The 72,089-nt window shown below is 41.6% G+C and overlaps 1 protein-coding gene across 2 annotated transcripts; it reads right to left on the reverse strand.

Moving 5' to 3' along the window:
• Window positions 1-35,633: 35,633 nt before the first annotated feature.
• LOC147901690 (FCS-Like Zinc finger 14-like) lies at window positions 35,634-37,546 on the reverse strand. Of its 2 annotated transcripts, XM_087375305.1 has the most exons (3): window positions 37,504-37,546; window positions 36,302-37,060; window positions 35,634-36,153 (listed from the first exon to the last, which is right to left on the reverse strand). In XM_087375305.1, exons 2-3 carry the CDS (start codon window positions 37,027-37,029, stop codon window positions 35,997-35,999), a joined length of 885 nt encoding a protein of 294 aa, XP_087231431.1. In that variant the 5' UTR covers window positions 37,030-37,060; window positions 37,504-37,546; the 3' UTR covers window positions 35,634-35,996. The 2 variants fall into 2 exon arrangements, with proteins under 2 accessions (XP_087231431.1, XP_087231430.1); XM_087375304.1 differs by lacking the exon at window positions 37,504-37,546 and having other exon boundaries at window positions 36,302-37,492.
• Window positions 37,547-72,089: the final 34,543 nt, after the last annotated feature.

Genomic DNA, 72,089 nt, shown 5'->3' on the forward strand with positions numbered 1-72,089 from the left:
GTATAATAAAATATGGTGTGCATAGGGCCTAGGGTTGAGGTGGTAGGGCATGACCATGTGCCACCCTTCCACATAAGAGGACCCATAAGGTGCGATGTACATAATCCATGGTAGTAATATTATAAAATGTAAGGTAGCATCGCTCCTCCATGTGCCACCCCTCCACCTAGGCTGCATTTAGTGAGATTTGGCCCAAAGTCCATGGGAGACGTAATATAAAATAAATGGAGATGGATATTATATTGGGTTATTCCCTCCATATAGGATAGGCACATGTGGGGGAGGTATAGAAGGTCCAAAAGTGCAAGTTAAATACTGGGAAAAGTAGGATGAGGTGGCAAGATTCCTTGTTCCAACCCTCCACTTGTCCTCCTAGATGTTTGAACATATTATAAAATTGGGAAGAGACCAAGGGAGTATCATAGACTTAGGATATGGGAGTTGATATATGTCGAAAAATGTGGCCTTGAAGCGTTATCACACAATTGAGAGTGCGTAATCGCCTAGCCCACATGGGAAACTCTTCCACACACACCATGCATGTGGGAGGATGCATTTATTGGGAGAGACCCCCTCTCTTGGCTATAAAAGGAAGGGGCTATTCCTTGATGAGACACGCTCATTCTTGTAAAGCCAACTAGCTAGTACTTTGATATTTCCCCCTCATCCTTCCTTTCAAATAAAGCATGACCCTCTTCCCTTGATGTCTCCATCTCTATATTCCTCCTCCACCCATATGCATACTCCTCTTTCCCCTCTCCCTCTCCCCTTGTGGCATAGTCTCCCTCTTCTTTCCCTCCCCTCTTAATCCCTTTTCCCCACCTATGTTAACGCTCCTCCCCTCATGTTCCCTATTTCTCTATGGCCCTCGAGCATCGCCATACCCATCCTCTAGCCTCTTGTCTTGATTTCTTTTTTGGCTAATAGAAATGGTGTGGCTACTGGGATCAAAATCTCCACGGCTGATAGTGTAAAATCTGTTACTCCTACAACTGGGTGCGGCTCTGCAACCTCTTCCGTGTGCAGTTATCTACTTTTGCACCTACAAACTGTGTGCTTTCCCTGTCTCTATGGCTGCAAAACCTCTCTGCTTCTGCACTTCCAATTTTCTTGCTTTCTACTCGTAGTTCCTACGTGTATTGTGGCTGGGAAATCTTATGCTCGTACCAATCGCATCTGCAAAACTGTAACATATGTGCTCCCTCTAAGCTCCTCCGCGTGCATGCGCACATCCACTCTTTACACCCGTGCGCATCGCGAATACATTGTGATAGTTTTCTAGGCTCCTGCGTCTTCTGGACGCGAATAGTTTTTCTGGGTTTTCTGCAAAAGTGTAACAGATCCTGCACCCCCCCCTCTCTTCTCTTAGATCTTCTTCTTCTTCTCCTTCTCCTCTCCTCTCCTCTCTTTTTATTAAAGAGTGGGATTTGAACCCAAGACCTTCCCCTTCACAAAAGGGAGACTTATCATTGGGCTAGCAAGTAGGAAGTCATGAAAACATAATAATTTTTGCTTATATATTGAAATCTCGGGAACTGTAACTCTCTAACTGTGGGGAGTTTACTCTTGCTGTGGAAAGAAAAATTATTTCATTTCATGTTCTCTATTCACATCTCCTACTAGATCGCTGATTCGAAACTTTTCCAAGTTCATTTCACGGACGCATGCCACATGAGGAGGGTGGATATTAATGTCACTTCTCGACGAGTTTAAGGATTTGGTGCCTGGTCCTCCATGCCTTACGGCTACCAATGGGTGAGTTCTCTTTCTTGATCTTCATGTCAATTTGCAACAATTGATTGTACAGTGCATTGCTCAAGGAGACGACGGGTGGGATGATACACCGTGGATGATTCAAGGTAAAGAACTAATGATATGCTGGGAGGACTTTGATTTCAATTCTACTCATTGTGCGGTGATCGAGCTACTTGCTGCTTCAGAGGTGACTAAAAGGGTGTCCTTCTTCAAAGGGTGGGATGCTCCCCAAGCTTGGGGCAAGATTTGGCACATCTACCTATTGATTCCTGTGGATAAGCTCGTCTTGAATGGTTTATTATCAATCTCACTACAAGGTTTCTAGGCCTTGGCTATGGTTGGTAATGTTTCGACCAAGGAATCCATTTGTACCTAATCAACCTTTTGTGCCTTATTTTGAGCTTCAAGTTGTAATTATTTTTGGTCTAATGATAAACTATCAACAAAATATTGCAAGTTTATTTGGTGGCGAACGTTGAATTCTGCCCACCCTCTCCTTCTACCTATCTTGGACTACCGGGAAACCTGGGATGTCCGGATTTTAGTCTTGGTGTGATGACATCTTGGATCCTTCAATTTGATGGAGCTTACAAACCTTTAACCAAGGCTGCTGGCGTGGGTGTGAAGCTTCTTCACCAGGTGGTGAGGAGTTTTGTTATAGCAAGTCTACACCTGCAAGTACTTGCAACCAAGCTGAGTACTCAGCACTCATTTTTGGGCTAGAAAAGGCACAAGAACATCACGTCTTGAAAGCAGCTTGAGGTGCAAGGAGATTCTCAACTAGTGTGTGAACAAGTTAGTGGAAGGTGGAAGGCGCGGAGCAAAGGCTTGGTTCCACGACATCAACAAGCATTGGAACTGTGCCAACAATTTGAAGAGGCAAAAATTCAGCATATCCCTCGAACTCAAAACATAGTTGCTAATTTCTTGGCACGTGAAGCTTGTACTTCAATCATGCATGACGTGAGTGGAAGCACCACCCCAACAAAGCTGCAAGCCACGAAGGAGGGTGATCATTTGTATGGAATGCAAAGTTGTGGTCATCATGAAACTAAGTTTTGGGCATATTTGATATGAGTTTACCGACTTCGGAAGATCATCAGGAAGGTCCTCAAGGACATTGCTCAAAAGAAGGATGCCAGACCGCACACCCCTTGAAGAAATAGCATGGCAATTACAAGAATTGGAAGAAGCCGAAGGTGATGTGCAAGCTCTCCAACTATTGACATTTGTCATGGCATTCTTGTTTGCCTTGATAAACAACCCCATGCAGCGTCATGTCTCTAACCCTCGCTTGTAAAGATGGATGTGATATCATGAGGGTTGGTCCTTTTAAGATTGTCTATGAGCTATCCTATGCTAAAGATGCTTCCTATGTAGTATTTCACAATACACTGGTCACACCCTACCCTGCCTATGTATGCTTTGTGGATGTATCTTCACCTGATTTTTAGTTCAATCTTGTTTGACAATAGATAAGCCTCATTTTGCCTCTCTCTTTTCCATTTTCCAAGCATGGATGACATTCTCGTCATATGTGGATGGGTTGAAGAAAATCCAAACTCAATCCAAATGAGTATCTTGTGGCCTTCAAGCACCGTTTTGTTTCTCTCAACTTTCTTACTGAAGACAGATGGCTATTGGTTCTTCCCACATTTCTAGAGGGTTTGGCTTAAGTGTGGTATGAGAAGCAGGCCGAAGACATTCGCCAAAGCTGGCTAAGGTTGACAGCAGTGATGATTAAGTATTTCAGCAAAGAAGAGGATCCAAAGAATGTGTACCTGCAAGTGGCAAACTTGAAGTAGTTAGAAGGTGAGATGGCGCGTCGATATGCGGATCAAATGTTGTGCTCCTGGACTATTTAATTGCCATGTAGGAGGACAATGCTGGATTTTGAGCTAGAATGACTCAACATGTGTTGGCCTACCTTGTAGCAGGAGGAAGTGACGAATTCTGCCTCAAGCTTAAATGGGATAATCCAGAAACTATGGTGCTAGCACATGAGATTGCTCAAAAGTTTGATAAAGTTCAGTCTGACCCCGCTTCAAAGAAGACGATTGTCCCTCCACAACCCCCTCAATTCTTGCAACAACAACCTGGGGGTCTAACTCAAGGGCATACTCCCACCCCCCATCAGGGATGTATCCACCGCCTCCACCTGAAATGTATAGTCCTCCCTTAGATGCTTACCCTCAACAAGGTGTATATTCTCACCCTTCGCCTCAAAGATTTCCCTAGCCTCGCCCACGAGTCCCCCTCCTTTCTACTCCCTCAGCCCCTCCAGCTAAAGAGGCCCCGCCTGCAAAAGAACCCAAAGCCAATGACCTAGCCAAGCCCTGAATGATCTTTGGCTTGAGATGGTGGGCATCAAAAATCAAGCCAACCACCCTCCAAGAGACCATGCTAATGTTGTATGCTACAAGTGCCACCAGAAGGGTCATTATCACACGGAATGTCCCAATATTCCAAGGGTGAATCTTCTAAGTGAATCAAGCACTAAGGATTCTGATGTAGAGATCCTTGACCTCAAGAAAAGAAGTCATACCACCTCACACCCCTCTCTAAACCATGGACCGGGCCACCCCAGGAAGAAGGTGTCCTTCTCATAGCCCTCAGATGTTGAGATGGCAGGCCGACCAATAGAGAAGACTAAAAGATCTCGTAGGAGTAAGTGGTTGCCCTCGGATTTTCCCATCGGGTCAAGGCAAGAGGACTATTTGGTTGTTCAAGACCTTGCTCATCTGTCTTTGAGCATCACGCGCCCTCAACTAATAGCATTAAGCCCTAAGGTGAGACGTGAGCTACAGCAAGGGCTCTCAACAAGGAGGAGCAAGAAAAAGGGAAAGGTACGAGAGATATCTTCTATCTCTGAAGAAATTGATCGGCACCCACATATAGTAGATGCCATCATAGATAATTGCCGTGTCAAGTGTGTGTGTTGATGGGGGAGTTGCATGTGTAGAATCACATGGGATAGAATAGATGCATCTTGAAAGAAGAGTGAGAGCACAAGATGAAACCAAAATGTAGTTCACTATTGATTGTGAGATAGGTGACTCTCTCTTATAGAAAGGGGGAGAAGGTAGCACCTTCCCTACATAAGTGGCAATCAGCCCCTACATTAGTGGGAATCAGCCCCTACATCAGTGGGACTAGCCTAAATCAAAGGAACCTCCCATGTGGGGGCCTTTGGCTTACATCATCACTTAGGTCACACACTAGACATATCATAGCACTTGATGTGCCTCTACAACACACACAAACACACATGTGACTCCCCTAGATGCACACATGCACCATAGGGCAAGCCCTTGATCACACTTATCCCAACATACCCCCCCTCAAGGGGTTGCCTCTTGCAATGTCAAGGATACATCTAGTCTCATAGTTTCTCATGCCATCTCAAGGTGGTCAAGGATAAATCTATGGCTAGGATCTCATGATAGCAAAGGTTCCCAAGGGTGAAGGTTTACAAAAATGGGATAGACCCCCCCAAATGGTTATCTCTCTTGCATGTACAAAAATCAATCATAGGCCTTTGTGTGGACCTAGTTTCTCATGTCTTCAAGAGGTACCATGGGATCAAACACACATCACATGGCCTACATCATATGGTGACCAGAGGTGATTTACAAAAGACAAAATATATAACATTCTTTTTGGATTACTACTCCAGGCAGAGAACCTCAAAATTTGACCAAGTGATGATAAACAAAAATTCAAAAGACAAAGTGCTCAAAAAGCATAGTCTTTATTTTCAAAGTTTGATTCTTCATTTGCTGATGGAGTTCTTTCTTCAGCCAGATTTGCTTTATTGTTGAAGTAGCCCTTCTTGTCTTTGATCAACCAATTAGCTTCTTCTTTTGTAGACTTCTTTTCCTTTCCATTCGCAACATTCCATATCCCATTTTTCATAAGCATAAACTTAGCTTTTGTTTGCCAAGTATGGAAACTAGTTCCATCAAACTTATTAGAAAAGGTCTTAGCTTCCATGGCAAGGTCTTACCCGAGGGTAGTGTCTAGTGTCTTACAAGTGAAATATGAGCAATAAAAGTAATCCTTCAAAGAGTGACAACTTGAATACTTTGACTTGGATTTCTCTATGTGACTTAGGTAAATGTCAAAGCATGAGGAAATTAGTCAGAACAACATTTATGCAAGATTTCTAAGCAAAGATGACAAAGAACATGCTAGAAAATGAGCATAGCAAATTGAAAATAAGTCTTGGTCAAACTACCAATCAAACTTTGACTACCCAAAGTCAAACTTAGACTAGCATGGTCAAGCTTTCATGGCCAAAGAGGCAGCTCAAAAATCTGCTCCAAATCGACATGTAGAGGCTGAAACTCAGAGGGATTTTGTAGTGGGGAGGAAGGAAAACATGTAGGGATTCACCCTTAGCTAGCATTGTAGAAGAACCCTGAACTATATTTTTGATGAATTCGGCCCGAATCTTGCTCCAAATGAGCTCAAACTTGATGAGCAACAAGGTAGTGATGTCACCCAGCTCCCTCTTGAAGGGATTTAACAATGTTGCTCTCCATAGTGAGAACCAAGAAGAAGGTCCACGCAGCTTCTTGAGGCAATGCTGCCCCAAAAATGGTGAGATAGCATGTATAGCTTATTTTATAGATTTTCCTTGGCCTTGGGAAGACTCTCTTGAAAGATGACAAGCTGAGAATGTGAGCTTGAAGAGAAATCTCACTTCCAAAATCGACTTTGGTGAGGGAACGTGGAAGATGGAGGTGAGGAAGGAGATGATGATGTGGCACCTAACTAGGGTTTAGGCTAGAGAGAGCATCTAATGCTAGGCTAGGCTAGATCTAGAACCTAAAGCTAGGAGCATTCCTGCTCTGATACCAAATGTAGAATCACGTGGGATAGAATAGATGCATCTTGAAAGAAGAGTGGGAGCACAAGATGAAACCAAAATGTAGTTCACTATTGATTGTGAGAGAGGTGACTCTCTCTTATAGAAAGGGGAAGAAGGTAGCAGCTTCCCTACATAAGAGGCAATCAACCCCTACATCAATGGGAATCAGCCCCTACATCAGTGGGACTGGCCTAAATCAAAGGAACCTCCCAGGGGGCCTTTGGCTTACATCATCACTTAGGTCACACACTAGACACATCATAGCACTTGATGTGCCTCTACAACACACACAAACACACATGTGACTCCCCTAGATGCACACATGCACCATAGAGCAAGCCCTTGATCACACTTATCCCAATAGCATGTAATATCATGGTGCCCCGAATCATGAAGAAATTGAATTTGAAATGCATAAGGCATTCCTCCACTCAAATCAAGGTAGTAGATGGTCGACGACTTGCCACCCTGGGAGTCATTGAGGATTTGCCCATCACTGTCAAAGGGTTGACCACCACCGTCAATTTCTATGTAGTGGACATTGAAGATACAGGTAGAAGTTACCCAGCCATACTCGGGAGACCATGGTTGAGAAAGAGTGATGCAGCTAGCTATTGGAAGACAGGACACATGTCTTTTGGTGCTTCTAAGAAGAAGATCCCAGTGCAACCAGGTTCCACAGAACCAGAAGAAGAAGAGGAGCAAGATAGTGATACTCTCTCGTCCTCGGTGTCTAAATCAATGGAAGAATCAGATGGGGGGGAGGAGTTCTCAGAGGAGGAAGTTTACATGATGGGGGTGTCTCCAACCCCACCAGCTGCAGAAAAGGTAACAGCTAGTCCTCAACAGCGTGAATCTATGCTTTCCCCAAACCTCACTCCAAGTGAGAAAGATGAATTCCTAGAAATGTTCAAAGATTTCCTTGATCTTTTCGCAACTAGATACCGCAACCTTCGCCATGTGACTGCCATAGAACACAAGATAGAGCTGAAGCCTGATGCGAAGCCTGTGGCATAGAAGTATCAGATATTAGGGCCCCTACAGACCGATGCTTTGTGCTCAGAGTTGCAGAAACTTGCAGAAGCTAGGTTTATTGTTCCAGTTCACAATACTGAATGGGTTTCACCAGTGGTAGTCACCCCAAAGAAAAACAACAAGTGGCAGGTCTGCATAGACTATAAGGAACTCAATGCAGCCACCAAGAGGGACCATCATCCTACATTAGCGTGAACTGTATACATATGTGTGTAAGTTTTTATGTATCCACACACAATGTGTTTGTGAGTGAACGTGTGTGTGCATGCACACGCTTGCGTGCATGTGGAATAGGATCACTTCTTCTTGTTGCATTACAAATTTTTGCAGCCTATAGATGGATAAAAGATATGAACCCAATGTTTATCATAAATTATCATACCTCACATTACCTTGTCGATGCTCAGACTGTGGATAGAGGGGCTACTAGACTTGCTCTCCTTATTCTCTCAAATAAGATTCACTATGTAATGAAATCATCATTTCTTTTAAATACAAATTCACTATTCATTTCTTTTTTAGGAGCTTGATAGCAAAGTTACGATTGATTCATCCCAAATCTTGGCTTAAATCTTGTGGTCATGCTACATTGGTTGGCCGACTGGGGAGCAGGTCCATCAATTCTTATACAACAGCTTAAGTTGATTGTCTAAGGCTCAAACCTATATTACCATGAAGCCTTGTGGGTGCAACAGTAGACATCTTGAGGTAAGGGAGATCAATGGGCACGATAGAATATAATGAAGGTCTTTCACCTAGTTAGATGGATGGGTGTACTTTGGATAGTGAGCAGAAGTCGACGGGCTGTGAGTACTACTCACGAGCTTGCAAGATGTAGTGACCGTGAGCGAGATACATTGAGATTTGGGAGAAATGGCCATTTGGGATTTGGGGGAATTCTTTTTTCCCCAAATTTGATTTTCCCGCCTCCCCTCCCTTCCCCTTCCCCTTCCCCTTGGGGGCAATGTAAAATTGCTTACAAAAAAGACTTATTAATCTATAATGTAAATCTCACCATTCCAATCATACATCATACTAATCTACCAAAATGCCTTTCAATTCACTGCATTATCTTCAAGGAAAATGGCAGTTACACAAGAAACTGTCTCCAAAAACGACATAGGCACACAAGAACCTGCCTTGAAAAGAATGGAATCTACTTTAGAAGCTATAAAAGAACCTTAGTAAGAAATTTTGCATCAAGTTTCATGACAGCTTCACAAGTCACATGAACCAGGCCACTAGAAGTAACACAAGAAACTTCCTATGAGAATGTTGAATTATTTTCACTGGAAACTTTCTTAGAACTTACTTGGGCTCAGAAAAAACAGAAGATCTTTGAGACACTAGGGTCCTACTCACATTTTCTCTAGTGCACATACATCACTTTATTACAATGAGACAATGAAAGTTGAACATGCCAGAGGATGCATTGGCAAAGGCACCAAAAAGATGGAATCAAGAAGGACTAGTGTAGGCTCTAGGATCCTATGGTGGGAATGTGGATCCCTAAGCATCATCAATGCTCCATCCCACCTTCTTGTGCTTGTACCATGGTCAACTTCATCTTATAGACTCACAAAATCACAAGAATGACCTAACAAGTTGGAGTCTATAACACCAACAACCAAGGATACATTGGCAGTAGCTACACAAGAACCTACTCCTAAGAAGGGAGTAGTAACACAAGAACCTATTTCTAGGTCCACAAGGGCATGCCAATGATTGTTCAAGGCCTTCATCAGCTTTCCCACACAAAAATACAAAACCTCTCCTTTAGTAGGAAGCTCTCGTGCTCCTGCACCAGAAAAAAAAAGAGACTTTTTTTTTTTTGGCGTAGCCCATCTACTAAATTTGAAAGCTAGAATGATGATGATAGTGTTTCTTTTATGAGTTATAATGATCTGGTTGCATTTCTTCATCTAACCCTTCCTCCATGTTGTGGCTAGACTTTGAGCTTTTGCTGAAAGAAGAATTGGAATTATTGAAGCACATGTGCATTGGTGTATGAGTGCTAATGATTGGATTTTAGTATTCTCTAAAGAATTGACATGATAGAATTGGGCTATTAGAAGTTCACTAGCAATTAATTTTGCAAGAGAAACACTTTTATTATACTACACATAGCAACTATTGGATGTTAAGGAGTTCATTTATAGTACCTAGAGCCCTATTCACTGAAGACTTAAGGGGTACACCATGCATTAGGATAGAAGTATCTTGGATCCCTCAAACCTTGAGAAAAGATCTCATGATTTATTTTTTAAGTTTAATGTGATGAATATCCATATGCGTTCATAGTTTAGGATGTACTATAGGCCTATTGATTTCATATGCAAAAGGAGAGCTTGGTACTAGGGAGTGGTGCTTGGTTCTTGTAATAGCACGAAACATGACTATGGGGCACCATGAATTAAGATTTAGGAGTCTCAGAACATCTCTCAAATCTTGAGAAAATATCATCATTAACTTTGTAAGCTATTTGTATTCATATTTGGCATGGATGATGTGATTATGTATTTCTTTCTTAATGTGTCTAGTAGTGGTTTGTGTGGGGTAAGTAGATCCCAAAACAATATGCGAGGAGCTATGATAAATCTATTTAATTGAATTGGATGTTCAAGTATTTCATAATATTTTATGTAGTGGATATGCATATGAGATAGGGACAGTGTCCAATTTAGGATGGAAGGTTCTAAGCACCGTTAGAGTTGTTAAAGATAGTGTAAATTGCACTATCCACATAGGGTATAGGGGCAAACCCTAACCCTAATCCTAAGGGGTTCACATGTATATCTTCATGGTCATTGTCAATACACTAAGTATACAGGTATCTATATCATGTGCACTCCTCTCTCTCTCCCCTCTCTCACTTCTGCTATCATGGTATCAGAGCCGATGGTGCTCCCACTCCCTGTCAAGCCCTCCTTCCATGAAGCATCTTGGCGAGAGGGATTTCCATCAGATAGACTGAAATCCCTTGCTTCATCAAGCCATTATCCCTTGCTTCATCAAGGCACAAGCCCTCTCCATGAGGCAAATTCATTGCTTCTCAAGCTCATCTTGTAGAGCTCATTCCCTTCTTCGATTTGCATCAGAAAGCTCATCATTCCAAGCTATGGAGAGTGAGATGATTTCATTTTCCTCTTGAGAGGAATTTCGTTCATGTTTGAGAGGGTGATATTCTATGAGGAATTATGTTCATTATCTTGGAGAGCTAGAAAGGTTTCTTCGTCTAGATTTGTCTAAGAGAGAATTTTTCCTTCTGTAAACAAGGAATCTCTTTGTTTGGAGAGAGAGTTGTGTTAGAGGGACTCCAAGTCACTACCTCTACACCACTCAGGAAGCCCTCCAACAAAGGCACAACCAATGAGACCTTCACCACATAGACCCAATTGTGACTCTTTGCAAGAGCAAGGCAAGATAGCAAGAGCAAGGTAGGACTAGTCTACTATCCATCCAGGGTGACTCCGACTACATCCAAGTGGGTTATCTATGAGCTCCAACTCTGCTTCAGTGAGCAAATATAGTGTACTAGAAAAGCTCCTTCAACAATGATTCTCACGGCCCTCCATCAATATCTTAGCCTATGACTCAGACGGGTTTCTGTCCCTACGACCAGCTCCAACACACAACCAGTTCAGAGGCCCCTGAATCCAACAGTAGCAGCAAAACTTCCTTCAACGTATCTCCAGTAATGCGCTTCCTCCCAGCACTACCGACGGCCAAACAATAGGCCTTAAGTAGCTTCATCCATGGGCACTCCACCATGAGCAGACTCTAAGCTACACCCAGACACCATCAATGCATGCGGATCCATCTCCACAACCTCGTAGTTTACCATGACGGACAAAGGCCGGCAAACTTTAGCTCCAGCAGAGCCTCCATGGCTTCAACGACAATGCCTCTTCAATGTCAATGACCAAATGACATCTGCTATGGGCTACGGGGGGCTATCAACGAGCAACACCATCCCGAGCTCCTGAATAGCAGCGGCCTTCATCAACATTAAGCACCATGTATGCCTCAGGGACATCTTATGCATTCACAGTTGTATTTCAGGCTTCTAGGCCATTCTACTGTTAGCTCCTTCTCAACAAGCTTATGGCAGATGCTATATCTCATGCTGATGGATCTTTAGCCATGCACACTTTAGACAACCTTCAGCTCATGACAGTTGAGCACACAAGTTTGACAGGTTGCCATACCTTGTCAATTCTATGGGCCTCTTATTCAGCAGAGCAACATATCATACATGCAACTTCGGCCCCATATTTTCAGCCCCTAGATCACTTTGTCCACATTGACTATGCGGTCTTCTTCAACCTCGCATTATATGACAAAGATTTCTCTAGTACTATAGCATACCTTACACATTGCTTTTAGTCCTTTTGGGTTGGTGACACCCTTGTATGTCACAACCTACCGGATCCTTTCTCCATCACTACATTGACTAGCCTCACATCTAGATGCCTCTCCTATAGAGCAGCTGCACAATCCATGATCATCATGACTTATGCCATGTTCAGCATGCAGTCATCTTTCGATCGACCAATTTTTGATCCAAGTGGACTTGACTTTTTGCATATTTCCTTCCTCTTTCCTTCGGCCTATCTTCTGAGTGCCGGTCTGGTACATGCACCCTCTACTTACCGAGTGCAATTTAAGAGGGGGTGTTAAAGATAGTGTAAATTGTACTATCCACATAGGGCATAGGGGAAATCCCTAACCCTAACCTTAAGGGGTTCTCATGTATATCTTCATGTTCATTGTCAATACACTTAGTGTACAGGTAGCTATATTGTGTGCACTCCTTTGTCTCTCTCTCTCACTTCTGCTATCAAAAGTATGGGACATTGGGTTGGTAATCATCCAATCATAATCCATGTGCATATTGTGAGATATATGTTGATATGTTATATACATGGGTGGAGGGAGAACTCTAGAAGGTATCTTAAGTGATGGTATGAATATTCTTGAGATAATGCACATTAGGTTTTAGTACACATTGTATCATATTCATCTTTTTAGTAAAGGAGGATCGAAAATATTGTACATTTTGTCTAGCCAACTGGTTAATGTCTTCTCTCCTCCTCATCGCTTTGTATTTTAAATATGTGAGCTTGTTTTCATTTTAACATGGTATCAAAGCTATATGTTTCATCATGGTAGATGAGAGTGATTGAGCAAATATCTTATGTTAGCCCCAAGGTGACAAGTGTAGATCCAATGTTTTGAGCTAGTACTCAGATTCATTGACTATGTGTGTCAAGTTTGAATTGATCCATGTCAATGCATTTGGGTGTTTTTGTTTAGAAATCTACAGTATGGGGACAAGAAACAATGACATAGGTAAATAAGATAATGAGCCTCAAGTAGGGGGCAAGCTATTAAAAATGTACTTGAAAACATAGAGGCCTCACTTGTTCTTATTATGCACAATGTGGTTGATGAGCCTATTAATAGATCTAGGCTTTTTTTTATAGAAGAAATAATTATGGGGACTAGAAATAGATACATAGGTAAATCAGAGAATGAGCTTCAAGTAGGAAGAAAGCTATTACAAATGTAGTTGAAAACATAGAGGCCTCACTTGTTCTTACTATGTAGATTATAGTTGATGAGCCTATGACTAGATCTATTAATGCAAATGAAAGACAAAATGAAGCTCCACAAGTCCATTGAACATTCTCCTTGCATAATGGTCATGAGAGTTCTAGTCAAGATACTTCTAGAGACCTTGAGCATCACAAAGAGGAGAAAAAAATAGTGGAAGTGAAAAGGATAAGTCTATTGGCCTAGAATTGGGAGTTTGGAATCAATTTGCATGAGGGAGTATGTTGAATTAAATAAAAATTCCATCATGAGAAGAGACCTAAAGGCCCCTCTCATATAAGAGGTCATGTCATGTACTTGGTAAATTGTGCCTTGTGATGCTCCAAAGGCAGTTCTGCCTATTTGACAATTAAAAGAAAGACCAGAGGAAAGTATGAAAAGGGAAAAAATAACAATTTGTTTGATTAAGAGTGAATCTACCTCCAATGTTGATTTTGCCACTAGTTATTGCAACATAATCTTAGACTCCAATCATACAACCTCACACAAGTAGTGTAGCTACACAAGCCCATTTCATTAGTATTGGCACTAATTAGGGAATCGAGAAACATTCATATGTAACATGTAGAACCAGAGTTACTATTGGAAGTGGAAATAAGAGCACGAGCAAACCATCACTCTAGAGACTATTTGGATCCAGGGCTGAGCTCACTCAACTTGTTCTTGGTCAATCGATTTTGCATTTTGGTTGTTAATAAAATATGATTAATAACATAGACATGCAACATGCATGGAATTGCATCATGAGGTTTGGTCCAGGTTTCAAACGTACTACTTATAAATGAGTTTTGGAGAACTATACTAATACTAGCCAACACATATTATGCCAAGTATAGAGATCACATCCATTACAATGTTTTTCATCTCTTGCATAACATAGGATGAACAATCCTTTCTGATGGTGGATGGAAAAATATAAAAAGATTCCCATTACTTAATGCAATGATTATATCACCAAGAGGAGGTCTCTTTCATAAGTCCTTTGATTCAAAAAATGAAATGAAATTTTGGGGTCTATATAGCAAGTATTTTAATAGAAACCATAAGGGAGATAGGCTTAGAAAAAATTGTGTAGATCATCATGTCAATGCAAGTTGTAAAAAGGGTTACTATTATAAAGAGAGTTTCACCAAGTGTATGCATTAGTGTTCTATACTCACACTTTAAAATTGTTGTTGAAAGATAGCTACAATCATGTGTCTACTCAAGAGTAGTACATATGATACTCTTGAAAAATGTGGAGTTTGTATGATCACATCAAGGATTAAGATAATACATAGTTCACAAGTTGAGTCCACAGTGCTACAAGATTTCTTGTAGGAATAACATTTTGCACCCGCTTTTTCACATTGCTATGATTGATAAAAAATAAGACTTTTTGATTCAAACATTCCATTGTGACATTTTTCAACGACGGATGTTCGAGCTTGGGAACACAATGATGACAAAGTGCAGATCATACTTAGCCTAGTGCACACAAGATCAATGGAAGAACTAAGGAGGATCAAAGCACACTAAATAAGACATGAGAGGGAGATAGCAAATCTATATCTCTTGCAATGTGTGTTCTCAAAAATATGTGATAGGCCTCTTATATAGAGTGCCCTTTGAATAGTCAACATCTATGGGATCCTCTAATCCACATCTCTCCTTGTGTATATCTTCAATTCACATCTCCACATCATGTAGTCCATATCCTAGGGTTGCTACTTTAATTCTTTCCTATACCATAACTTACCCTTTAATCTAGGTGCTCATGGCTCCACAACTCTCAACACCTCCCCTTGGTGCCATGATCCTTTGGTTACTGCAAGGTGGTCAGATGTGAGTTACAAGATCAAATCCTCCCCTAGGTGCTTACATGGCTACTCTTAGGTGGTCAAGTCTAATTTACAAATTATATGCGCTGAAGTTGGAAAGGATTTTACTTTTCAATGCATGTTGTCAATGGCGTTGTGTTCTTTGCTTAATGTAGCTTGATGCATGATGCTTTGTTCTTCCATGTGCCTTTATGCTTTATGTGTGGATGCCATGCTTTGTGATATGGCCATCTCATGCACTTGTGCTTTCGGCATGCTTATGACAATGATGTATGAATTCATGCTTTGATTTGTCATTTGTTGCAAAGATCTTACCAATTGATTTCTTTCAATTTTGGTAGTGTCTAATTGCATACAATGATTCTAACTTAATAGACACGTAGAGCTCAAAAAGGCGATCACTTTTCCTTTTTGGAGCATGTGCGAATTCCTCCTGGATTGGAAGTTACGGCTTGTCGAAGTTTCTGTGAAGAAGAAGCCTTTGATGATAATGTGGAAGAGGCTATTCACCTATAGCTTGCAAAATTGTGCTTGGCAAGGGTTTACTGTGCTGAGGTAGCCCTATGCCATGTGGCACACTTTTAACTAAATTGAATTAACCTAGAGTTCAAACAAACCTAACTATGGTCCAAGTAACTGAACCTAACCCTTCTAACTGAACCACCCCTAACTATGGTTATCTTGTAATCTAACCACAGTTAAATCCTATCTTGACAAGTGTTGATGAGGGAGTGTAGAGAGAGAAATGTACAAGATGGCACTGTAGAGACCCTTGGATTGGAGGTTGGCATGGGTGGGCGTCGATGGATGGTCTACCTTCGTTGGAGCTTATAGAGGCCCATGCATGGGTGTTGTTGTGAGGCGTGGAGCAAGTTGGGCTAAAGTTGACGCTACAGGAGCTTAGAAGGTGTCGAGCTTGTCAATGGCTTTTGTCAATTTATAGAAGTGGGAGCTGTAGAGTGATCTCTATTGCAAGACTGTGCTAACGCCAGGGAGCTAGTCGTTGCGTAGCTGATGGCTAGGGCTTGAAAGAGCTATGCTCTTGGAAGATCCGTGATGTGCCTTAGAGAGCCATGCTATGGGTTTCAGGAGTCGATGTGAGAAGACTAGTCGACTATTGTGGTCATTTGTTGGTAGGTCGAATCGATGGTTGGAGAAGCTCAGAGGCACAGCTGTTTGAAGAAGGCTTGGCATGTTGGAGCAATTGTTCAAGCTATTCGATCATAGCTGGCAGGAGCTAGTGGTCAGTGAAGTGTTGCTATTGCTGTGAGTATGGAGTAGGCACTGGCGGAGCTGGAAGCTCATGGGCTGGAGGCAAGGTGCATTGTGGTGCAGTCTATGGTTGATGAGGCCATTGTTGGAGCCTTATAGAAGGTTTTGTTGGAGATGTCAATTGGAAGGCTGGTTGCACAGAGCCTGCGTCAGAGGTTGCTTTCATGGAAGCTTGGAGCGACAGAGAGCAATTGGAGGTGTAGAATGGAGGGTGTCATGAATAGTGGTTGCTTTCCCATGGAGCTGTTGGCATTGCAAGGGTAGAAGCTATTGGGCAAAGCTTGGTCGTAGAGAGAATAGGCATTGCTGGAGATGGAGGCAATTGGTATGCTCTGAAGCTTCTAGTTGGCATTGTTGTCTGTGTGCGTGTAGGGAGCCACTTGGAAGTGGTGGTCAATCCTTTGCTATAGAGAGGTTGTGAACTAATTTATTGTTGGATGTGCTTTGCTTCTTTGTACCTGCTACAGGGAGCCCATGAGAGTAGTTGGAGAAGCTGAGAGATTTGGACATGATGGAGTGCTCGCTACCTTGATGTTATTGCTTGCATGCCCCTTGAGCTTTAGGCAAGGTTGTGAAAAGTCTCTCTCTCTCAAAAGAAAAAAAAAAAAAAAGATCTCAGGGTATCTCCCTTACAAATAAATCTCAGTATGGCTATATATATCTCTTTCTCATCTCTGAATACTCCAGCAATCTTAATGAGGATGTCTCTCTTTTCCTCTCAATGAACCCTACAAAGATCTCTTTCTCTCAACTGAAATCTCTCAAGAAGAAAGTGATCTCTCTTGGAATGGAAGTGAAGTTCACTCTAGAGGAAACTCAAATCTCTAAATGGAGTTTCAATATTTAGCCAAGAGAAACCATGAGTACCTAAGGTGTGCCTATAACTAATCAAGGAGAGCTAGACCTAAGCTCTGATACCATGACAAAGTGTAGATCATACTTAGCCTAATGCACACATGATCAGTGGAAGAACTAAGGAGGATCAAAGCACACTAAATAAGACATGAGAGGGAGATAGCAAATCTATATCTCTTGCAATGTGTGTTCTTAACAATACATGATAGGCTCGGGGGGGTCACTCATCATATGTAACCCTATCACGTGAGTTCAACAAAAGGATATTTTTTATTTCTAAAATTTACAGAAATAAATATACATAAGGGACTATTTAAAATAGTTTTGGGAAAATTTTACAGATTTGTATAGAAAAGGGGTACATTTTATTAATGAAAATTTTACAAATAAGGGATTTTAGAAATAGGCCTTGAACGCACGTGGTATAGAGGGTTTATACATAGTGACCCCCCCGAGATGATAGGCCTCTTATATAGAGAGTGCCCTTTGAATAGTCAACATCTATGGGATCCTCTGATCCACATCTCTCCTTGTGGATATCTTCAATCCACATCTCCACATCATGTAGTCCACATCCTAGGGTGGCTACTATCCTATACCATATTTTAGCCTTTAATCTATGTGCTCATGGCCCCACAACTCTCAACAAATGACATGAAAGAAAATAGTGTCACTAGCATTATGGAAATCTTTTGAGGATGCCATGATGATAATGTTGTGTATCATGGTTGGACTTTGACATATTTGGAGCTAAAGGCCACAACTATTGGAAAAGCTTTGATGCACTTTTAGAGCATAGAGCAAGCACTCATTGCTAAATATCTATCAATGCATCTAAATGAGAAAAATGTAAAAGGACCTCCAATTCACCAAAATAGAGTAAACTATGCATTGTATTTAGAAAGCGATGGGAGAAATCCCTCCTCCACTGCATAGCATTGGGTACCTCCTCGGGGGATGCACTACTAAGAAATACTAGGTGCATTCAAGGGGTATTTAAAGAACCCTTGAACTAAAATGTTTTCTCCAATAAAACCACCCATCTTTACTTACAAACTAGCTAATTTTTTTATAAAGTTGAATTATAAAGACCCTCCTATTATTGTAATTCTGCTCAAATTTTCCCAAAAGTGGGATTAAAATACCCATCCTTTTGAATGTACATGGTACACGAACATTTTTGGAGGTGAACCCCCTGAGGCTAATTCAGGGTAGTGAAGCATGATACTCGAAGAGGTTCTTCAAAGCATGAGGACTTCCATAAGGTGGTGTAGCAATTTAGCTAAGTACATGAAAGGAGGGTTTATTTACATATACCAATATACCAGAAATACATGCAACGACATGTGTATGGAAATGGTGAATGCTAGTTTGTAACCCCTATACCCATTTGCCATGAGTATTTTCGCATAACCATCCTCCAACTCAAGGATACCAGAATTTGAGCAACTGCATTCGGGTGAGGTGGCAGTTCGAGCTAGGACTTTTATTTATTTTCACATTCTACTACAATTATTTATGAAGTCGAAGCACTGCTTACTTTATTTATCATTCACATTCTAATCTATTGATTTATGTTGCTAAAGAATTCACATTCTACTGCAATGATTTATGTTGCTAAAGTGGCATGGACTGCTTACTTTTATGGTTGACATCATACCCATTATTTAGTAAAGAGCAATAATTGTCCTTACCAACAATCTAAAAGACACACATCAATGGGAATTTATATAAATCAATCTATTATACTCAAATAATCCAATAGTTAGAATGCTATCAACTCTCATTTATGTATAGGAAGATGATATGTGTATGAGTTTCTTTATTGTTCCAAGTCTGAGGATTGCGGTAGAGGATAGGCTTCTTCCATAGGACTCTATGGTGTTCTGGTTGGATGTTCTAGATCAGTTCGATGATATGCAGTTAGAAAGGTATTATCTTACCTTGGAGGTTCAAGCACAATGCAAGTGCAGGGTGGATTCGGCCTCAAAGAAAAAATCTTTTGCGTGTGGGCAACTGGTTCTTCTATTCAACACTCGCCTTGGAAGGATGCTAGGAAGTTGAAATTGTGATGGTTTGGTCCATTCTAGATTTTTCATAATTGCGGATCAACATCGTTCTATCTTGCAGATTTGCAAGGGCACATTCTTCCACATCCAGTTAATGGTTTTTAGCTTTGTCCATACCATCATGACGACAGTCTTCAGTGCCCATTTCTAATCTCTAATGAGGCGTAGATTTCTTGGTTTAAGGTGGAGGCAGCAAATCTATTGCATGAGGACATGTTAAAAAAGGGTTTGCAGGGGGGGTTTCCATTTTCTGAGCGAAAATCCCTGAGCGACAAGGAGAAAAAAGGTGGGAGGGGTCAAAATATATAGGCTCAAGTCATTTTTAGGGAGCACAAAATTCCAAATTATTTCAAGGAATATGTAAGTAAATATGAAATATTGATGAATAGAGATAGATATAAATATACCTTTATATAATAAATATATATAATGTCCAAGTGGTGATGTATTTTATGACTTTTAAATATCCTTTCTTTTCCTTTCACCCTTGGCATGATCATGAAATTTTGATCAAATATCCTCTTTATAGTTCCTCAAGATGAGCTAAGAAAAATATACAATGCCTTTTTAATAGACCCCAAGTGTATTCTACTAGAGGAATATGGTTTGAAGAGCTTGCCCCAATCCTATTCCACTGGCAAAATACCCTTGGAGAGCCTACAAAGAAGGGGTCATAACTTTTTCTCCTTAGTTTGGATTGAGGAGGTGTAAAAAGGAAAAATGTTCAAAATTTCATGATCTATGCAATGGTAGGCTTAAATTCATAATTTAAATAGGTATAAAAGAGATAAATTAGAAATTTCAAGATGTATATGAGAGTTACAACTTCTCCCTAATTCATATTATGGTAGGAAGGAGTCCAATAGGGACCACAGTTCCTTAAAAAAACTTAGGATTGGAGAATTGGGAATATTTTGAAAATCCCTCCGTTTCCTTCCCATATTTGATAATGTATTAGATATTAATCTATGATCGATTATAATGGCTTCACGTATGAGGTTTTCAATATCTTTTTCCTATTTATCAAAGGAATTTGGTATAGAGTGTTACATGAGAGCTTCTCAATACTTCAAATATGGAATTGCTAAAGCTAAGGGAAAATATTTTAAATCGATTGAATTACCATAATCCTCAAAAGAGAGTATGGAAGGGAGGGATTTATGGGAGTTTCTAAAGTGTTCAATATTTGTTCATATATAGTTGATGTTCTCTAAAATGAGGGTTATAATGATAATAAGTAAGTATATGGTTCCATAAATGATAAAAATTAAGAAAGAATTGTATATTCCTTTGAGAAATATACTAGCATGATCGATGTCAAAAATTATCGCTTGGACTTTTTTGCTTGTAGGATATTGCGAAAAAATTGTGCACATCTGGGTTTGCGACATGATGACAGCACTCTTCTATGAGGTCTCATCCCAGCCACCATGCAACTACCTATCATCAAGGCAAGGTATTAGCAATCTGGATTGCAATTCTTGAGCATTTGTTTGCATGTACTAGTTGCTTGCTTGTTTTTCCTCATGGCACTTATAGTTCTCTTGAGTTCCATTGCCTTCCAGCTTTCATTTGCATTCAACGTGCTTTCCTTCCTTCTACTTTGCATAGCTATGGGGATGGCTCATGCACAGTTTCTTCCTCTACTTCCACTGGTCTACATTGATTCCCAGTTGATTGATGCTCGTCTTCAACTGCTACGCATTCGAAGTTTCAGCAGCATTAATTGAAAAAGGGTGAATGTTCATCTAGCAGCGTTGGTGCTTTGCCAACAGCTGGCGGTGGGTACCACTGTGGAATTATTGGAGGAGCATCGGGAGCTTATAGTTCAATTGATTTATCAGTGACTATTTTTTCCCATGGATGGAGGAGGGTTTGTGCAGCCAACGTGTTCAGCGGAGGTGATGGCAGCTGAGTTTGGAACTTCTGCTAGAGGAGAATACAAGCTAAGTGCATGCCGGGATGCACAGATGTGGGATTTATATTGGTGGATTCTAGAGTCTGTGTTTTTGCAGGTACAATCACTCCTTGGCCTCGAGGGATGATCACGATTACTGAGCAACGAGTTGTGCCATGGGCTCGGGTTCTGAAGGAGCGCATTCATGTAGAGGCCCAAAGGGTGGTGACACCAGTGGAGAAGAAGCAAATGGTGAACTCAAAGATTGAGCAAATTCTAGAGATCCCATTTTGCTTGCATTTGGAGTCTATGGCGCCTCGACGGACTACGGCTTTGGTACTTACTCTTGAGCCTGAGGGACCTATATAGGGAGAGGCTGAGGGTTCTACAAGAAGAGCGCCCAAGAAGTAGAGAAGACAAGGGCCTCGTCTCAGTCAGGGGGTGGTTTCTTATCTTGCACCCTTGACTCCTTCTCATGTAGGTGGAACGGGGAGTGTGTTCAATAGTGGGGTGGCATTAACGTAGATTAGTATCATGCCTCCACTTGCACCATCAGTCATGGCTCTTCAAGGGGATGTGCAAAGTGGGATAGATAGGTTGCATGCTAGAGTGTGGCTGTCATTCTGCCGACATGTCAAGAGCTGGTTTTGCTACAATGTTGACCCAGAATTAGATGGGGTTGCAGGTGTTGGTGCGGGTCCCAGTCTGCAAAGTGGTTAGCAAGTGTAGATGGTGGTTTCTGAACCAATGGGTTCCAATACTTCCTCAGGTGGTAATGGTGTTGCGGATAAGGGGAAAGGAGTCGTCATGGAGTCTGTGTAGACTGGGGGGGATTGGCATGCAAAGTACAAAGAGTTGGTGGATGGAATTGTGGATGTGGTTGCTTGCAATAGCAAAAGAGTGGATCTATTGAAGCAACAGAGGCGTTCCCTATGTCTGTGGTTAGAATTGTGTGCTCATTCCTTCAGTATGTCAGTGCCTCCTCGTTCTTCTGATGAGGGTTGACTTGTCTCTCTAGATATTCTCTTCTTTCCATTTCCTTCTTGGCCATTTTTTAAGGTTATTTTGCTTGTTTCTCAATAGGCCCAGCTTGATATTGTGCTTGCATGGCATGAGCTTCTACCTACTATAGTAGGTCTTGTACTAGCTCTACCTTGGCCTCTACATACTCCGTGAGAATATTCTCCTATTGCACTACCAATGTTGCATGGAGGGCTTCCATCTATAGCCTTCTCATCTCGTTCTTGTAATGGTAAAAGGCTATTTTGAGGCAAGTGCCCATCAAGCGCACTCTAATTCTAGCGGTCTCAGATGTCAACTTCAAGGATTTTCCATCCTTTATATTCTTTAAGTTGTTTAGCACACTCTTGGAGATTTCCCTTGAGAAGAGAAAGGATGTCTATTCAGTTTCTCTACTACTGCTTGAACCTTCCAAAACTTCTTGGTTCCTCTCATGTCAGGATAGAAATGCCTTGTCTCCTTCAATAGCTTGAACATATGCTAGCAAGCTTGAACATCTCTACTAATCTTACCTTGGGGGAACAAATCTAAAAGGTCCATTTTCTTCCGTGACTTCTCCAAATAACAAGCTTGTGAACTATCTCCTAAAATGATGAGTGCCTTATCAGGAAGGCTTGCATTGATAGAAATTTTTTAATTATGATAGACAATATATCCCTCCTTCATGTTCATTCCTTTCATCATCTTTATGAAAGACAAGAGAACCTAGATCGGTAGCATCTGAAGTTGGGTGGGACTATGTCTCATGATTTCAAGATTAGAGGAAACTTTGGATGGGACTATGTGTCATGATTTTAAAATGGGAGGACCTAGATGGCAAGCTAGAGCTATCCATTGGGGATGAGGGGCTAGATGGTGAGCAAAGGGATCCATTAGGGAGAAGTGGCTGAATAGAGATTTTTGAAATTTTTTGTGCCCAGAGGGATCCATTCTGAGAGGTGATAGAAGTTATAAGAGGGGATGGAAGTTGCAAGATGGTTGAGTGCAATGGAGTATAACTACAAGGGACTATGCTAGGGAGTAACATGGCTAATGCAAGGGTGGTGTCAATTTCAGAAAAATGCACCACCAAGCTTGCATGCAACATAAGCACCTAGCTAGCATGCATTGGATGCAAAGGGGACTGTGCAAGGGACACATCAATTTAATAATGTAATGAACCAAAATTTAAAATTTTAATGATTACTTGAACTAAAATCATGATGAAAGCGATTGGGTTTGCAAGCAAAGTAAGTAGAGTGAGAATCTATGACAACCACTAGGCTTGCATGCAAGCACCACTGGGCTTGCATGCAAAGTAAGTAGAGCGAGTAGCTATGACAGCCACCCGGCTTGCATGCACAGGAAGTAGAGTGATCCATTACCAACAGTCATGATGACAACCATTGGGATTAAGCTTACATGTAGAGTAAGTACAGTGAGCCATCACTCTAGCTTGCATGTAGAGTAAGTAGAGTAATTGGCTAATTGCATGCAAAGTAGGTAGAGAGAACCATTACTAGTCACAATGATAACCACTAGAGTAAGTAGAGTGAGCCATTACCACTCACAATGACAACCATTAAGATAACATGCAGAGTAAGTAGAGTGATCGATCACTCTAGCTTGCATGTGGGATAAGTAGAATGAGTAGATAATTAGCAGTCACCAAGGCTTAATTTGTAAACCCATCCATTGGGAATGGAGCCACCTAGTTGGCATGTATTAGATATAAGTATATGGCTCAAATTGAGCTTATGCAATGATGAAGTCAATTTAAGAATGTAATGATGATTCAAATTGTAGCCACAATGACAACCACCAAGCTGGCATGCACCACCGAGCTTTTGTATAGAGTAAGTAGTGTGAGGAGTTATTTACCAGCTGCCAAGACTTAATTTGGTGTTGTGAACTAATTCACCTTGGTAGCATGTGTTGGGAACATGATTGCATTGATTCATTGATTAAAGGATACTCATGATTAATTGGACTTGCCACCGGACTAGAATGCAACTAATTGAAGGCCATGGTTTTTTGGACATGCCACATGCTTAGATGCAGGCATAAAAGAGCACCCTCATCTTCATGAATTTAAAGATAGCATCTAATTTTATTTCTCTATTGCTTATTGTCTTCCCCCTCGCTCCCCTATTTGCCATCCATAACTATATCTCTCCACTAATGTTGTTTCTCCATTGCTATTCTCACTTTTCATTAACTCTCGTAGTTCCCATATAGAATTCTATTTTTCTGCTCCTCATTGCCTATTTTCCATTGCTGCCTATTTGCCATGTCTGCTCTTGTGTTGACACCTTGCTATTACCAACATTCCTTATATAGATATCATCCCTATACTTCTTCCTTTCGGGTGGTCGCATTGCAGTGCTCCAATATTTTAATGCTATGTGGTGTTTAGTCTTCATTTTCAACAGTGGTTCCTAATTGGTGCAAGATAGAGGAGTTGACAGAGATGAATGTCAACAACTTTCATTTAGTTTTTTCTATGAAACCCATTCAAACATCGATGGAGTGTGCATTTCTTTCAAAGAATTTGTTTGTTTTACCCTTATGCTCATTAATGTATTTATGTCTAACACACTTCAAAGGCTTGCATGGGAGGTCAAAAGTTATTCCATTGAAAGTGGAACTCCATTAGTGGCCATATGCTCGTTTTACCCTTATCCTCACTAATGTATTTATGTCTAACCCACTTCAAAGGCTTGCATGGGAGGTCAAAACTTATTCCATTGAAAGTGGAACTCCATTGGTGGCCATATTAATGTATAACCTCCTTGCAAGGTAGGGAAATATTCCTTTCAACTGAAGGTTCCATGTTTTATGTTTGACCTCCTTCGGGCTACACTGAGGGATGTGAACAGCCAAAATTTGTACATAGGGATCAAGGCTATCCCTCAAGATGCAAATGGCCAATTCTACATAGGGCACAAGGCTGTAAAAATTTTGTACTTTTTGCAAATCTTGTAAGAATACAAACACATTTCTCTTTTTCTCATAATCAACATGTGCCAAATGGTGAGTTTTCTTAGACTAAATAAATTTTTTATAGTAGACTAGGCCCAAGGCTGCCAAGACCACCACACTAGATAAAATGGTTGATTTACTTCTTTGCCAGCACAGTGGTGGTACATAAGAGCTAGTGTGGTGGTCCCACCATTTTTCAAACCACCATGTGGCAAACAATATATTGTTGAATAGTAAAGGTCTGCATTCCTATGTTCCTCTCCAATAAAAGGAGCGGCATGTGTCATGCTCTACACCATGTGCCAAGTGGTTGTATTCCATTGGAGGAATTGTGGAGTGACATGTGTCGATCTTTGGAACCATGTTCAAAATGGATGTATGACCGTGGAGTAAAGGCCTAGAATGCCATGTGTCAACCACTAGTTGAACTCTTCATTTAATCATGATTTTTCAATTAGCAAGTGTTATAAGAAATTGCATCTTGAACGGGTAATATTACTTGATAATGGCTTGCAAAACGGTATCTCAAAATATTTCGTCAAAAAATGTTGCTTTTAAACCTCATTTTAAAAAACACTATAGTAGAGGTATCATTCAAAATAGCCAGCTTTGAACTATCAACCCCCTATAGCCCAAGATGATAGCAAAGACCTTGACCTAAAACAAATATTCAGTACTAGTAGTGGTTTCTACTTTGACATTGCTTCTTCTATTAGAGTCTCCCTACATCAACAATACTCCTAATACAAGTAGTCTACTTCACTACATTAATATCACTATTATCACTTAATTATGTCCTAGATTTGATTTTACTCTATCATGTTTGTACCCTTGACATGGTGAAAAAACCAAAAGCAAACCTTGCTTGTGAAAATCCCTTGCATTTGCATCTCATCTTTTGCATAACTTGTGCAACTGCAATGTATTTGAGGGGCATGAATTACATGAGGACTCTACTGAGAGCATCCATACATAAAAACCCTAGCTATACAAAGAATTCACTTTGTAATAAGAATTCCTTTAGCCTAGGCACTCTCATCGTTTACATTGCTTCCATTGCTAAACACACACACACATGCACATATATTCACATGTAGCTTTGTTTGTATTTGATCGTAGCTCGTAGACAACCCCTTTCTCGGCTATATTTGTTGAACATCCCCTGCTTATTAAAAACTTGTGAATGAAGTTTAATTATAGTTAAACCCATTAAAGCATTAAAAATGGTAGCATGGCTAATATTTGTAACTCTATCCCATACCCTAAATCCTAAACCCTGAGCCCTATAACTTAATCCCTATAGCCTAAACCCAAATTCCTATACCATAAACCCTATTTCCTATAGCTTAAACCCTAAAACCTATACCCTAAATCATATACCCTAAACCCTAAACCCTATACCATATACTTATATCCTAAACCTTAAGCCCAAAAATAGTATTTGAGGTGTGCTATTCGACCACGCACATAACCAATGGGCACGATCCTTTGCACACGCATCAAGAAAATCTATATTAGAGCACGTGCAAAGTATCATGTCCATCGGATATGCTTTGGATGGTCAAAGTCCCCACAAATCTGGTTTTTCATCATGTTATGCACAACCGTCAAAAAATAGTATTTGAGGTGTGTCATTCGAACATTCACATAATTGATGGGCATGATACTCTACACATGTGAATACAACCTATGTTAATGCACATAAAAATTATCGTACCCATCATCATGGATGACTTTTTCATGTTAGCTTCCTTAACAAGCGAAACTTTTATATTGGTGTCGAAAGTTTGTATGCCCTTATAAAAATGAATATTAGAAATATTTGCCCGGATTTGAAACTTTTATGAGAAAAATTTTAAAGTTTCACAATATTGATAGAACATGGTAGAATTTTATATATTTTCTTTAGAACATGGTAGAATTATATATATATTTTTTTGAATTTTAAAGTAAAAGATGTAAATCCTGGCGAAACTTAAAAAATAGCTCATTAAACTTTTGCCTGGATTTTATATTAATACATAAGTATAGCTTCGATAAAAACATCCATGCCCATTATATATGCTTTGGATGGAAAAGTTGCCACAAACCCCATTTTCCATCAAGTGTTATGCACACCCATAAAAAAACAGTATTCGAGGTGTGTTATTCGAATGCGCACATACCCGATCGGTATTATACTCTTCACTCATGTCAATCGACACCTATGCTGATGCTTGTACAAAGTATCTTGCCCATCGAATATTCTTTGGATAGTTAAACTTGCCACAGACCCCATTTTTCACCAAGTGTTATGCACAACTACGCCAAAATACTTGCTCTGAGGTGTGTTAAATCCAACCTATTTTGAGATGTGTGCAAAGTATCATGCCCATAAAATATGCTCTAGATGGTCAAAGTCACCAAAAACCCCATTTTACACCAAGTGTTATGCACAACTGCAAAAAAATAGTGCCTAAGGTGTGTCTTTCAAATGTGCACATACCCAATGGTCATGATACTTTGTACACACTATTAGCTAGAAAAGAAATCAAGACAAGAGGCTAGAGGATGGGTATGGCGATGCTCAAGGGCCATAGAGGAATAGGGAACGTGAGAAGAGGAGCGTTAACATGGGTGGGAAAAAGGGATTAAGAGGGGAGGGAAAGAAGAGGGAGACTATGGCACAAGGGGAGAGGGAGAGGGGAAAGAGGAGTATGTACATGGGTGGAGGAGGAATGTAGAGACTATGGCACAAGGGGAGAGGGAGAGGGGAAAGAGGAGTATGTACATGGGTGGAGGAGGAATGTAGAGATGGAGACATCAAGGGAAGAGGGTCATGCTTTATTTGAAAGGAAGGATGAGGGGGAAATATCAAAGTACTAGCTAGGTGGCTTTATAAGAATGAGCATGTCTCATTAAGGAATAGCCCCTTCCTTTTATAGCCAAGAGAGGGGGTCTCTCCCAATAAATGCATCCTCCCACATGCATGGTGTGTGTGGAAGAGTCTCCCATGTGGGCTAGGTGGTTACACACTCTTAATTGTGTGTGATAACGCTTGGCCACATTTTTCCACATATATCAACTCCTATATCAGTACTCTCTTGGTCTCTTCCCAATTTTATAATATGTTCAAACATCTAGGAGGACAAGTGGAGGGTTGGCACAAGGAATCTTGCCACCTCATCCTACTTTTCCCATTATTTAACTTGCACTCTTGGACCTTCTATACCTCCCCCACATGGGCCTATCCTATATGGAGGGAATAACCTAATATAATATCCATCTCCACCCCTATTTTATATTACTTCTCCCATGGACTTTGGGCCATATCTCACTAAATGCAGCCTAGGTGGAGGGGTGGCACATGGAGGAGCCATGCCACCTTACATTTTATAATATTACTACCATGGATTATGTACATCACATCTTATGGGTCCTCTTATGTGGAAGGGTGGCACATGGTCATGCCCTGCCACCTCAACCCTGGGCCCTATGCACACCATATTCTATTATACTATTGCCACACATACAAACACACACACATATTAATGCCTTTTTCCTTAGACAAATTTATCCATGCCTAGGTCCATCATGCACAAAGAAGGGCTTGAGGTAACGCTTGTTGATCACCTTCTTACCATATGGCTCATGCAGCTCCTAAACTTGTACAAACCCATTGCTATGTTCCTTGATGACTTTGTATGGACCGGTCCACAATGGCAGAAACTTCTTATCCATTTGGTGGTCCAATCTGTTATCAAAGCAGAGGTGAAAATACAAAAGCTTTTCTTTCTCTCCTTAATCTTTCACCTTGTTGCACATTCTTGCCCTCAACATTGCTATTGATCAGTTGATTATGTTTATTTTTTGCTTTTTTTCTTTGGTTATGTTTGACATAGTCTCATATTTCTACATAACATGTCAAAATCTCAACTTTTTGTTCCTTGATAATAGATGGCTATTAGACATCTACATAGTGCCGTATATGGTCTTTCGGCATAGTACGTTGATCGTTTGATTTGTCATATAATATTAGTCATTTTTTGGGCCATACATGTGTGTATGGTGCTTGTCTTTCTACATTGGGTCATATCACTCGGTTATAAGTGCAGTTAGATAAGTAAGTCTACATTTTGACATTTGGTCATAATAATCGACTTTCAATGTCATTATAAGAGCTCATTCTTCTTCTTTTCAAGTTATAATGACTTTGGAAGGTGGTGAATTTATTGGTGGTTTATGTGTTCTTTTGGGTTGAGCTTGAGTTGAGAGGTTATACCTAGGTAATTTCTTAGACTACTTGCATTGTTAATTGTTATGGCTTAATGAGTTTCTTATTGCACCTGGCACCGAATTCTTTTTTGAATTTTGTGTTGCAGCTTACTGCATATGAGATGGCTCACGTAGGTGAGAAGAGGAAGTGTCAACAACTTGATATCACTAAGTTTCAAAGGAAGGTGCTAAAAAACGAGAATGTACACTTCTTAATGAATGTCAATCAGGACATCATTGAGACAGCTTTCCAAAATGGTGAAAGCGGTGTACAAAATTTGGTGAGGCCAATGGCAGAACATGGAGGGAGGACCTTGCGAGATCGATTTCTAGATGTTTTCACACTAGAATCTATAGACTAGTATTTGTACCACTTAGCGATGGAGGGTCGACGATGCCTCGGTCAAATAAATCGAGACATAAACTTATGTGACACAAAGTGGGAGGGTCTTGCTATATAGATGCCAAGGTCACGTACATCAAGAATGTGTGGCAAGGTTACAAAGGCGAAGGAGCTGCCTTGACCTCCCTTCCATCAATGCACCCACACCCCCAAGCACAGCCGCAACCACAAGCATCAATGCACCCATGCCCCCAGTCAAATGCTGCATTACATCCACAACAACCACAAGCACCAATGTACCCACGTCTCCAGTTATATGTCGCATTCCACCCAATGCAACTGCAAGCACCACTATAGCCACACCATGCATACGCACCATTGCATCGACCACAACATGTAGCTTTCCCCATATCCCTTTCTTCCAAGATCTTCCATACCCAAAAGAAGTTCCTCCTCCTTTTTCACATCTCCCACCACATGCACGATCACATTTCACCACATCTTTTGTGCCTCCTACCACACGCACAAACCAGTTTCCATCTCTCGCATTTTCACCTGCACCACAAATGCACAGTCTATCTACACAAGCAGATACATTCCCATCTCCTTCATTGTCTCTTGCACAAGCACCATGCACATCACATGGCTTGCGTGATCATGTAGCAGTGCCAAGACCCATGTGACCCATACTACTTCAGCGACGAGACATCCGATTCATGCCTAGTGCAACTGTGGGCACAAGCACGAAAGGAACAGTCAACATGTGCAATATTCTTGTCACTCCCTTTGATCCGCACAAGATTTATGCATGTAAGGTGCCGAGGGCTTATGTGCCTGTTGATGCATTGAAGGCCAGAGCATTAGAAGAAGCCACATGCTTGGGCAATGTCGTACATCTGGGCATCATCCGAGCAATAGGTCTACTCTATGATGATAACCCAATGATACCATTTCCATTCTAGAATGGAAATCATTTGGAAAGATGGCTAACCTACCTCGGATATGATGAAAAGCGACCATCTCCTATGTTTCACAGAGATGATGAGGAAATGCCTGCTAGAGCTCCATGGGTCCGTCAGCATATATTTGATATTTTAAGTGCATTAGCTCGCACTATTCATTACATGCACCAACACAATGTCCTACATAATGATTTGCATGTGCAAAACATTATACATATCTAGATCAACCCTTGAGACTTGAAAATATAAAATTCGATTGCGCATATTCAATTATTCTTTCCAACTTTCTAATGTTGCCTTGAAAGTATTTGCAAGTCACAAGGTTTTCTCTAACTATTATGTATACTAAAATCATCCACAAGCTCAATAATTACAACACAACATCGCTTGTAGCCCACAAGGTTCTAGCTTTCAAGTACAAAAGGAGACGAGATGGATACGAGCATATGCGCTCTTCCATTGCTTGACATATTCTCTCATCCATCCCCTCGCATACAACATTATATCCGATATAATTAGAGCTTCATCCACCACTTCTATCACCTGTTATATTCTTCTATCACTCTATATTGCATTCAACACAGGTACAATATCATCTATCTCTTTGACTTCGCTATTGTCATTGAGTAGCTCAAGCTCGTCTTCCTCTTTGCTGAATGCACCCTCAACAACTAATTATGTAGTCAATCGTTGTCCAGCAATTCTTATTACAGGAGCTTCACTTGCTGCCCTAGCCGCAACATTGAATCCTTTCAACAATCGTAGATTTCCAAAGCAAAATACCAAATCTGTAGCTCTTGATGGCTTTAAGCGATTGCGTCTCTTAGAATGAATAAAATCATATGCACTCTAATTTTGCTCACATACACCCAATGATGCAGCAACAGAGAGCAGACGAGTTGCAACATGCTACAACTCCAATATCTCTCCACTATATTCCTTCCACCAAGTAGGTGCAATAGTCGTCTTAATAGCATCAAGATTCCAAAGATCTCCAAAAGAGCCTTTGCAATTCGAATACCTCACTCGTTGCTGGTAGGCCAGTTTTCCTTGATCTCCCGAAAGTAAGTTTTTACAAACCTCTTGAAAGTTACTTACAACTTCATGATTCTGTGATTGAGCATGCATTTGATATTGTGGATGTACTGCAAATGCAACTCCATGCAAAGGGGTGTGCATTTGCTTCCATCTCTTATCGGCCAAATATACCGCTTGTTGCTTCTCCCTAGGTGCAAAGTGCACAAATTCTTTAACTTGTCGTATTGCTTCTGACATCTTCCAATACACTTTACCCCCATAAAAAAGGCATCAATACCAACCATCATCAATACTGTTAAGGTAGTCAACACTCCAACATACATCCTCAATTAGAGTTGCACAAAGGCTCTAATGAGTAAGACACCATTGGAAACTTAAGTAAGAAGCCTTCAACTTCTCATTTCAAAATAGTTGGCTATGAGGGTTATGCATGTGCCATGATAGCGGATCCAAAAAGCAAGAAATGCATCTTTCTTTGCTATAGCCAAGCATCAAAGACCTAAGGTTATATGGTCCAGAGCCAAAGAAGATCATGGTAAGCCATACATAATAACATACATACTCAAGGTGGACTCAAACCCCCAAATTTGGGCTGTCGCAGCTGGGTGATCGCCAGCCATGTATTTCAAGCTACGAAAAGCTCATTTGGGTTTCCCAATCAATTGTTCCACAAGACCAATATGTCTCAACAGTTGATGATATGAATTGTTTGGAAGTGGATGTTTCAACACATAAAATGGTAAGTTTGGGTGCTTTAAACAATGCTTGAGACTATTGCAAGTCATGTAGCAAAGGATGCAAGCCCAAGAACATGAGATTGAGAAGCATACAGATTGCAAACAAACTGCTATTTTTCGATCTATCCCCCGCGTTATGTTATGAGCAATGAAAGACCCTTTTCCAAAATGTCTGACAACTTGCAAAAGTTTGGAGCTTGCTCATCTGTATTATCCATATCTCTTTTCGATTTAGAAGCTAGTTGTTGAGAAAATGTCAACTCCTAAAAAGCATAATTATAGAAGACAATGATATGTCATGACATGGAGACTCAAAAGGTTATAGATGAGTTCATACATTGCTATGTACTCCTTGTTAAAATTCTGCAATAAGAGCCCATACTCTTTGCTATGCACTCTTTGTTAAAATTCAATGTACTTTGTATAAGCGACAGCGCACCATCACTGTTCAGTCGACTAACTCTATCCGACTGGCATGCTACAATTCCTAGGTGACAACAAATGTCTCTCCAATGACCACCTCCGTCACCACCGAGCTTGCCCATCCACAGTATCCCAAAAGTCTCAATACAACTTAGTGTACAGGTAGCTATATCGTGTGCACTCCTCTCTCTCTCTCTTCCTCTCTCACTTCCGCTATCAATTCATATAGAAGAGACACCAACTTTAGTATTATCATCAAGCAAGAGTGAAATTGCTTTAGCTAGGCTATGAGATCTAATAGAAGAAGCATAAATCCATGAGTTCCTATACAAAAATCTCTTTAACAAATTTTGTAGTAAGAGCTCGTGTACTCTTTGCTATGTACCTTGTTAAAATTCGGTGTACTCTTTGCTATGTACCTTGTTAAAATTCGATGTACTCTGAATGAGTAACATTCATATCGAAGAGATGCCACCATTAGTATTATCATCAAGCAAGAGTGCAATTGCTTTAGCTAGGTTATGAGCTCTAATAGAAGAAGCATAAAGCCATGAGCTCCTATACAAAAAGTTATTGGCCATGTGCTACACATAAGAGGCATGTGGTTATTAAAATAGAAGAATGAAGAAGAGGATAAGGTTGTGTATAGTCGCAATATCATATAATATATATGCATATAGAAGACAAGGTGCAATATTCAATAAAAGGAATAGGGATGATAGACACTATCTCGTATAAGCAAGGATTCATAGAAGGATCGAAATCTCAAACAAAGGGTGATAAAAGGAGCATATCGAAGAAGTGCTAGAGTATAGATTCGATGGCCCAGACTATAGAAGAATTGCAATCCTACAATAGCGCTGAAACGTAAGTCCATATAGTAGGAGTGCCAGCTATTAGAGCAAGAGCAAAGGCATCGCATAGAAGAGACCCAAGCTGAATTGAAAGGCCACAACCTCACTTGTAGCAAAGTCAATTCCCATAATAGAGGCCCAAGCTGAATTGAAAGGCCAAAACCTATCTCTACGTAACTTGTAGCAAAGTCAATCCCCATATAGTAAGACTGAACACCACATGCAAGGTTGAACTGTCTTTTTACTTCAAAACTCCAGGAAGAGAACTGCTCATGCTCATTCAATGACAGAGAAACGAGAAGATACATTGCACCCATCATAAGAGGACAGATCAATGGCATAAGATGAAGCTTGTCGGGCTTTAAAACAAACCTTTAGTTTTGGAGATTTGAGTCTCTTTAATTGGAGCCATACTCCCAAGAGGTACCGACCAGGGGCATAGAACGAAGAGAGACAAGAAGATACATCACACCCAGACCAGTGGCATAGGATAATGAGAGACAAGAAGATATATCACACCAGAGGATGAAGCTTGTCAAGCTTTCAAACAGACCTTTAAATTTTCGAGACCTGGAGTCTCTTTACTTGGAGCCATCCTCAACAACATGGCATAGGATGAAACTTGAGCCATTGGAGTCTCTTTATTTGGAACCATCCTCAAGAACATGGCATACGATGAAGCTTGAGCTATCTTCAAACGAGGTTGCATAGCATGAACCTTTTCAAGCTTTGAAACAAAGCTTCAATTCGGAGATTTGAGTCTCTTTACCTTGAGGCAATCTTCAATCAAGTGGGCAAGTTAGGATTATCAATTTTGTCTAAGCTATGGCTATGATGGTTAAGGCCACATGAGGAGAGACAATTCTTATTAAATTCCATGTCAGATGACTTGTTTTGCTAAGAGCCCCATTGAGGGGAAGAACATTAAGTACTGCTATATTCTTATTGATTTTATCAAGTGGCCATTTTCTCTTCGTCCCTAGTGCACAAATTTCTGTGGGGACCAGAATGGTGTGAAGAAGCTTGGAGGTAGAAGCTGAAAAACACTTACGATATGCCAAATGGGATCGCACCATCCATCAAGTTTTTATGTTTTCTATGAAGCATGGGAAAGACCGGACTTAGAGGGAGGAAGAGATTTGAGTTCTTCAAGTTGAAAAAAGACTACGGAGTTCCTCAAGTTGGAAAAAATACTTCTGAAAGAATCCTTATGATAAGATTATTTCTTTTTTTTCTGAAATAATCCTTCCGACAAGAATATGATTTCACATTCTCATAACGTGGAAGATGAAGAGAGATGAGTTTCTCAAGTTCAAAGAGACTTCTGAAATGATCCTTGTGACAAGATTATGATTCACATTCTTAGAACTCTGATGACACGAGGAAAGATACTGAACCAGATAAGATTATGATTCACATTCTTAGAACTCGGATGACACTAAGGAAAGATACTGCAGCAGGCACTGGAGAAGCAAACAAGATGGATGCAACAAGGAGACTTCCCTCTCACTGCCGTACACAATACGCTCAGGGTGGTGTGAGACAAATAGCAAGAGAAACATAGCAGGAGAAACAAGACAGAGCACAGAAGAAGCTTGGTATATAAGCCACTTAATGCAGCTTGAGGGTAGGGCTGTTTGCCCTTTGACACACACAAGCTTAAGTGCATCACATGGGGACCACAATGCCCCTTGCTAATTTAGCTTTAACTCATTGCTACACATGCACATATTGAACGTGTTTGAATATCAAAGTGTAGCTTGTATGCAGATTGAAGACGCTTCTGTTTACAATGAAATTTTTTCAACGCCGTCATGTTGAAATTTCTACAAGGTATGTACCCCCCTCAAATAGGAGCCACAATGAAAGTTTCAGGTCCCCTGCTAAGTCACTAATCATGCTAGAGGGTTGAAATCTCCACATGCCACATAGACTATTTAGATCTTCAAAATGTCGCATGTATTGCAGGTTGAAGACGGTTCTCCTCTGCTTTACAATGAAAACGTGCCTAAAACTACAGTTTATACAAGCTTTGTACTTTTCAAAATTTGACCTGACTAGCAGATTTGAAAAGGAAAAGGTTCCTGTAGTCGATGTACAAGACTCCCCGATGTTATTTACTGGTGTTGGTGTTGCAAAAAAGACATTGCATGCAGAGAAGGGTTTTGAGATCAATGTCCCTCCCTCTTTTTCTGCAGCGCATTGTCATGTCTTATGCAGCTGTTTTTGCGGTCCAAAATTCGTTCCGATGATGAGAAACTCCGGTGGTTACCAATTTCATGAATGCTGTGGCCGAGCATTCCTCTTTGCGCTCATCGGCCACAATCTGTTGGTATCGACATTCAGCACTGCAAAATGCTCGATCCCCTCTGCAATGCGGGAAATGGGCCTCATAAGAAAGTTTCAAAGAAATCCCAACTTTATATACAGCGATGGTGAAGAGATCCGGCAAAGCAATAGTTCATTAGGAGACCAAATGTTAGGAAAAGAAGAAGGCAGTCAAAGGGTGTTCGGTACCTGTACATAAAGATATCCTTTCCCAGCCCAAGCTGGCGCTTGCAGAAGAAGCATGCACTAAGAAAGTCATTCACCAGCAGGTTCTCGTGGCAACCCGTAGACGGGGAGGCAGTCGAAAAGATGGATTTGCGGACGTATCTATCAGAATCGGGGCTATAGCAGCGAGATGGAACTCTGGGACCCGGATCTGATCTTGGCAAGAAGACTTCATGCGCGTCTAGATCATCGAAGCGGTGTTCGTTTTGTTGATCGCCGTTGCTCCCAGGCTGCAGATGATCCTTGACAATGCATATGGGTCTGGTCTGTGTAGTCGTCGAGCCTCCAATCAAGCAAACAGAAGACGGCGAGTGCGTTTCTTGATCCCTGGCGTCCTGCACGCCAGGAACGGTGCTGCGTAGTCCCGCACCTCCTGCTGTTGATCTTTTGCCGACAAAGCAACGAGAGCTCGATAACAATATCTCCAATCTGGACTTCGTGCACCTTGGCTGCTTTTCTTCAGAAGCATGCATGCCTATGCCAGACACTCTTTGTTCTAAGACGGACCGCGGACTGTGCAATGCATCGAGGTTCTCGCTGAGGCAAGGATCAAAGCCGATTACAGACGGAGGACCGGCATGCTCGGGCTTCTCATGCATCCACTGGAATTTCGCAGAGGTATCGTTCGGCATTAAGAGATCAGATGTACCGGGAATTGGCGGGAGGAGATCACAAGACCACTTGCCGGGCATGAGTAGTCTTCTTGCAAAATCGTGCAGTAATCTGCGAGAGAGGGAGAAAGATGCTGCAGCGGATAGAAATGCCAACCAGAAATCGAGCAAGGGAGCATGCAAAGACGAAAAGGAGGCAAGGAACTGGAACACCAGAACTAGTGGAGACGAAAGAAATTGGGTAGCTGCAGGAAACAGCAAAAGATGAACTGGGAAACAACAAATTCTGATCGTCTCTCAACTCCAACGATAATATATCATGATCAAGAACACGTTTGAATCGTGTCTCAAGGGCAAATCATCATCTCTCATCAACTGATCCAAACAAAGATGATCATGCTCTCAAATTAACCTCACAACGTCGGATCGCAGCTGCAACAATCAACAGCTCCGCTCCAATGCAAAACGATCAAGAACGCTTCGAATCATGCTCCCAAAAACTTCACAAAAGCCCCGAAATCAACGGATTGGAACGCCAAAACCGAAAGGACTAACCCGAATTGTGAGATTGATCAGTATCAAACCGAGAACGGATTTTGCACACGATCATATAAATAACCAAGCCGAAATCAAAGGATTCGATCGAATAAATAGCCCCAGACGATCCGGCCAAGATGACGTGTGCCGTAAAATCCGCCGGTAAAACCGGCCATCCACACACGTATCCTCGTCCCGTGAGCAAGACTGCTCACGTGCCCCCTTCCTACAGGGCTGCCTCCTTACGTGGCAGCGCGGACCCCGACCTGGCACCGCGTTGCCCAATAAATCACTGCCACGCCCCTGTACCGTTTTCTGCCACGTCGGTTAACGCCCGCGACAGGTAGCCACACGGGCTCGCTACAAACCCGACCACATCTTGCCACGTGGCCTCCTCGTAGAGCCACGTAGGCACGCCACGTGTCCAGTGCAGAGGCGTGGGCCAACGTGTAGGCCCTGTACAGAAAGGCGCGCGGGGCAGTACAGGCGTGGACACGTGTCAATACGGGTCTGCTGACCTTTTAAATCTAGGCGTGTATTTTAAGTATTTATATTGGGCCCGTGTACGTTACGCCGTATGGGGGCCCGTGTTACGTTACTTACGCCGTATGGGGGCTCGGCGTACTACGGACTCTAAAGAGTACACACATTGGAAATCTCGTCGCACGCGCGCTGCACATTACAATCATACTACTGGATCCTGCGTATCTACGGTCCCCCTACGTGTCGCCTCTCCTCTCGTCCTTGTACGCCGTAGCCCCCCGCTCGTGTGCCCTCCCCCACGTGTCGCCTTCCTATTATTCATTGCCTCGTTTTTTTCCCCTCTTTCTCTTTTTTTTTTCCTTGGGTTTGCCCCTTTTTTTAATCAACACTCTTCCCTTCTTTTTAGAATTGCTTGTCACCTTTTCTTTTTGGATCTTATCTCTTCTTCTCATGAGGGCCACTCTCACACTTTGGATATCCGAGGCCAGCCGTGCTGGTCATTCTTTCCATATATGTATATGATAGTGCCCATCCAGTATTCACAATAGACCGGCAAACTATGTACAATGAAACTTCAAGTTTAGTGCGCAAAAAACCCGACAAAAACTTGCAAACTATGTACACTAATACTTTAAGTCTAGTGTTCACAAAGAATTGCCGTACAATGAACTTCAAGTTTCCAAATTTAACTCAAAGGTTTATCTTTACAAGTTTTAAAATTAATAAATGTTTTTCTTATTTAGTTATATTTGGGAGTAAAATTCCTAGCTCTGTACTGGGAGACAAAAGTAACTTGAATGATGCTCTTTATGAGGTGTGGCAACAACTGGTGAGAGGAATAGTCATTGCAAACTTATGGAGAACTAGGAATAATATCGTGTTTCAAAGACTGCATTTTGGTAGATCAACGGGTCTAATGGCGATAAAAGGTCCATTAGGTATTTTGAAAAAAAGAATGAGACCCGTAGGGCTTTTGGACAAGTTTGGATGCGAGATGATTGTCCTCTTTTAGTGGGCATCTTTTCTCTTTTCTCTTTTTCGTTGTAATTATCTTATGTTAATACGACTTTTACATTTTACCCGCAATAATAAATAAAATATAATTTCAAGCTCTATGAAAAACCTGTGAGGTGTAAAATTAAAGGTTTCTCGATCTACAAGTGTAAAACTTCTCTGTGAACACTAATGCCCATCACACAATTATTAATTATGCCTTTCTACAAAAGGGTACATTAGAATTTGGGCCATGAGGGTTCAAGGGAGGATTCCCTGAAGTATTTGTACCGGTGAAGCATGATAAATCAATATGGTTAAAAGTTACATGCATTGCACCTTTGTAAGAGATATATCAGGGATTTGTAGAACACCGAAATTGTATCAAGGGGATTTAAAATATAGGCACTTGAAAAATGAAGATGGGAGCACTTCCTAAAGCGTGACCACCTTGAGGAGGCTTATCTACACTCCTCCTAACATGTGCCCCTAGCTGGAGATGTTTCCATGACATTTGCTCATTTTTATAAGGCAATGCTTTTAGAATAACTGACATTGTCTATGCTATGGCATGGTGGTCATAAAGGCACCCTCTAACCCCATTGTTACTTGAAGCCTAATAAGTTTTGATTGTTAGTAGGTAAGCTTGCTCTCTATGGGATCATGAGTTATATCCTTCTTCAATGCTTCAAAAGGAATAACTTGCATCAATCCAAGTATTACATCTTGCTTTTTCATTTCTCTAGGGTTTGCAAGTATTCTCATTTATATATGTGCTCTCAACCAACTGATGACCATAGCTCATTCTCCATAAATGCTCATTGAAAGACTTTATCTTTTCGCATCAAGTGTATGTGGTCAATATATTCCCAAAGGGCTCTTAAACATGATTTTAAAGTCTAGTAGCAAGTCGTGTGTACATTGTTAAACTAATGAAATCATAATAATTATAAAGTGGATCCATTCGATAAAAGTCTTTATGGGAAACACAAGGGTTACCTTCGATATTGACATTATATGAAGTTGCCAATCACCTCTATTCTTCAAGTCCTTAGGAAAAATAAAAAATTGCAAGTTGCTTCCAATCAACAACGTTAACTTTGATGGTTCTAAGCTAGTTGTATCTCATGAGTTATTTTATTTTCCCTTGTGGGAGACCTCAATGCTATTATCTTTTGTTAAGTGTGACTTTAATAGGTTGTAAAATATCCTTTTCATTGATATTATAACATAATTAACCCTACAATTCTCTCGGAAAGAAACAAAAAAGGAAAAAGTAGACAATGTAAGCTTGTGCATCTCATTATCCTTATTTCGTTGAATAATTCATCACATGATTTTGTCCAGGTGTTTCCTTTCACATGTCTCTTCCTCATCTGAATCTCTCGCTAGAAAAATGAGAGCTCATTTGGTTTTTAATTTTTATTTTTATTTTCAAAAAATGAGGGTTATATTATAATATCAAAAGTTTATATACATCTGCTTGAGCGTTATCCAGCAGAAAACCTTTCTCTGATAAACATCATAAAAACTGTGATTGTACTATAACAAAAAGTAAAACCTCTCGATTACCAAAGAATAATTATGGCTACTATTTTAATAAGGCTCTACTAACAATTGTAAGGTCATAGCTAGAATTACTATCACATCAATGCATGGAGGAGGTCGTAGGGCTATAAGAGTGTTTTTTTGGCTCTCTTAAATCTAATGAGGACCCTTGACAAGACAGCCCATGGGATAAAATGTACAATAAAGTTTTTGAGACCGCCTCGTCAATGTGATAATATTTAAGTGATCAATCCATTGCAATTGTATGCAACTAGATTGTATAGACTATATTTAATTCTAGGTCTTTATTGAGACACTTATTGAGGAGATGTTTGCGAGTAGCTTTCAGAATTATTACTGTATTCTGAAAACCAATGTTATATTCATACTATCCTACAGCTTTTGAAACCAACTCATTAAAGCAAGAAGAGTTGGATGCTAATATATAATTAAATTATACTTAATGAGGTTGGCATTAATGTTATATTCTTACTATCTTAATGAGTAATTAAGGAGCTTATCACTTAATGCTATATTCATACTATCTTAAAGAGCTTTTTAAAACCAAGTCATAAATGCAAGAAGAGGTGGATGACTGGTCTTCAAGCACTCTATCAGTTGATGCCACTCACTTGGAGTTACTTGAACAAATTTCCTATAGTAACCCACAATTCCCCAACAACTGTTTTGCTTCATCACGGGTTATCATGAACTCTCTCCTTTTCCCACTAACACTAAGCTTATCGACTCGGTTCTCTAAATTTCCTACCTTGCTATCTTGTCAACTCACAATTCACTTGACCCTCCCCAGTAGGATTGCCAAAATGTTAAAGCTTCTAATCACTCACCCTACTAATATAGAAACACTTAGTTTAATTCCCAACCCGGTGTTGTGCTTCGTGACGATGTGTGCTCTTGCAATCCTAAGATATGGGGTGCTCGGATTCACGGAAAGGTGCCAACAGTTAACACTCAAAGTTCGGAGCTAGCTAACGAGGAAGAACCATGTGATGATTGGAGAATACCGAGTTACAACACACACTTAACACTTAGTGAAGTATTGCAACAAGTAAAACCAAGGAGACAGTCAATTGCTCATTTGTTGAATCAGTCAATTGATACAACTAAGCCGCCTTGACTTGCAATGAACACTCCTTAACCTATCAACTTAGGTTAGAGGAAGAGAACTTAGCACATTGCTCTCTTTTCTTCTCTTCATCGTATTAACAACTTTTCTACATAAAGAACTGTCAACTAATTGAGTGTGCACCCTATGCCCACCGCCACTTATCGCTGATAGGTCAATTTGTTGGGATCAACTGCACCTCTTACTACAAAACAGGACCACCTCCACCACTTCTTGCCCCCAATCGAGATCTGACCATGTACAAGTTAGCCTTACTCTCTCTCTCTCTCTCTCTCTCTCTCTCTGTGCTACATCTCTTTCATACTTATTGAGGAGATGTTTGCAAGTAGCTTTTAGAATTATTACTGTATTGTGAAAATCAATGTTATATTCATACTATCCTATAGCTTTTGAAACCAACTCATTAAAGCAAGAAGAGTTGGATGCTAATATATAATTAATTTGTACTTAATGAGGTTAGCATTAATGTTATATTCATACTATCTTAATGACTATTTAATAAGCTTAATACTTAATGGTATATTCATACTATCTTAAAGCTCTTAAAACCAATTCATAAAAGCAAGAAGAGGTGGATGAGTAACACCCTAGTCTTCATTAAGTACTCTATCAGTTTTGATGCCACTCACTTGGAGTTACTTGAATAAATTTCCTATAGTAACCCACAATTCCCAACAAATGTTATCATGGGTTATCATGAACTCTCTCCTTTTACCCACTAACACTAAGCTTACCGACTTGGCTCTCTAAATTTCCTACCCTGATAGCTTGTCAACTTCATCATGGGTTATCATGAACTCTCGTATTTTCCCCACTAACACTAAGCTTACCGACTCGGTTCTCTAAATTTCCTACCTTGATAGCTTGTCAACTCGCAATTCACTTGACCCTACCTAGTAGGATTGTCAAAATGTTAATGCTTTTGATCACTCACCCTACTAATTCAGAAACACTCAGTTTAATTCCCAACCGGATGTTGTGCTTCGTGAAGATGCGTGCTCTTCCAATTCTAAGATATGGGGTGCTCGGATGCAAAAAAGGTGCCAACAATTCACATTCAAAATTTGTGGTTATATAACGGGGAAGAACCATATGATGATGGGAGAATACCGAGTTATGACACACACTTAGCACGTAGTGAAGTATTGCAACAAGTAGAACTAAGGAGCTAGTTAATTGCTCATTCGTTGAATCTGTAATTTGATACAACTAAGCCACCTCGGCTTGCAATGAGCACTCCCTAACCTATGAACTCAAGTCAGAGGAAGAGAACTCAGAACAATTCTCTCTCTTCTTTTCTTCCTCATATGTTATGACTTTTCTACATAAAGAACTATCTTCTAATTGAGTATGCACCCTATACCCACCGCTACTCGGCTGATGGTCAATTTGCTCGGATCAAGTACACATGTTGCTACAAAACAGGTGCTTGACCACCTCCACCACTTCTTGCCACCAATTGAGGTTAATGCCCGGTGACCACGTACAAGTTAGCCTAACTCGGGTCTCTCTCTCTCTCTCTCTCTCTCTCTCTCTCTCTCTCTCTCTCTCTGTGTATCTCTCTCTCATACATCCATCTCTAAAACACACACACACACACATGTGCACACACGCATGCACAAATATCTTATATATAATATAAACTCTCTCTCTCTCTCTCTCTCTCTCTCTCTCTCTTTGCTACATCTTTCTCTAAAACGACATGCAAACACAAATATATACATACATATATTTGATTTACATACACACACATTGATAATGCATATATGTGTGTGCATATACATATATAATCCATGCGCTCACACACACACATATACAACACTATATAAAACACTCATACTCTACCCTCACACAGATCCCACTGACCACAAATATTCACACACATCATCCTCCATACATTACCCCCCCTTGGCTCTAGGACCTTCCCCAAGTTGATTGTTTACAATTGATCCCGGGAAAATATTTTTCCTTTTTATGTGATGGAGAAAATTACTTACATTGAGAAATGTATTCAATTAGGTTAGTAAAGATTTCCCCTTGCTCTAGGATTTGTGTTACCTATAAGCCTCTAAATGGCTTTTTTGATTAAATGGAGATTAAATGTATAACCACAGTTACCTATTCCCCTTTCCTTTTAATGTTCTATGGTTAGGGATCATTGCATTGGTCTTTTTGAACTCTGTATTGGCAACTCTAGGATCCATGCCCTAACAATTTTCTCGCCCTTCTTTTCTTTTTTAATCAATTGTCGCATGATAATGATAGTAATTAAAAGCTCCTAAGTTGAAGCATTGTTCACACCCCCATATGTTAAAATCCCTAGTACTTAAACCTTTTAAACAACACAAACCCCCCCCCCCCCCCAACCCCCTTTTTTTTCCTGCCCTCAATGGAAATTTTTACATCCCCCTCTATGTTATTCTCCATCACCTTCATTCTCCCTTTCTTGCAGCTCAACCTCGTGTTCCCTCCTCCCTGGCTTGTAGCTTCTTCGTACCTGGAAATAACTCATTGGCGACTCAACATTTACAGTTATCCAAATCCTTTGCTTCACACTCAGGTCTACGTTGGCTCTCATTTTACTGTGTCTCCAATGCTGGCCTTCATGAAAATGCTTGGCTGTAGGCTCCCTCTCATGCTCCATATTACCCTCGAGAAAAAGGTCAGGCAGGGAGTTCAAACAAGTTTTTGGGATGAATAATGACATGCACAGTTGAGGATAACGGTTGAGGCTAGCCACAACAAGTGGGAGCACAAACTCATCACAGCACTATGGGCCTATCGAATGGCCTACAAAGTGGCAACAAAATGCACACCCTTTAGCCTTACATTTGGATAGAGGAAATCATGCCCATGGAATTTATTGCACCAAGCCTCATAGTCACGGTAAGGGATTGAATATCCAATGAGGCAATTCTTTACTCCACTAGGTGCAGAGTTACTGACAGCTGTACAAAAGGTATTTCATGAGGATGGCAATGAACATAAGAGAAATATTGCCTTAGTCTCCGCATCAAAATTCATCTTCTGAGCCTGAAGCTGGCTGAAAATAATATTGAATTCATTCAAGTGAGAAGAAATGGAGACCCCTTCCTTCATCTGCAGCTCAAACAACCTCTTCATGAGGTAAACTTTATTAGAGGCAGTTTCCTTCTCATAAGTGGCACACAGTTTCTTCAACAAATCTTCCGTAGTCTGCTCATTTACTACTGTGAAATAAACTGACTCTACAAGATGAAGTCTAATAGTAGACTTTGCTAATGCATCCAACTCATTCCAATCATCCTCGGACATATTTACAGGCTTAGCTTCAATCCCTGCCAAGGGTTTAATCTGCCTCTTTTGAATAAGCACATTCCTTATCTATTCTTTCCACAAAGAAAAGTTTGTCCCATCAAACTTTTTAATGTTGAAAAACTCCTTTTCAGACATGGAAGAGGATTAGCAACCTGCAATATGGCATTGAAAAAAAATATGACTATTGAAATAATTCAATATAATGAGGCCATAAAAAAACCAATAACTCAATCACAAGTCACCTGTTCAGAGAAATAATACTTCGATTGGATCTCATGCTATGGTGCAAAGGTATAATTCTCTGGAAAGTCCACCACTGAGACAACCACCCCTATAGGAAATGTCCTCAAACATGCACGGAACTGATGATCCTCCCACTTCATAGTGTGCGAGTGGCATATGTAGCGGTACAGCTTCCCTCGAGAACTATCAATGAATACAACACGTCGTGTCTCCTTCCCCACAAGCTGCAACCTCCTCGACTATGCACCACCATCTAATGTCAAGGTACTGTACTCATACAGTTGCCAACGAACCATCTGCACATCACAAGTATCTAGGACAACTCGTGGCACTCTCTAGCAAAGTCACCACACAAAGTACACCTGCCTTCCACACAATCAAGGGAGTGGAATAAATCATCACCATCTCGTGTACACAATATGGAATGAATGAAGTCATGAGGGCTAGTAGGAACCACTCCCCTATGACTATCAAGGGAACGGAATACGTCATACATCAATCCAAAATCCACATGGTAGCAACAACAGCATGTGTCACGCTCCTGAGAGCATCACACAAACCATGGCCTGCATCGCTCAAATGACCTCTGCCCAATCCTGAACTCCAGGTGGGGCCTCTACAAACTGCATGTACAACTCAGTCTAGGTACACTCCAAAAAACATGCACCATGCTCAATGTACACATCGTGTGACACCCTCTTCCACAATGCCTTCTTGAACACCAGGGATGCTCTGCAGTGCTCCTCCCAAAACTATTGTATGAAGGACCTAGTGGAATCGTCCAACAATCGATCGCTGCGAGGTGCACGACCACTCGAAGCCCAAAGAGCATCAGTCTCACTATCCTCTAGACTTTGCCTCCTAATCATGCCTGCTCGCAATGTGCACGGTGCAATCTGAAGAAGACGTGAAGCGGTACGCACATGGCCTATCATATGAGGTCTACTAATGGTAGCCACAATAGCACGACATGCTACCAAGGCATCACTGGAGTTCCTATGCTTAATAAAAGCATAGGAACATCGAACACTGCTAAGGACCTCACTAGATACAACCCTATCTCTACGTGCACCAACACCAACAAGCCTCCTACACTCTACCAAGTCAGGGTGATCAATTAGGGATGTGAGAAGAGCATACTACGAAGCTGGCATGAGGTCACTAAAAAAAGACTGCACAATCTTGCTAGTACGACGACGGATAGTGGACTTCGGAAAGTCACATCGTGAAGCAACACTACTGCTGCAAGGTGGGGCAAGGGGATCAATGGGAGATGGTAGGGTGGAGGGGGGAAGGGAGGCACCAAGGGAAAGGGGGGGAGGGGGAGGGGGAGGGGGAGGGGAAGGGGGGAGGGTGGAGGGGGAAGAGGTAGAGGTGGAGGCCAAAATGTAGGTGGCTAGGGGAAGGGCGGAGGTTGGAGGTAGGGGAGTGGATGAGGATGGGGGGACAATGGAGGTGGGGGTGGGGGTGGGGGTGGAGGTGGAGGTGGAGGTGGGATGTAGAGATGGAGGTGGATCGGTGGTGGTAGCGCGAGCTCTAGCTCTAGAGGCTCTCTTGCACTCACGGGCCTTCTGCTTGCCTTCCTTGTCAATGAGATTTGGGGGGGGGGTCCTACATCTTTCACATCTACTAGCTCTACAGCTTTGAGAACCCATGCTCAATGAAAGTAGGATGGAAGGTGTGACAAAGTGATGAGGAGGCAAGAATGGCTAAGAATGGCTGAACTGAACCAAAACATGGTCTCTTATAGAGAGCCTCAACTCATCCACTAGATTGCTCTTAGATTGCTCTTGATTATTATTGGTGGAGAAGGTGCTAAGATTGAAACTAATTGGCTGGAATCCAATGTTAATTTCGAATATTTGCATCGTTTGATTTTATTCTAGTTTTGTACCTCCAAATACCTCGATCATGGTCATAAACCTCGATCGAGGTATGCTATGCCTAGGTCATATAGCTCGATCAAGGTATTCAATGCCACAGGTCATAAACCTCGATCGAGGTACTATGCCCCATGGTCATATACCTCGATCGAGGTATTCTATGCCTCACACAGGTCATAAACCTCAATTGAGGTATTCTATGCCTCGCACATCACGGTCATAAACCTCGATCGAGGTATTCTATGCCTCGTGCACATCGTGATGTGTAAACATGTGGCTGATGTGGCACCATGCATGGTCATGATGTGGCAATATGGTGTGGAATATATGAGTCTCTTCCATGACGTGGAAATGTGATGTGGCATGATGAGTTGGCATTCATGAGGTGGTAGATTGACATGGCAAATTGAGGTGGAGGGATTGGTGATGTGGCAAGGTTGACGAGGTATGCCAAGGTGGCAAGGTGTGATGACATGGCTCCAAGAGTTCCTATGATGTGGAATGATGAGGTGGCACATGTGGCTGATGTGGCAGCACGTGTGGCAATGTAAGGTGACATGGCAAGGAGTGATGTCACATCTCCTTGATGACATGGCACCACGCGGTCTAACAACGTGGCATGGTTGCAAGGCAAAAATAGATGACTCAGCCTTCCGCATGGGCAGCATGCACACTCCAAAGGCTTGCCACTAGGATCGGTGATGCTCCTAGCCTACCTCATCAAGCCTAATACCAAGCCTACCTTGTCTTGGTATTAGGCTTGGGTGGCCCTTTTTCCCCCACAAAAGGGAAATTTCACTCTTGGAGGCCATATCGTATGTTTCCCTCACTCAAATTTAACCAAAATTTTTCCTCTTATTCATCAATCGGAGGACTAAAAATATTGACATTTTTGAAATTTTTGGTCATGTTTGAGAATTACTAGATTTATTTTTAATATTCTTTGTTGATCCTCTAAGGAGTAAAAGTAAGAATATACTTCAATCTTCCTAAATCTAACCGTTGGATTTGGGATTTGATGATTTAACTACACACCCTTATGTGCCTACTAACCTTCCACTCTCATTTGTGGTGTGCATTGGGTTGTAGTGGATGATTTATAGGCCATTTAGATGCATTGCGATCCTTATTGGATGTGCTAATAGGCCCAGATTGCCTTGTGGGATGCTATTTTTATGGACGCTTTGCACATGGATGCTATATTATGCTGAGGGATAGCTTTGACACATTGCAGGTGATGCACTGATAGTGTTATGCTCTAATGGATGAGATATTATTGATGCATATGCCCATGGACGGTATTTATGCTTGAGCCATTTGGCACTTATTGGCATTTTGGATTGCCATTGTAGTTGGCATTTTCTTTTGGGCCAGATTTGCTGATATGGATTCATAGTACATGCACATGAGTCAGCTGCATCTTTTGATGCTTTGAGCTTTGAGTTTTGGTGATATTTCAATCTATTGTGAGAGATGATCCTGAGGAATAGCACATTACATATCATATTTTTTGGGATCATCAATTGATCAGATTGAAGTATCACTAGTTGATTAGATATTTTTAGGTTCGATATGTTTAGGCTCACTATGTGACCGTACCATTGTAATTTTCATGTCCAGACTCATATTTTGTATTTCACTATGATGGTTGTATACACGTTCATACACATCATTGTATTAGATTCTATTTTATACATGATGTCCGTTGTCTTCTCAATGGGATTTGCTATGTTTGTAAAACAAAAAATTGTTTATTAGTAGTAATATTGTAATTGTGTTTTGTGCTTTAGGACATTTTAAAAATGTGACTAAGAAAATTCGTGCATGTACTAATGAACTATGCATGTGGACTTATCTATTGGTCCGTACTAGCATGACTATGTATGAAAAATGGTGCACGTACTAACGAAATATGCATGTGGACTTATCTGTTGGGGATGAAACTTCGCACTGCTCTTAGGCCACCCTAGACATACATCCACGCAAGATTTGATCTCCAACTAATTTGGTATGCACCACATGGAAGGTATAATGCGTACATTTTTACAATCCCTACTAGCATGACTACGTATGAAAAATGGTGCACGTACTAACGAAATACGCGTGTGGACTTATCTGTTGGGGATGAAACTTCACATGGCTCTTAGGCCACCCTAGACATACATCCATGCAAGATTTGGTCTCCAACCGATTTGGTATGCGCCACGTGGAAGGTATAATGCGTACATTTTTACAATCCCTACTAGCATGACTACGTATGAAAAATGGCGCACGTACTAATGAAATATGCATGTGGACTTACCTGTTCGGGATTAAACTTTGCACGGCTCTTAGGCTACCCTAGACGTATATCCATGCAAGATTTGGTCTCCAACTGATTTGGTATGCACCACGTGGAAGGTATAATGCATACATTTTTACAATCCCTACGAGCATGACTACGTATGAAAAATGGCACACGTACTAATGAAATACGCATGTGGACTTATTTGTTAGGGATGAAACTTCGCACGGATCTTAGGCCACCCTACACATACATCCATGCAAGATTTGGTCTCCAACTGATTTGGTATGCGCCACGTGGAAGGTATAATGCGTACATTTTTACAATCCCGACTAGCACGACTACGTATGAAAAATGGCACACGTACTAACCAAATACGTATGTGGACTTATTTGTTGGGGATTAAACTTTGCACGGCTCTTAGGCTACCCTAGACATACATCCACACAAGATTTGGTCTCCAATTGATTTGGTATGCGCCATGTGGAAGGTATAATGTGTACATTTAACAATCCCTACTAGCACGACTACGTATGAAAAATGTTGCATGTACTAACCAAATATTCATGTGGACTTATCTATTGGGGATTAAACTTTGCACGGCTCTTAGGCTACTCTAGACATACATCCATGCAAGATTTGGTCCCCAACTGATTTGGTATGCGCCACGTGGAAGGTATAATGCAAGCATTTTTACAATCCCTACTAGCACGACTACATGTACTAACGAACTGTGTGTGGACTTATCTGTTCGGGATGAAACTTTGCACGGCTCTTAGGCCACCCTAGACATACATCCACGCAAGATTTGGTCTCCAACCGATTTGCTATGCGCCACGTGGAAGGTATAATGCGTACATTTTTACAATCCCTACTAGCATGACTACGTATGAAAAATGGCGCACGTACTAACGAAATATGCGTGTGGACTTATTTGTTGGGGTTTAAACTTCGCACGGCTCTTAGGCTACCCTTGACATACATCCACGCAAGATTTGGTCTCCAACTGATTTGCTATGCGCCATGTGGAAGGTATAATGCATATATTTTTACAAATCCCTACTAGCACGACTAAACCCTAAACCCTAAACCCTAAACCCTAAAAAACCCTAAACCCTATTGGGGATGAAACTTTGCACAGCTCTTAGGCTACCCTAGATGTACATCCATGCAAGATTTGGTCTCCAACTGATTTGGTATGGCCACGTGGAAGGTATAATGCGTACATTTTTACAATCCCTACTAGCACGACTAAACCCTAAACCCTAAACCCTAAACTCTAAACCCTAAACCCTAAATCCTACAAAACCCTAAATCCTGAACCCATGATGCATACATTTTTACAATCCCTACTAGCACGACTAAACCCTAAACCCTAAACCCTAAACCCTAAAAAACCCTAAACCCTATTGGGGATGAAACTTTGCACAGCTCTTAGGCTACCCTAGATGTACATCCATGCAAGATTTGGTCTCCAACTGATTTGGTATGCGCCACGTGGAAGGTATAATGCGTACATTTTTACAATCCCTACTAGCATGACTAAACCCTAAACCCTAAACCCTAAACTCTAAACCCTAAATCCTAAATCCTACAAAACCCTAAATCCTAAACCCATGATGCGTACATTTTTACAATCCCTACTAGCATGACTAAACCCTAAACCCTAAACCCTAAACCCTAAAAAACCCTAAACCCTAAACCCTATTGGGGATGAAACTTCGCACGGCTCTTAGGCTACCCTAGACGTACATCCATGCAAGATTTGGTCTCCAACTGATTTGGTATGTGCCATGTGGAAGGTATAATGCATACATTTTTGCAAGCACTCCCTACTAGTGACTGCGTATGAAAAATGGTGCACGTACTAACCAAATACGCATGTGGACTTATCTGTTGGGGATTAAACTTTGCACGGCTCTTAGTCTACCCTAGACGTACATCCATGCAAGATTTGGTCTCCAACTGATTTGGTATTGCCATGTGGAAGGTATAATGCATACATCCACACAAGATTTGGTTTCCAACTAATTTCATACAGAGGCATAGAAGGTATAATCCCCACTAGTGACTACGTATGAAAAATGGAAAGCATCGATATATACAAAATTCAATATGATATTCAAAATGATAAAGTTCATAGCACGAGAGAGCTCTAGAAAGAGAGAGATAAGAGAGAGAGAGAGAGAGAGAGAGAGAGAGAGAGAGAGAGAGCTTATGAAGGCATACCAACTTAATTAGGGAGCCAGGAGAAACACACTTAGGCAACATTATTGAAAAGCCCTTGGATAGGTCCTTAGATAGTGCTTCAAACTTGCCACATCATTCGCCAATTAAAAAAATTATTTTTGAGAACATTTAAAACTTGAGATAATTGATGAAGGTGTATGTGTTGCTACTCTTGATGATGCTAATAGTCTCTTGGGCCATCTGTATCAATTCAACAATGGAAATGAGGTATTGAGGAAGAGGATGCAGATAATGATATCAGTTCAAGAGTGGATGGACAAGAAAATTATGATGGAGAGAAAAAATAATAGCACTAAACTTTTACCTCAAAAGAGAAGGTATGCAAGGACAATGAGGCATACCATGAGTAAATCTAGTTTCTAATCACGTATCCAAGTGATGTCTCTTTGGATATCATTGATAGGCATGCTCACATATGTTAAAAAAAAAAAAAACTTTAAAATGCATTTGAATTTTAGAAATATTTTATAATTATTTCTATAAACTAAAATTTAAATAAATTTTCGCAAAAAAAAATGCTACATTAAAAAAACCTTACCTAGAATCTCCTGCTCCGTCCATCTCTGTCGTTGTCCGTCAGTCATTCTCCGTCACTGCCGCAATTCCGTTGAGCTCCCACAAATCCGTCAATTTCGATGAGGAGGAGCTCGATTGAGGTATGAAGAATGAAGGGGGTCCCTCTCTTTATATACGAAAATTTAGGGTTTCACTACCTCGATCAAGGTATAGACATGTCATGATACCTCGATCGAGGTATTTTACATGCCACATATACATCGCTCGGTCATACCTGGATACCTCGATCGAGGTATTTGACATGCCCCATACACATCGGTCCATCTACCTCGATCAAGGTATGGACCTGCCACGATACCTCGATCGAGGTATGTCAGTTGCCAGCCGGATCCCACATATCTCGATCGTGGTATCGGACATGCGGCCAAGTCATCGGTCCAGCATACTAGGTCAAGGTTCATGGACTTGCCACGTTACCTCGATCGAGGTATGTCAACTGCCCTATCGGATGGCACATACCTCGATCGAGGTATTTGACACGATTGAAGACATTTATCCACAATACCTCGATCGAGGTATGTGGACTTGCCACAATACCTCAATCGAGGTATAACTAGATTGCCACGATACCTCGAATGAGGTATAGGTGGCATGCCATGAGACCTCGATCGAGGTATAGGCTCGGTTCGGTGAAAAAAATCTAGGACCTCAATCGAGGTATTGGCTTGGCTCGGTTGTCCTCGTGTGTGAGTTTCATTAGAGATAATACCTCGATCGAGGTATCACACACCGAAGCAAAACTTTTGTATTTTCACTCGAGCGCTATCCACGATACCTCGATCGAGGTATGTGGACTTGCCACAATACCTCAATCGAGGTATAGCTGGATTGCCACGATACCTCGAACGAGGTATAGGTGGCATGCCATGAGACCTCGATCGAGGTATAGGCTTGGTTCGGTGAAAAAAGTCTAGGACCTCGATCGAGGTATTGGCTTGGCTCGGTTGTCCTTGTGTGTGAGTTTCATTAGAGATAATACCTCGATCAAGGTATTGCACACCGAAGCAAAACCTTTGTATTTTCACTCGAGCGGGTGTCACACTCACCCGAAAGTGGTTCGGAAGTGGACACCCTTAGCTTGCTACCTCCCTAATATATTTAATATGTCATGATGGACAATGCTGCATATCGGCTAGTATCTGCTGTCAAAACAACCACGGAGCAACAAGACCAAGTAGAATTCAAACGATGTCTACCAGTGGAGCAAAAAGATGGGCACAGCTGTGGGTGGAGAGTTGGCTATAACTACATGTTGTTTCTTAGAGAGATTTTTGATTTGGAGTTACCAGTCAAAATGGAATCATATACAGAAGCCGATCTACTAGTGTTTCAGGCTGAGAGTATTCAACGTCTAATTGCTACCATTGGGAAACAACCTGAAAATATGACTACATTGCAACATGTATAAAACCTTATCTTCATACTTGTATGCTTATTCAAGCCTTTAATTGGGATGTGTGAATCTCATAACTTTTTTATATTTTCCTCCAAGAGGAGAAGAGACTGAGTCTAATGAAAGCATGCTATCTTTATACTTCTATGATTATTTAAACCTTTATTTTTATTTGGGATGTGTAAATCTCATAACTTTTAAAATTTTTCCTCCAAGAGGAGGAGAGACTCACTCTAATGAAAGCATGTATGAAACCTTACTTTTTAAATTTTTGCTCCAAGAGGAGGAGAGACTCACTCTAATGAAAGCATGTATGAAACCTTATCTGTATACTTCTATGTAGTAGAATGAAAAAACCATTATTAATGTTGGGGAACAACCTAAAAATATGACTCCATTGCAGCATGTTTGAAATCTTATCTTTATATTTCTATGCTTGTTTAAGCCTTTATTTGGGATGTATACGTCTCATAGCTTTTTTATATTTTTATAGTAGAAGGAGGATGTAGAAGACATAGCAAGTGAATAAAAATATGATGTAGACTACTCTCTCAATAAGATGAGTCATGAAAATATGACTCTATTGCAGCAGATTGGAAGTTCATTCACCGCTATGTTGTTAATTCGACAACAACCTCATTTTTTTGAATTTGGTGAAGAAGAGATTTTAATCCTCTTGAATCCTAAGAAAGAGGTTAATGTCAAAGTCATTACAACCATCCTCAGATTTGATGCAGCCTTTTCCTTGGCTTTATACTTTGCTTATTGTGATTAAACCGAAGAAGCTAATACTTTTTTTTTTAAAATAGTAATGTTATAGCAAATTTTCCTCAAAATATACAAAGCGTTTCATATATGCTCGATCCTCTTATTTCGGAAGTGCTTAGCAACAAAGAAGAAACCATAGAGGATGTTTGCAAGTGGTTGAAGCACGTTCCTACGGGGAAGGGCCTCTCCCCTCCGTCGAACCAGGAGGGATAGGTGCGGGGGAGGTTTGTGTTGGCTTTGGGGCTACAGGTGGCTTAGGCGGAGAGGGGGGTTCCCTCTAGATCATGCTCGAGGAAGAGAGGGGAGCGGAAACCACTGGTGCTAGGGGGGATCCTGGAGGGGGTGGGGGTCGGGGGACCGAGGAGGAGGGGGGGAGGGAAAGGAGGGCGGGGTGAAGGATGAGGGGGAGGCTGGCTGATCTTTTCCTTCCCTTTCTCCTTTCCCTTATGGGGCTGTTGATGAGTAGTGACCACAGGGGGGGGCTCTTGCTGTGGATGGGAAGGCTTTTTTGGTCCTGCTTTGTTTCCCTTCCGTTTTCTTTTGACCTCCATCTAGCCTTCCCCTTGAGGAGGGGGTGTTGCTGACTGGTGGGGGGGATCCTGAGTTGCCTGGATGGGGGCCTTTTGAGGTTCTGTACCTGTAAAGCGAGGGCAGGAGCATGCCTGGTGCCCGAAGCCATGGCATCTCAGACACTGATTTGGGCGACCAGTGACTAGAATGTGCTGCGTCACCACACCTGTGTCCGTCTCGATCTCGAACTCCGAGGGGATGCTCTACGGATCTAGGACTGGCACTTTGACATGTGGCACCCCTTGGGCTACCGCTACATCAACGTAGGTGTCCTGTATAGCCAGCCAAAGTGTGCCCCCAGGTCCTTGATGATCGGGCGAAGCTCAGTTGCGAGACCTTGAAAGATGAGGGTAACTAGATGGCGAGGAATGCGAAAGCGGCATCAAAGTCTGCTACACTGAAACCCCTATACCATGGGACCATAAGGATGATCTCCCCACCCACAAAAGTAGGGGATCGCCTGACCATATCACTCGCAGCCTCTGCTGAGGAGAACTTGAGCCAAAAGATACCATGTCCCATGAGTGCAACCTCCTCAATGTGGCTGTCCTCAAGGTAGAGGGTGGATTGCAACCAGTCCCTGATGTTTGCTCGTGAAGGGGAGTAGCCAATGACTCTCCCATAAACGGATGTCTGGGAGAAGTCCGTGGCAGCCTACTTCACCAAGGAGACCTGATGCTCTGTCAGTGTTACGTGATAGGCTGATGGAGGGGGGGTCCGTCTGGGCCATCGGTTCCGGGCTCATGGCCGCCATACCACATTGACAAACTGCGAATGCTCCAAAGTCGGGGGAAAGAGAAGGAAACGGCAGAGACGAGGATGGGGGGATTGGTACGGAGGTGGGGGAGGGAAGAGGGAGGGATGCAGAGGTACAGGGAAGTGGGGGGGGGGAGAGGTGGTGACGAAGGGGTGGGTGGCGGAGGGAAGGAGGAGGAGAAAAAAGGGGGGGCAGCGTAGCACAGGGAGGGTGAGAGGAAGGGGGAAGGGAAGAGGTGTGGCAGTGCCCCATGAGAGGGGGTGGGGAGGAGAGGCGAGGAAGGAGGGGGAGAAAAGGTGGGGCAGGAGGGGGTGGGGGGGGTGGTAGCACAATGCGAGGGGGGGGAGGCAGGCGAGGGAGCTGAGAGCAAAGAGGGGAGGAGCAAAGCGGGGGGGCGGGGAAGCAGGAGGGAGCGGAGAGTGGAGAGGGGAGGAGCGGAGGGGGGGTGGGAAAAGGGGGGGAGAGGGGGGCGGAGGGCCGCACGGGAGGTGACGGCAAGGGAGGAGGGGGAGGGGAGGGCCGGGCAGCGCAAGGGGGGGTAGACGAGAGCGAGGGAGGGGAGGGAGTTCACGGGAGCTCAGAACATCTAGCAAAAGGTTGTCTCTTATGTACTCTAGTTTTAATAACATGTCATGTCATTTTTTCTAATTTGATTTTTTAAAATCTTACTTTTTGACTCAAAGTTTTGTTTTATAAGAGCCTCTTTTTTTAAAATGCTTTATCCAAAATTATCTCACAAAATGAATTTGGACAGTGCACTAGTCCAAAATTAATGAAATAGGTGTTAATAGATTGCCGGAATACTTGAGGCAACCTGATATATATGGCTAAAACAGTAAAAACGAGCTAGTATATGCCAAAATACAGCTCCCAGGGGCAGCCCACGGGTAGTAGGAGACTCCACGCAACAAGTTTGGTTGACACAGCAACACCACAATGCTATAGTCTCCTTGTTGGCTTCGCTCAACCAAGCTCCGCCGATACCAGTTGATGGAGAGGAGGTCTTATCGGAGAGCAACAATGAAAGGGAGAACACCAAAATTGTGGGTGCTAACCCACCCAGATCAAGATAAGCTCTTATTATGTATGTATGTTATAAAGGGGTATATACTAGGCCATTGGCCTTTACCCCAACACCATCATCTTAATTTTTAGTGCTATGGGATAGCTCCAAAGACAATGTGAGATTGTCTCCACATCGTAATTCATGCGATTGTGCCATTTTTTAAACTTTTGGCTAGAAAAGGACTTCTATTAAGTATGAAACATCCTCCCTAAGAAAACTCAAGAGTTAAAAATATTATGCAGCACATGAAATACACTCTGGAAGGGCAAAAAATAAACTCCTAAGTAGAGCAATGAAAGAACCAATGTTGAGGCTGAAAATGCCATCTCAATGTTGTAGGCGACTACGAGAAAGGGTAGCCACTCCATTCCCTGAGAAATACAACCCTCCTGGTAGAGGCTGCTCGTGAAGACCCCTTCATGCTCACCCATATAGCCATCAAGGTATGTATTATGTCTATCCAAATGGTGGCCAAAGTATAGGTAGGATGAACTTGGGAGCCATCCAAGGTAGAGCTCTATACATCTAGACCTCCAAATGTGCCAAGCTGATATCTCACTGATATGCTCGCTAGAATCTCCCAAAGCATATTTATTGATGCATGTTTGGGTTTGTGTGGAAGTACCAGAATAGCAATGACTCAACTCCATGTTGTCGGACAAATAGGTCCCAAGAGAGGTCATGTCTTGTATAGCACCTGAGGCTCATCAAGGAAAATCTAAGCTACCAATAGAAAGGAGAGTGTGTAAAGGTGCTTAGTAGCTTAGAAATTCCCTTTCCAAATAATCCGTGCCGGTCTAAGTCCCATAGGCAATACTGAATGGACTCCTTAGCAGAGGGGGAATGAGTACAAGTAGAATCTACGCCAAACTTCAACCTCCACTGGTTCACTACCATTCCTCCATGTATAGGAAGCCAAAAGAAAAGAGTTTCCAGAATTGCTTCCAAAAGTATATCTTAAAGTCAGCAAAAATGTGAAAGTTCTCCCAACTGGGTGCTTTGGTGGGCTTCTAGCATCTCAGGTTGAGCTGAAACTTCTTGGCATAAGCCATTGTGTATCGAAAGAAGGGGAGGCTCTTCTCTCAATGCCTTGCATCAATCCATTCCCATTTCTCAGGATCACATTGCAAATACTTGATTCGGACCCCTCCATAAATCCAAAGTCTCCAAGAGCCCGGGGGAATTTGATCTGGGCTAGGGTCTAGATACCATCTTGTATCCAAGAAACTTTACTTTACATGACCTATAACCCTGATAGGCTGAAAAGAAAAATGTATAAGTATATCCTTTAAGGATCTTGACAACTTGCCCCTAGATTCAACATCAAAGACTAAGGCATCCTTGTTTGAACATGAAAATCCAATGACTTGAAGTGGGTTTCTTGATCTTTTGAAGGCTCCTAGCCAAGTAGCAAGAGAACGGTATTTGTCACCTAGGAGGACCCAATCCATTGGTATAGCTACATTTCTCTTTTGAATCCCCCTTGCACTTCCTTTGAGGTGGGTTACTAATTGGAGTTGTCGATCATCTAGAATTTGAAATCCATCTAGGAAGCATGCCCTCTCTCCCATCTAGACCATCGAATATAAGAAGAGAAACCAAAAGGTCCACCATGCTCATCAAGTATGTTGTCATTCCACATAATTGGTGGCCTATCAATCTCTTCCTAGGAGGTAGGGGAACTCTCTGGAGAGTACTCTCAAAGTTTTCTAAGCTTTCAAGATAATAACCATGAGAGGGGAAGAGTGGGCCCTAAGATGGTAGGCTAAGGTAAATATCTACCTGGTACTATCCAACCAATCTCCATTTGTGAAAGGAGAACAAGACTATATGCATCGAATGAAAGAGTCCTTCCAAAGTTCCTGCCTTGGCATAAGACCTCTGACCACCATCTTGCGTAGCAAGGCTCGTGTCACCAAGCTGTAAATATTCAAAGTAAAGTATAAAGTTGACCTTTGATTTAACCATAGCTAAAGAGTTCCTTATTTATTTTAATTATGGTCAAAGAGTTCTTTTAGCATTGACTTCAGTCAAAGACACTTATCTTCGGTCAAGAAGGCCTGACTTCAGTTAGGGATACTTTATGCCAAGAGGGTTGACTTTAGTCAACCAAGATTTTTCAACCTTGGTTGGAGAGATTTGGTTATAATTAAGGCACCTTGATCATTGTCCAAAGCCTTAATTACAGTCAGAGAGGGTTGACCTTGGTCAACTAGAGAAATTAATGTATGTGTGCGCACATTGGTTTGCTTGGTGGGGATGCCCACAGAGACTAGGATTAGTCTAGAGTTTATTTTTGCATGCGAAAGCTAACAATTAATGGGTGCTAGGGTGGTGTGCTTCATTAAATTGTTGCAGGTATCAAGAGGGCTTAAAATTCCCTACTTCTATGTGTGGGGGTTAAAGGTCACTGTGCCTTAACCCCAGTTATGTACAATACTCAAACACATATATAAATGAATGAAAAAGAAGATTAGGGTGGTTCTGCACCCACCAAAACTTGTGTGGCTCTCTGTCTCTCTCTCTCGCTCTCTCTCCCTCTTCCGTTCTTGCTTCCGTTGAGAGTACTCTCAACTGGTATCAGAGCCCGGGTGATCTAGCTGAGCGTGCGTGAATGCTTGAAGCTCAGCAGCTCTGTGGGAGGAAGGAGAAGCTTTGTGGGAAGCTTTGTGGGTGACTTTACTTGCATCCGAGTATGCAGAGACCTTGGAGGAACCTTTGGAAAAGTCACTTTGGCTTTACGAAGTGGTTTTGAGAGCCTGTTAAGAGCTTTCAAAGAAAAAGTCGTTTTTTGAGCTTTTCCCTGTTCCGTTCGATGACAGAGACTCCATATTGACTTGTAGAGGCAACTATTGCTTGCTTTTGGTGTCCACTTCACTTCAAGAGCTTGGAAACACCTTCATTCTTGAATCTGGGATCATTTCAGTGGATTTCTGACTCACTGTGTCAGTTCCTGCGTTTTTTGCCCGGGTGTTAGAACTCAAGTTTGGAGCAACCATTTGCAGATCTGTCAGTTCTGGTGGACTCAGGAGGTCCTAAAACTTCTATGTTGCTCATCATTCGCACTCCGGTGGAGTTTACAGATAGCTCTGTTTCCAAAAACGTTTTTCAGTCCGTGTGTTGGACCCAGTGATTGAGACCACGGTTTCCAAAACCGTCTGTCCCATTGCGTTCCGGACGCCCAAAAACCCCTACCTATCAGTTCTTGCGTGATTCGGTGGAGGATTTTCAGAGTTATAAATCTCTGTGTATTCGATTTCGTCTCTCTGTTATGCATTTTTCATACTAAGGTTTTGAAACCTTAGATTTATGCCACATGGCAGTGGATAAGTGTTGGATAGTGGATAAGTGTTGGATAAGTGTTGACTCCCATTTCTCACTCATCGGTTGGGATTTTGGAGTTCTGGCAGAAGAGAGATATTTGCAGATTTTCTTGCTGATTCCGATTATGCAATGGCGCCCATGTTTTGAAGCATCTCAGGTTCTATTTTCAGTAGCGCTCATTACCGTGGGACTATGATTTCTTGAGCATACCTTATGCAAATCACTCTGGTTGCAGTTTGAGCCGTGTGCGCTCATTTGTGGTATGCATTGGGTTGCAGTGGATGATTTATAGGCCATTTGGATGCATTGCGGTCCTTGTTGGATGCGCTAATAGGCCCAAATTGCCTTGTGGGATGCTATTTTTTATGGACGCTTTGCACATGGATGCTATTTTATGCTGAGGGACAACTTTGAAACATTGCAGGTGATGCACTGATAGTGCTATGCTCTCTTGGATGAGACATTATTGATGCATATGCCAGTGGATAGTGTTTATGCTTGAGTCATTTGGCACTTATTGGCATTTTCTTTTGGGCCAGATTTGCTCATATGGATACATAGTATATGCACATGAGTCAGATGCATCTTTTGATGCTTTGAGCTTTGAGCTTTGGTGATATTTCAGTCTATTGTGGCATACACATTTGGTGCACCTAGTATTTGGTGTGATTCTCTCTTGCAGGTACTAGCATTTGGGATTTTGCTTTATTTGCATCATGGCATCCTCTTCCACATCTGAAAAGGAGTTTTTCAGCATTAGAAAGTTTGATGGGACAAATTTTTCTTTGTGGAAAGAACAAATAAGGGATGTGCTTATTCAAAAGAAGCAGATTAAACCCTTGGCAGGGATTGAAGCTAAGCCTGCAAATATGTCTGAGGATGATTGGAATGAGTTGGATGCATTAGCAAAGTCTACTATTAGACTTCATCTTGCACAGTCAGTTTATTTCACAGTAGTAAATGAGCAGACTACGGAAGATTTGTGGAAGAAACTGTGTGCCACTTATGAGAAGGAAACTGCCTCTAATAAAGTTTACCTCATGAAGAGGTTGTTTGAGCTACAGATGAAGGAAGGGGTCTCCATTGCTTCTCACTTGAATGAATTCAATATTATTTTCAGCCAGCTTCAGGCTCAGAAAATGAATTTTGATGCGGAGACTAAGGCAATATTTCTCTTATGTTCATTGCCATCCTCATGGGATACCTTCCGTACAGCTGTCAGTAACTCTGCACCTGGTGGAGTACTGAAATTTAATGATGTTGTGCGTAGCTTGTTGGCGGAGGAGATTAGACAGAAGTCTATGGATGGCAACAAGCAGGATGCAGCCTTAAATGTGCAAAGGGGCAGATCACAGTTCAGGGGGAAGTCCCAAGAAAGAGGGAAGTCTCGTAGCAAATCCAGGGCACGGAACATTGAGTGTTACCATTGTGGCAAGAAGGGCCATATGAAAAAGGATTGCTACAAGCTGAAAAGAGAGCAAAAGGATAAGAAAAAGAATGCAAATTGGGGTGCAAATCAAAAGGAAGGGAGTCCAAGGGAGGACAAAGGAAAAGTGAAGATCGAGGAGATCAATGCAGTCACACATGATAGTGACAATGATGTTCTCTTCATGTCTACTTTATCTGCAGAGTTGCTTACCACTTCAGATGATGCATATTCCCAGGATTGGATTTTGGATTCTGGTGCTTCATTCCATGTTACTCCCCATAGGGAATGGTTCTCCACTTATGACAGTGGAAAGACAGCTTGTGCTCGTGGGGGGGGGGAAGGGGGGAGGGGGGGCTGGCGGCCGCGACCGCCAACCCCATGGAGGGGGGGAAGGGGGGCAGGGGGGGAAGGGGGGAGGGGGGGCTGCCGGCCACGGCCGCGAGCCCCTTGGAGGGGGGGAAGGGGGGGGGGGGGGGGGAAGGGGGGATGGGGCGGCGAGGGGCTGGGGGGGGGAAGGGGGGAGGGGGGGCTGGCGGCCGCAGCTGCCAGCCTCGTGGAGGGGGGGAAGGGGGGGCTAGCGCCCCCCTCCAGGGGAAAGGGGGGCAGGGGGGAAGGGGGGGGCTGGCGGCCACAGCTGCCAGACCCCCTAGAGGGGGGGAAGGGGGGATGGGGGGGTGGAGGGGGAAGGGTGTGGGAGGGGGGTGGGGGGCTGGTGGGGGGGGCTGGCGGCGGTGGCCGCTAGCCCCGTGGAGGGGGGGAAGGGGGGAGGGGGGGCTGGCGCCCCCTCCAGGGGGAAGGGGGGTGGGGGGGAAGGGGGGATGTGGGGTGGAGGGGGAAGGGGGCGGGAGGGAGGGCTGGCGACCACGACCGCCAGGGGGAAGGGGGGCGGGGGGGGAAGGGGAGGGGGGGGAGCAGGAGGGGAGCAGAGGGGGGGGAGGGGGGGGCAGGGGGGGAAGGGGAGGGGGGGAAGCAAGAGGGGAGGGGAGGGGGCGGGAGGGGTCGAGGGGGGGAGAGGGGGGCAGAGGGGGGGAGGGGTTCTAGCGGCGGAGGGAGGGGAGGGGAGGGGAGGGAGGGAGGGCGGGGTTGAGATAGGGAGGGAGGGGGGGAGGGGAGCGGAAGGAGAGAGAGGAGAGAGAGAGGGAGAGAGAGAGAGGGAGAGGAGAGGAGGGAGCCGAAGGAGAGAGAGGGGAGAGGAGGGAGGGGAGTGAGAGAGAGAGTGAGGGGAGGGAGAGAGAAAGAGAGAGAGAGAGTGAGGGGGGAAGGTATGGGAGAGAGAGAGAGAGTGAGGGAGAGAGAAACAAGGGAGTAGAGGGAGAGAGGTCGAATTCTTATAAGAGTGACAAATAAGATTTGACTTAGGAAAAGAATGAAAGGGACTTACTAGAAGAAAGTATCAAGAAGAATGTTGAACACAAATTTGAATTCTTACAACTAAGAGTAGAACTATCACGAGCAAGAGCGACAAATAAGATTCTTGCTCAAATAAGATTTGACTTACTATCACGAGCAAGAGCGACAAATAAGATTCTTGCTCAAATAAGATTACTATCACAAGCAAGAGCGACAAATAAGATTCTTGCTCAAATAAGATTACTATCACAAGCAAGAGCGACAAATAAGATTTGACTTACTATCACGAGCAAGAGCGACAAATAAGATTTGACTTACGAGAAGAATGAAAGGGACTTACGAGAAGAAAGTATCAAGAAGAATGTTGAACACAAATTTGAATTCAAAAGGAACGTACGAGAAGAAAGTATGAGAAGAATGTTGAACACAAATTTGAATTCAAATTTATAATGAAATCAAATTTCCCTCTCTTTTTTGAAAATTCAAATTTATGCGTAGGAGGAGTGGGCTAGTTTTTCTTATATATACTCTTCTTTCCATTCATTCATTCTCACTCTCTCCTCATTTCATTGAAGCAACCAAGAGTTGAAGAGAAAGGATAAGCCGAGCCTTACTTTTTTCACTTTTTCCAGGTACTTGCATTCTTTTTCATTCGTCTTGTAATTCTTTTTCTTTACTTACAATTCTTTTTCAATTAGTTTCTTGTTAAAGTTTTTGAGTTCTATTTCTTAAAATTCATCTTGTAATTCTTTTTCTTTACTTACAATTCTTTTTCAATTAGTTTATTATTAAAGTTTTTGAGGAGGGGGGTCTTTTAGAAGGCATTACAATTCTTTTTAAATTAGTTTCTTATTTGAGTTTTTGAGTTCTATTTTAATTAGATTCTTATTTATATTTGAGATTGTAAATTTGAGAAATGAGAGAATAGGGAGGGAGAGAAAGAGAGAGGAGAGAGGAGAGAGGGAAAGAGAGAAATTAAGAGAGAGAAGAGGGGCTCTTGGCGGCCGTGGCCGCCAAAGGGAGAGAGAGAATAGAAATGAGAGAGAGAATGAGAAATGAGAGGAGTAGGGAGGGAGAGAAAGAGAGAGAGGAGAGAGGGAGAGAGAGAGAGAGATTCACAGAGAGAAGAGGGGCTCCTTAAATGAGAGAGAAGAGTAGGGAGGGAAAGAAAGAGAGAGGAGAGAGGGGGAGAGAGATTAAGAGAGAGAAGAGGGTCTCCTGGCGGCCGTGGCTGCTTGAGGGAGGGAGAGAGTAGGGAGAGAGAGGGAGAGAGAGAGAAAGAGAGAGGGAGAGAGAGGGAGAGAGAGAGATGTTTATCACAATGAAACGTGGCGAGAGGAGAGAGGGAAAGAGAGAAATTAAGAGAGAGAAGAGGGGCTCTTTGGGGCCGTGGCCGCCAAAGGGAGAGAGAGAATGAGAAATGAGAGAGAAGAGTAGGGAGGGAGAGAGACAAGAGATTAAGAGAGAGAAGAGGGGCTCCTTAAATGAGAGAGAAGAGTAGGGAGGGAAAGAAAGAGGGAGCTGAGACGTGGCCGCCAAAGGGAGAGAGAGAATGAGAAAAACGAGAGAAGAGTAGGGAGGAAGAGAAAGAGAGAGAGGGAGAGCAACAAGAGATTAAGAGAGAGAAGAGAGGCTCCATAAATGAGAGAGAAGAGTAGGGAGGGAAAGAAAGAGAGAGCTCAGAGAGGGAGAGAGAGAAGAGAGTCTCCTCGCGGCAATGAGAGAGAAGAGTAGGGAGGAAAAGAAAGAGAGGGAGGGAGAGGGAGAGAGAGAGAGAAGAGAAGAGGAAGACTTAGGGAGAGAGAAAGAGAGAGGGAGAGAGAGAGAGAGAGAGAGAGAGAGAGAGAGAGAGAGAGAGAGAGAGAGAGAGGATTTGAAACTTCTCTATTAGAAGAGTAGGGAGGGAAAGAAAGAGAGGGAGGGAGAGGAAGAGAGAGAGAGAGAAGAGAAGAGGGAGACTTAGGGAGAGAGAAAGAGAGAGAGAGAGAGAGAGAGAGAGAGAGAGAGAGAGAGGGAGAGAGAGAGGGAGGAATGAAACTTCTATGCTAGAGGGAGGGAGAGTATAGGGAGGGAGAGGGAGAGAGAGAGAGAGAAGAGAGGAGGGAGACTTAGGGAGAGAGAAAGAGAGAGAGGGAGAGAGGGAGAGAGAGAGAGAGAGAGAGAGAGAGAGAGAGAAGAGAGGAGGGAGACTTAGGGAGAGAGATAAAGAGAGAGGGAGAGAGAATGAAACTTCTAGCGACCGTGGCTGCCAAGAGAGGGAGGTAGAGAGAGAGAGAGAGAGAGAGAGAGAGAGAGAGAGAGAGAGAGAGAGACTTCTCATGGCCGTGGCCGCCAAGGGAGGGAGGGTGTGAGGGAGGAAGGCTGAGAGAGATTAAGAGAGAGAATTCACAGAGAGAGAGAGAGAGAGACATAGAGAGGGAAAGAATGACAAATCCTAGCAGCCCCAAGAGGATAGAGGTAGGGAGGTAGAGAGGCTAAGAGAGAGGGAGAGAGAGAGAAGAGGAGAGAGAGAGAGGAGAGAGAGATGGAGAGAGAGAGATAAATAATTACAAATCCTAGGGAGAGAGGGAGAGATAAAGAGAGAATGAAAAATCTTAGCCGCCATGGGAGGGAGAGAAAGAGAGACTTGAGATAAACTAAGAGAGAGAATGAGTGGGATGAGGACAGAGAGGAAAACACATAAGAGTTGTCAAAGAGAGAGAGAGAGAGAGATTAAGAGAGAGAATGAGGTGTCTTGACTATGGCTACAGAGAGATTTAGGAGTCGAGAGAGAGAGAGAGAAAGTAAATATTTACATGTTTTATATTATACTTTTAAAAAATTATAAAAGAGTGAATTTATGGTTTGTTTTCAAGGCGAGATAATATTTATATATATATTCATCTTTTAAATTGAAAAATGTTAACTTTTCTTTAGATACTTGTTTTTCATTTCTCTCACATGCAGGTTTAGCCTCTACATCAAAACCCCTTCTTTTGCATATTTAAGCCTCTTAAACCCCAGCACATTAAAATGAACACAGAAAAAGAAATTATTTATTGCTTTTCTTCGCTTTGACAGTTGGTTTAGCATAGTTTAGCATAGATTAGATTGCCTTAGAGGAGAGACAATTCTCCAAGTTGCCAATTGAAGCCATGCTCAAATTTTTCTAACTAGTTCCTAATTGTTGTCCGGTTTAACACTCATAACATGCTATTAAATAAGACCTTTTACCATTTACAAGGAAGTTTATTAGTGGGCAGATTGCATGAGCAGATATCAGTGGACAGATTACATATATTAGTGGACAGATGACATGTCATGGGACATATTGGAGCTTGATGATTATTGGTTATTTTTATTGCATTTGTATAAATATTTAAGCTCCTTTAATGTCATAAAAAACCTTGTAAAGCCTTCTATGCTATTTTTTACATTTATTGTCATATGAAGCGCCTTGTAGTAAACCCGACCATCCCGACCATTCACTATTTAACGAGTATCAGTGGGATGCATAACTGGATATCATGTGGGCTGCATAAGTGGATATCAGTGGAACAGTTTTTAGTGGGTAGATTGCATCAGTTGGGTATCAGTGCACAAATATCAATGGATGGACAGATTACATGTCATCACGAAGATTGAAGCTTTATGACTAGAGGGAAAATCAATGGATGGATAGATTACATGTCTTCATGAAGATTGAAGCTTTATCACTAGACGACATTTTATATTACTGTAAAGCTTTATTGGCTAATTTTTTTACATTTGTACAAATATTTAAGCCTTATAAAGCCTTCTAGGCTATTTCCCACAATTATTGCCATATGAAGCCTTTTAAAGCCTTTTGGGCTATTTCCCACATTTATTGTATCAAAGGTTGTATATTGTACTTTACTTGTATGTATCTAAATTCTTCATTATCTTTTCTTGTAGGATTATGGAGTAATCAACTAATGTGGTGGCTATCCTAAATGACTCTGAGATCAGAGAATGGGTTTCTAATGTGACTTTGAATTTCAAAGGAAAGGAATATAGCCCCAATGGCTTTGGTAGGTGGACTCGATATCACATGGGCAGAAGAGCTTGGTTTCTTCATCAAAAGGAAAAGAGACTCTTTCTACTTATGTCAAAAAGGGAGTTCAATGGTATTGAAGATCCATGGGATGCTACTTTGTTCAAAAAAGATATGACTTCAAGCCTTGTGGTAGGCATAATGATAGAGCCAAAAGAGACCTTTGTGGATATTTTTACAAAGAGTTCCTCGGGGGGGTCACTCATCATATGTAACCCTATCACGTGAGTTCAACAGAAGGATTTTTTTTATTTCTAAAATTTATAGAAATAAATATACATAAGGGACTATTTAAAATAGTTTTGGAAAAAATTTACAGATTTGTATAGAAAAGGGGTACATTTTATTAGTGAAAATTTTTACAGATAAGGGACTTTAAATATAGGCCTTGAACGCACGTGATATAGAGGGTTTATACATAGTGACCCCCCTGAGAAGAGTTCAGATCCTGAAGCTGGCGGTCTTCATATTGTTGTGTCAAGGAGAGACTCAAAGACCTTTGTGATGCCTCCTTCTCAACCATCAAAGTTTCCAGAGCTGCAAAGTGCATTGGAGACTCTTTCATATACTTGGGAGCAATTTCCTAGTGTGGTGGCAAAAAGGATGCATGCAAAAATAATGTTTGAGTACTTTCAGGATGCACAATATGCTCCTCATATTCAAGGATCTTCACATGAAGGAGATCAAAAAGCTCAGGCTTCGATGCAGGGACAAGAAGAACAGGCACACTATCACAAACGTGTAGAACATGAGCGCAAACTTCTAGAGCAAGAAATGGTGGATGTAACTAAGGATGATGAAACACAAGCCTTGAGTGCACAGGAATTTAAAAAAATTGAAGAAGATCAAGGCCGATCCACTGCAGTTATGCTAGAAGCTCTTGCTAGCAAACCATGACATGAAATGCAAAAGACTAGTACTGCAAGAGCCACAGTTCCAAGCAGTAAAAAAAGACATCGTCTCATTGTAGAGAGAGATAATGTGGATGAAAAATGGTTAAAAGAAGAGAAAGATGAAGAATACTTAGAACCCGAGGCTGAACATGATCAGGATGAACTCACATCAATCAAAAATCTTAATCTGCGTCTTAATGAAGTAGTTACAGATGATGATGCGGGATATATCTTGGGTCAAAGGACGTGGTTTGTGAATGCCAAAGATGTGGAAGCTACAGCTCTCTTAACTAATAGCCGAAGCCTTGATATATCCTATGCAATGCAAATATATGAGGCTTTGAGAGATGGTAAGAAACCTGTGGCAAGCAATGTGGTCGTGTGCCCAATAATGTTTTGTCCAATCCAAAATAGTTTTTTGGGTCAAGTAACATTTACAGGGCCTACACATTTCGAGGAAACCTTCAGTCGATTCTTTAAAGACACTCTTAAGCTAAGTTGTTAATTCGACAACAACCTCATTTTTTTGAATTTGGTGAAGAAGAGATTTCAATCCTCTTGAATCCTAAGAAAGAGGTTAATGTCAAAGTCATTACAACCATCCTCAGGTTTGATGCGGTCTTTTCCTTAGCTTTATACTTTGCTTATTTTGATTAAACCCAAGAAGCTAATACTTTTTTTAAAAAATATAGTAATGTTATAGCAAATTTTCCGCAAAATATACAAAGCGTTTCATATATGCTCGATCCTCGTATTTCGGAAGTGCTTAGCAACAAAGAAGAAACCATAGAGGATGTTTGCAAGTGGTTGAAGCACGTTCCTATGAATGATGCACGAGTTATTTTTACAACATATTATGAGAAGTAAGCATCAAACCCTACTTGTTTTTTCTATTGCATTGCTAGAATTGTCTCAAACACAGTAATTATTCTTTATTGATAATGCAGCTCACATTGGAGTCTGGCAGTCATGGACATCTTTGCGAAGAAGTGCTTCTTTGCAACACAATGACATCCGTCATGGCACTATGTTAGAGTAAGTATAGACTACACTTGTTGTCACTTCTTGACATGTAGATTAATATGCAATGCACATATTCACTGTTGTTATATATTTTGATGTGCAGATTAGCTCAAAAGTCAGTAGATGCTATCAACACAGTAATGCGGCAATGTGACTTAACACAACAAATAGAGTATATAACATGTGAGGTATCACATCAAGAGAATAGCCACATCTATAATTGTGGATGGAGGGTGGGCTACAATTGCTTTTTGGTAGTTAGTCAAATTTTTGAGATACAAAATGACACAACACTATCAACATATACGGATTTGCATCTCTATGCATTTATAACATGTTCCATTCGAGCAATCATTAAGGGAGACATTATGAACCCTCCCACAAGGCAAATAGATGATAATGGCTCAGAGGACTGCGAAATGAATGCCGTCAAAGAGTCAAAGGGGATAGAAGACCTCAACTCTACAAACATGGCTTCATTGGAAGAATTGGGAAGCTCTTTTAAAGTTAGGGTTATGATTCAACATAGACCTCAGTATCTTGAATTTGGGGGAGAGGAGATTTCAATCCTATCTAGAGCTTCAAATGAGGTCAATAACAACGTTATGATGGCCATTATCAGGTTTGATACAAACTTTTTCTTTGCTTGATAATTCAATATTTTGATTAAATCTAATAAGCTAATATTCATTTATTTGTTGGTGCAGTATAGTTATCTCATGATTTGGTAGAGCCGTACAAAACCATGTGTATATGTTGGATTTTCTCCTTTCTCTTATACTTAGGGATAGCAGAAAGACGATAGCCGATGTTTGTAAATGGTTACAGCCTTTACATTTACATGGCGTGCGAGTCTTATTCATGGTATATCAGGAGATGTAAGTATCATGGCAACCTTTATTTTCATCTTATACTGGCAACATTGTGTTAAATAATAATGGTTCTTAATTATTCATGTAGGGAACATTGGAGTCTGGTGGTTTGGGACCTTGAAGACAACTATTGTTGGTTTGTTAACTCGATTGCAGGCTTCCATGGCTCAGTGCAAACGTAAGTATTCTATTAATCTGTTGTTACTTCTATATTATGTACCTTATGTAATAGACACACTAAGTTTTTTTAATATGTCATGATGAGCAGGTGATTGAGAAGTTGGTATCTACTATCAGAGAAACAGGACAATACAAAGACTCGATAGACTTCCAAAAGCATTTAGTAGTAGAGCAGGAAGATGGGCATGGTTGTGGGTGGAGAGTTGCCTACAATTGCATGTTGATTTTCAAAGAAATTTTCTCACTTAAGCCACAGATCTCATCGGAAGACTCTTTGGAGCTCAAATATTCAGAGGAGGATATACAATTATTTAGGGCTGAAATCATTCGAGACCTACTTGCTGCCATTAGAATACAATGTGCAACTGAAGCAACATGAGAGCTTGCATTTAAGGAAGAGGAGACTGAGTCTACTGTGAAAGCACTGCACACTACAGAAGAAGTAGAGACTCAGTGTACACCTACAGCACCACAGCCTCCACTGGAAGCATCAGAAGAGTTGCCACAGCCTCCGCTTGCATTTAAGGAAGAGGATACTGAATCTACTCCGAAAGCACTACATACTACAGAAGAAGTAGAGATTGAGTGTACATCTAGAGCACCACAGCCTCCATTGGAAGCATAAGAAGAGTTGCCACAGTCTCCACTAGAAGCATCAGAAGAGTTGTGATGCATGTATGATGTTGTGTTTGTAGTTTTTGTGGATTATACACCAATTTGTGACTTATTACTTAAGTGGCATTTACTGATGATATTTATATAATTATTTCATGCACATAATTTTATGATATGAATGTGTGATGATGTGATTATTTGGAAATAAGTCCTTGTGTGATGAGAATTTTGATATGAATATGTGATGATGTAATATTTGTAATATATTTCTTCATGCACATAATTTTATGATATGAATGTGTGATGATGTGATTATTTGGAAATAAATCCTTGTGTGATGAGAATTTTGATATGAATATGTGATGATGTAATATTTGTAATATATTTCACTCGCAAGTATCAATTCCCAATGCTCCACTCACTTAAAGTACAGCATTCCCATTGCTCTGCAAAATTTTATTCAGTTGGACAATCTCCACTCACTTAAAGTAGAGCATTCCCAATGCTTCTCTCACTTTATTCCAACCCTTATCCTTATCATAGCGAACACATCGTGCCTTAGTGCACTTGTATTCTTCCATCCTAGTCCTTCCACAAACGCTCTCTTATTTCTTACATCCTAGTCCTTCTGATTAACTTGTATTCGTCTTTCACTTTACATCTTCCCTCACTTTCTATCCCTTCAAGACACTCTCTTATTTCTTACATCCTAGTCCTTCTAATTAACTTGTATTCATCTTATCGCTCTCTCTCTCTCACTTGTAATATATTTCACTTGCAAGTATCAATTCCCAATGCTCCACTCACTTAAAGTATAGCATTCCCAATGCTCTACAAAATTATATTCAGTTGGACAATCTCCACTCACTTAACGTAGAGCATTACCAATGCTTCTCTCACTTTATTCCAACCCTTATCCTTATCATAGTGAACACATCGTGCCTTAGTGCACTTGTATTCTTCCATCCTAGTCCTTCCACAAACACTCTCTTATTTCTTACATCCTAGTCCTTCTCAGTAACTTGTATTCTTCTATCCTAGTCCTTCCACAAAGACTCTCTTCTTTCATCCATCCTGATAACTTGTATTCTTCTATCCTAGTTCTTCCACAAACACTCTCTTCTTTCATCCATCCTAGTGCTTCTCATTACCTTGTATTCTTCCATCCTAGTCCTTCCACAAACACTCTCTTCTTTCTTCCATCGTAGTCCATCTCCCTTTCTTTATCATCTCCCCACCCATGGATGTCCTTGGCATTGTCGAAGACATCGAGTTCGGAATTAACAGTCTCAAAGAATGGATTGCTGACCAAGGAGCACAGAGAGAGGCCAGAATTCGACAAGGTTCTCCTTTGACACACATGGAGAGAGAGGAATTTGATGCACAAAGGCATGCAGAGAGGGAGGAGACTCTCAAGATAGCAGAGACTGAAAGACTTTTAAGACGTATGATAAAAGCACGACAAGATCTCTTAGACTTCTTAAGTAACCTTTGTTATCATAGCTCTCGTCATGGGCGATTTAATGCGGATGCTGAGAGAACAATAAGAGCCTCATAGAGAAATTATAAAGAAACAATTTGTGATTTGCATGTAATTATGTTGAGG

This window comes from Dipteris shenzhenensis, chromosome 5 (genome assembly GCF_047967505.1).
Source record: "Dipteris shenzhenensis isolate YYH24624 ecotype China chromosome 5, Dip_SZ_1.0, whole genome shotgun sequence".
Lineage (NCBI taxonomy): Eukaryota > Viridiplantae > Streptophyta > Polypodiopsida > Gleicheniales > Dipteridaceae > Dipteris > Dipteris shenzhenensis.

Bases quoted from the DNA above. Each gene is read 5' to 3' on its own strand.
- LOC147901690 (XM_087375305.1), bottom strand. From the start codon at position 37,029: ATGCCCGGCAAGTGGTCTTGTGATCTCCTCCCGCCAATTCCCGGTACA. The intron at 36,154-36,301 runs GTACCGAACACC...CCCGCATTGCAG, and splicing joins AAGGATATCTTTATGTACAG to AGGGGATCGAGCATTTTGCA.